The sequence below is a fragment of the Erythranthe guttata genome, chromosome 4 (genome assembly GCF_056151865.1).
Source record: "Erythranthe guttata isolate IM_541 chromosome 4, IM_541, whole genome shotgun sequence".
Classification (NCBI taxonomy): domain Eukaryota; kingdom Viridiplantae; phylum Streptophyta; class Magnoliopsida; order Lamiales; family Phrymaceae; genus Erythranthe; species Erythranthe guttata.
Window position 1 is genome coordinate 11,791,532 of NC_142536.1, and position 72,089 is coordinate 11,863,620.

The 72,089-nt window shown below is 36.7% G+C and overlaps 5 protein-coding genes and 1 long non-coding RNA gene across 7 annotated transcripts in view; 3 read left to right on the forward strand and 3 right to left on the reverse strand.

Annotated features, from left to right (window-relative positions):
- Positions 1–1,844, forward strand: part of LOC148771136 (uncharacterized) — a 4,599-nt gene extending 2,755 nt beyond the window's left edge. The window contains exons 2-7 of the mRNA XM_088817502.1: positions 1–88; positions 132–362; positions 453–677; positions 750–842; positions 920–1,075; positions 1,347–1,844. The exon at positions 1–88 is cut by the window's left edge and continues 1,402 nt beyond it. Coding sequence (XP_088673628.1) covers positions 1–88; positions 132–362; positions 453–677; positions 750–842; positions 920–1,024 — 742 coding nt within the window. The 3' untranslated portion in view covers positions 1,025–1,075; positions 1,347–1,844. The remainder of the gene's footprint in view (positions 89–131; positions 363–452; positions 678–749; positions 843–919; positions 1,076–1,346) is intronic.
- An 11,261-nt stretch (positions 1,845–13,105) lies between these two features.
- LOC105957188 (agamous-like MADS-box protein AGL62) lies at positions 13,106–14,396 on the reverse strand. The gene has a single exon (XM_088817657.1). It carries the CDS (start codon positions 14,358–14,360, stop codon positions 13,587–13,589), a length of 774 nt encoding a protein of 257 aa, XP_088673783.1. The 5' UTR covers positions 14,361–14,396; the 3' UTR covers positions 13,106–13,586.
- Positions 14,397–36,811: 22,415 nt separating this feature from the next.
- On the forward strand, positions 36,812–39,989 carry LOC148771137 (uncharacterized). Its single transcript, XM_088816861.1, has 2 exons — positions 36,812–37,675; positions 38,768–39,989. Exon 2 carries the CDS (start codon positions 38,774–38,776, stop codon positions 39,575–39,577), a length of 804 nt encoding a protein of 267 aa, XP_088672987.1. The 5' UTR covers positions 36,812–37,675; positions 38,768–38,773; the 3' UTR covers positions 39,578–39,989.
- Positions 39,990–44,777: 4,788 nt separating this feature from the next.
- Positions 44,778–45,432, forward strand: LOC148771138 (uncharacterized). The gene is made up of 2 exons (XM_088817503.1): positions 44,778–44,787; positions 44,966–45,432. The coding sequence occupies exons 1-2, from the start codon at positions 44,778–44,780 to the stop codon at positions 45,430–45,432; spliced, it is 477 nt and encodes a 158-aa protein (XP_088673629.1).
- Positions 45,433–53,789: 8,357 nt separating this feature from the next.
- Positions 53,790–55,619, reverse strand: LOC148771139 (uncharacterized). 2 transcript variants are annotated; one of them, XR_016031038.1, is made up of 2 exons: positions 55,179–55,619; positions 53,790–54,068 (listed from the first exon to the last, which is right to left on the reverse strand). It is a non-coding gene; the product is annotated as an uncharacterized LOC148771139 (long non-coding RNA). The 2 variants fall into 2 exon arrangements; XR_016031037.1 differs by having other exon boundaries at positions 53,790–54,111.
- A 5,570-nt stretch (positions 55,620–61,189) lies between these two features.
- On the reverse strand, positions 61,190–63,526 carry LOC105957209 (uncharacterized). The gene is made up of 4 exons (XM_088816862.1): positions 63,333–63,526; positions 63,006–63,186; positions 62,843–62,909; positions 61,190–61,807 (listed from the first exon to the last, which is right to left on the reverse strand). The coding sequence occupies exons 2-4, from the start codon at positions 63,146–63,148 to the stop codon at positions 61,565–61,567; spliced, it is 453 nt and encodes a 150-aa protein (XP_088672988.1). The 5' UTR covers positions 63,149–63,186; positions 63,333–63,526; the 3' UTR covers positions 61,190–61,564.
- Positions 63,527–72,089: the final 8,563 nt, after the last annotated feature.

The window sequence follows — 72,089 nt, forward strand, 5'->3', positions numbered from 1 at the left end:
ACGTTTGTACAAGTCTAACAAACAGTGCTATATGGGTCATAGTCGTTTTTCTGAAGACGGGGCTCCACCTCCGCCTTCAGGAGATGAGGTGTTATCAAAAACGGAGGGTATAAATGTTACATTTGGCGTAGGCCAAACAGTGCATCGAGCTTTCTGTTGAGCCTATAGGTGATGAGTCTACAAGTACCGACATAGTTGATTTGGAGTTTGACGGTATAGGTATTCCCGTTGCACCCGGGAGGTACAAGTTGGCGGTGGCAATTAGTAACGAGGTTACACATTGGGACAATTTTGATCCGTCTATTTCATGGCCTAAGCACAAGAAAGAGGGTCGTGTCGAAGGATTGTGGAGAGCATTTAAGGTATTTGAAAGTTCAAATTATTTTATTTATTTCAGTTATTATAATTATTTTGTTATCAATTAATTATGAATTTTTTTGTATGCCTTTTAGGTAACGTGGAAACTTCCTGAAAATGAGGCTACGAAGAAATGGTTCAACGAGACGGCCAATTGTCGTTGGAAAGATGCAAAAAATAAAAGATTGAAGGCGGTTTTTGATAAAGCGCCTAACCTTGCAGCTGCTAAGGCAAATCTTCCGGATAGGATTAGCGCTCAAACTTGGGAGAGGCTGTGTGATCAGTTACATTCTATTTCTACTCCGGGGGATGATGGGAAGGTAATATGCTTTTAATTTATGATTATATTTTCATATGTTTATGTGTATTAATTTGTGCAATATTTTTCACAGTCCAAGTCCACTAAATGCAAGGACTCAAGAAAGAAAGTGTCGACAGACCACCATTGGGGTCGAACAAGTATCAATAGTTGGTCCTATAATCATGTAAGTGGCTTAATCTATAATTTTAATTTATTTAAGTTTATATAAAATACATACTTATTGTATAATCTATTTTTTAGTTTAAAAAGTTTGGCAAAAATCCTACCGTGTTTGACACGTATAAGAAAGCCTACATGGGCATTGATGCGTTGAGGGAAACCGGACCATCTATTAGTGAGGAATGAGAGACAGAGCCGTATAACGGGACAGCAACTCCTGAACAACTTCTCATTTCGGTAAGTAAAGTGTAATTATATTCTTCAATCGGTAGTATGTTTAGATGTGTGGCTATGGATTTTTTTTTTGAGTAAATATGGTTATGGTTATGTTTAGATGTGTGGCTATGGATATTCTTTATATGTTTAGATGTGTGGCTATGGATATTTTTTTTTTTTTAATATGTCAAGTTGTTGTTGTGTACTGGTAAGGATTTTTTTTGGGTATGCTCGTATTTAGATGTTATGCTGTCGAATTTTTTGCTAAACTTTTGTACATAATCATTTTCAGGCTGATTTGGAGCGAGTTTATGACGAGACCATGCGTGATGGAAGTGACGAAAGCACGGCCAACTCGACTGCAATTGAAAAGGTTTTGGGAAAGAGTAAAGGCCTTGGAATTAAAAGTTCAAGCACAAGGATTGGAAAGTCGAGATTTTCTTCGACTCCATCAGACGTGGAGATTCAACTGGAGATTCAAATGAAGGCAATGCAAGAACAAATGCAAATGAAAGACGAACAAGTGAATCGATTGGAACAACAATTGAACGAAAACCGAGAAACAAATAAAGTTAAAGATGAAAAAGTTGATCGAGTAGAACAGCAATTGCAGGAAACCCGAGCTCTTTTGAACAACTTGCTCGAGCGTTTTAATGGTGGAGTATAAAAACGAGATGAAATTAGTGTGCCTCTTGAACTAATACATTTATGGTTTCAAGTTTTTATGTAATTTTTGAATTGATGTTCGTGTTGTATTTTGATATTTAATTGGTAATCGTGGTTTTTAATATTTTTGAATAAATATGGTTTTGGTTTTTTTTTTTTTTTTTTTTAACAGGGGATTTTATTTGTAATAAAAAATAATTAAAATAAATAAATTAATCAAAAAAAAAAAACGTTTGCGACGAAATCTAATTCAGTTTTCGTCGCCAAAAAAAAATAGAACCGGGCGACGAAACAACTATTTCGTCGCCCACAGATTCGGTGAACTTGCGACGAATTAAACAAAATTCGTAGCAAATACATGCGACGATATTAGTTTTCCGTCGCTATCAATAAAAAAATAATTTTTTTCAGAAAATACGGTTTTTGCGACGAATGGGTGGTTTCGTCGCCAATCTTTGCGTCGCAATTGGATTTTCGTCGCTGACTTTGCGACGGGGCATTACGCGACGAATTTTTAATGATTTGGCGACGAAATTAAATCGTCGCTAAAGGCGAAAAAACGTCGCTACGTGACGAATTTCGTCGCGGAATTTCGTCGCCAGTGTTGCATTTTGGCCTAGTGAGTAGACAAACGAGAAAACTGATTTTTCTTAATGGGCTTTAGGTCCAATAGACAAATATAACCCATAGTTAATCTAGCCCGATTATATTTGCCCAAAGGTAGATCACAATCAATCATATCCACAATATGACCCTAAATTAATTTTCCTCGCACTTGATAATGACCTAAGTTAATCTCGCGAATATCAAAATCGTCGTGTGTCAAGTCTAACCTACCAATCAAAGATGCTCATAGAACTCGATTATGCCAAACTAATGCAGTCCCTAGTTAATCTAGCCGACCACGTTAATTCAACATAACCCTTTTCTATGGCTACCTTCATCACTATGTCAATTGAATTACAGCTTACTCTACCATAGCACTCCCCGCTAACACGGCTTACTGCACTATAGTAAAGGGCTACACATAATCCAACCGTTGGCAGAAGGAAAGAAATAACTCAACAGATTGGGTTTTTCTTTATAGCTTGAAATGATTCTTAATTGAATTAAGAATGAGGGATTTTATTTAAAAGTTTTATCTCATCAGAAGGTTTTGGATTGGTCTATGTGATTCCTACATCTATGTTCTCTAAAGGTATATGGAAGCGCATATTGTCCTAAGAGGAACATACGACCTAATTTCATAATTAATTACATTAATTAATTATCGAGTTTTCAAAATAATTATAGAACCTCAACTAGCATAAATCATTCAAATAATGTTGAGGTACTACTAATTAAGTTGAACTTATAATCAATATTATATATGTGTTCTATTAATTGAAATCAATTTAACAATTTAAATCAATTTAATTAATCTAACACCTATTTACTAAAATAGATGATTGTCGATCCAATTATCTAATTGGGATTAATTGAAAATAATTTTCCAAAAATTAAAATCAATTTGTTTTAAGTTTAATTTTAGAAATCTGAAATAATTTTTTTTTTTTTTTTTTTTTTTCAGTGAACCGGTTCGGCCGACCGGTCTGACCGGTTCGGACCGAAGCGGTCCGGTTCTACCCGGTCCAGCTGACCCAAATCAGTGGGCCGGGTCAGTCGGACCGGGAACCGATCTGACCGACCCGAATCCACGTGGATTCGGTCAACTAAATCGTGCACAACCATCGAACCGGCCGGTTCGACCGGTTCGATCCGAACAATTAAAAAACCGATGTTTTAAAACAATTTCAGATCCGATTTTCCAATTTTAAACAATTTTAAAGCTGGAAAAATTCTAAACAATATTTCAAAAATATTTTAAACTTACGAAAACTCCCAATTACATAATACGACTATCACTACTTTAATAAATCGAACATGCATATTAAAACGAACGCAATTAATTGCGCAACGAGCTCTGATACCACTGTTGGGTTTCGGGCACGCATACGCAGCGGAAAACAAAAATTTATGCGAATTAAACGAGTTTAAAACGCACATAGTACATGCCCATTAAATGAAACCAATTAATTGCGTACTTTTGCGCTTCCAGCGAAATTAAAAACAACATACATGCTAATAAATTTAACTGAATTTAAATCAATTAACATGCTCGCGTTTAAACCAAATAACATGCTTGCAACGATTTGATCGATTACACATAATCACATAAAATAATACGAAACAAACATGAATACATAGGTTTAAACAAAACTCAAATCGAAACTAGGGTTTCGCGTGTTTACCTCTTGAAGCGTGAGGTAGGAGCGTATAGCACGTCGAGATTGCTACGGAAACCAATCCGTACAATCGGGGCAGCAATGGAATGCAGCGGCAGCAGCGGCGGATTGACCACGGCGGCGCGTGAGCTTCACGCGCGGACTTCCGGGGTGGCGCGTGGGGCAACGTGCGGCTTCGGCTCGTGCGTTGCTCCTCGATTCTTCAATCTACAGTCTTCCTCCTCTCGGATTTCACCTCGTATACTTCGATCTACTAAAACGTGGCACTAGACACGAAGTAGTTAGAATTAACGGAAGAAAAGAGAGAAGAAAAGAATACCGAAAGAGATCGGCCAAGGGATGGCCGATTCCGGCGACGGGGCGGCGTCAACGGCGGAGGTGGCCGCGCGAGAGAGAGAGCGAGAGAGAGAGGTGGACGGCCGCTTTAGGGTTAGGGTTTGTTGTATTTTTGCAAGGCCTATAAATCATGTATTTATAGTCCCTTGCATAAAACCCTAGCGGGCTTAAGTTGGACCGGGCCCAACAGCTTAAGTTTGCTAGTACTTTTACTTGCTCGTTTCTCTCAATTCAATGACCGAAAAATTGCAACGATTACATTTTCGGAATCATTATAATTCCCTCGTCATTACGAGTGCCATCTCTCATTTTCCAACTTTCCAAAAGTGGAAACCCTAGTTCAGTGCACTTTCTAAATTTGGAAACTTCCCGATTTAGAAAGTTCACTAACATGTTCGCCTATTCTTTTCCTTTTCTTATTCTCATTCATAATTCCAAATTACGAATGTTGGACTCAATCATATTGACTTCCAATCATGCAAAGATAAACTATTTTATCTCTGACCGTTTATTCAAAGATCTCATGTGCACGAGCAGTGTGACCCTCGATGGTTCAGGTGTAAGCTAGCCGTGGGCCCACAACCCTTTGTGGTCAAAACTCGTCCCCTTCGAGTTATGATTAAGATGAAGCTCGTTTCACCTTAATCACCCAACGAATCAAGATTGGCGTCTAGCAACTACGCGTCATGATTCCCTAGATACAAATGAAGTGCCTGCAAGAACCTTCAGATATAGTTAACGTACAGTACGGTCCCTTCGATTCATATGTCCCGATCGAACTAGAGGCATTGGTTCATCGAGACCTCTTTATATGTTCGATGACGGTGCGATCGTTCTAAGTGTTGTAATCCTTACGTGCATGACTTAGAGAATCGAATTCTCTAATCATCACTTAGTCAGCTCTGGCCAGAGACTTAGAATGATTACAAACTTTCAGAACACACAGGACATCCAAGACTATTCTAGCGATCGAATCCCCGACTACAATGCACAGACCTCCCACTAGATTTCGGACTGCACGAACACTGGCCCTTGGGATGGTCCTCGGTGGAACTCAGGGACAGGTCACGATACAGCTGGTCCTCTAGTGAAGTCACGGTGATGTCTAGGTCATAAGGACTAATGGTGTACAACTATACCATAGATATCTCTACTCGATTATTGGGAACCACTTAGAGATTTCTAGGGTGAGGGAGTTCAGTGAACTCGTCAACTTACGAGCACCCACTTATGCATGCCGATATCACAATACCGTTTACTGATGAGATGCAGTACACATACACTAAGTGCTAGTCTTAATGGGAAAGGCCGATATCCTCATTAGTGGCGTAACCCTTCGACTAGGAACACGTTTAACAGTTATAATACTTAAGTAAATATCTCACGATCCTAACGATCAATTACTAGTACTTGTAATAACTGTAAGGACTATATCTATGCTTGTGACAAAGGGACAAAGATATAGAATGCCAAGGTGTTTTATCATTAATACGAATAAAGGTTCGTTTATTACAATAATAATTACGAAAGACCACAGCCACATGTTGGCTTGTTGGTCACCTACTCTAACACTATGAGTATCTTTGATTGGTACGTTAGACTTGATACATGAAGATTTTGAATTCGCGAGATTTACTTATGTCATTATCAGGTGTGAGGTAAATAAATCTTTAGGGTTATGATTGATAGAGATCTACCTTTGGACAAATGTAATCGGGCGAGATTAAATACGGGTTACATTTGCCTATTGGACCTAAAGCCCATTAAAAGAAAAATAAGTTTTCTCGTTTGTCTGGTAGAGGGTAGTGGAATTCGATAAAATTTAGTGGGAGTACAATTAAATGATAAAAGTCCAAATATTTAATTGCAATCATCAATAATGAATTATCTTTTATGTAAGTCTACTTGTAGCTTTTCAGTATAAATGCTAAGAATCACTTATCGTCAACTCTCGACACCAATAAAACTTAATAACAATAATTACCTTGATTGGCTCAATAAACATTCTTTTGGTGCTTTTGCTCCAAGAGTAATTGTGCATACTCAAATAAATACCCGACCAAACTTCATGATAACTCGACTCACTAAGAGACCACCACTTATTAGAAATAGACGAAGGGTGTCCATTATGACCAAATACTATATGATAGCATCTAGTCGCCCAAGTTACCGATGAATTAATATGAGAATGATCTTTATGTTGTTAACACAAAGGCTCACCTCGAGATCGTGTGTGGTGAGAGCATTATGGCAATGATGTTTGTGAAGAATAAAGAGTTGATGTCTCTTAGGCTACGCGAAAGGACTCCAGTCCATGAGCATGGTGTTAAGAGGACTAGCACCCAAAGAAGTTCCGTGACCACAATGTCTTGCTCCCACCAGAGTTCTCGGTGAATCTCATGCTTCCATCTCTAACTACTTCTTATGAAACGTTCATAATTAATTTCAACGAGAATATGGTTCAATCTCTTTTTGAAAGAGCTGGTCAACATGTTGAAATACGAGTCAGTTATAAAGGAAGACACGTTTGTTTTGCCATCGGCACCTTCTATATCTTTTACTAAGAATAGTTCAAAGTGCAAGATGAGGGTAAAAGGAAAATAGTTTCCATGATTGAGCAAAAAGTAGACTAGGGGTGAATCGAGTATTCGCAAGGATAAGGAAAACAAGCATATAATGATGCTTGCTTCTAATGTGGAAAGACAAACCATTGGGCTCTGTAAACTGCACGAAGTGTCTTGATCGGAAATGTTCTGAGAAAGATGCGTTTTTCATAACCTGAACTCAATATAGATGATAACCCAACACAAATTTGGCACGTTAGATTAGGATATATTTCTTTAAGACGAATGAATGAGTTTTCATGTGAGGGATGTTCACGTTGGATGATATGAACACACTGTGGGCTTGTAAATTTTGTTTAAAAAAATTGTCCAAATTACCATTTAATGGACAAATGGAGCGTGTTGAAAGGTCTCTTGGATTTGATCTATACAGACGGGTGTGGTCCACTAAGTGTTAGTGTCACGGGTTGTTTTAACTACTTCGTAACCTTTACCGACGGTTACTCAAGGTATGGTTACGTATACTTGATGAAGTACAAATTTGTAATCTATGAAATGTTCAAAGATTTCAGAAACAAAGTAGAAAAACAACTCATACGAAGTATTGAGATACTACGATCCGATCGTAGTGGAAAATACTTAAATGGTGAGTTTATCGACTATCTCCAAGAGAACGTGATTCACTAAGTTATCGGCGTACTTATAGGCTCATGCACTCCATAATGCCGCGTATTTGCTGAATAGGGTTAACACCAAAGTAGTTAGGTCCACACCATATGAACTTTGGCATTCCCGATAATCCACTTTCATGAAGTGGCTAGTGGGAGACGAGTTGAATAGTCGATCCAACTTGTGCCATTTCGTGGGGTATCTCAAAAATTGTTTTAGATATTTATTCCACTATATCTTGAAACAAACGTGTTTGTCTCGGGGAATGCCACCTTCTTAAAGAACAAGTTTCTATGCGATAGAATAGGTGTATAGTAGAACTCGAAGAAATTCGAGAACCACGAATTGAAGTTCCAACACCATAAATAGAACAAGAGCCTATCAAAATTAAATCACCCATTAATGTACCTTTCTCAACCATCTATGTGGAAATTTGAAAGGATACGTAGAGAACTCAATAGGCTAACCCTCATCGAAGGTAGTCAAAATGAATTTGACGAGGGATGTGATCAAAGAACCTTCAATGAGGCTCTATTTGATGCAGTAAGGGACATTGGCTTACCGCCATGAAATCCGAAATGGATTTCATATACTCCAACAAAGTATGTACCTTGATGGATCCACCCAAGGGAATCTTTCATGTTGGATGCAAGTGGATCTATAACCTTTAAGTTGGAATAGATTGAAAGGTATCGACCTAGAAAGCTAGATACGTGAAAATGAGTTATACTCTAAGACAAGTTGTTGTCTCTGAGATAATTTTTCACCAAATACTATGTTGTAATTCCATTAGGATTTTGCTAGCCATTTATGTGTAGCACGACTACGAGATATGGAAAAGGGATATGAAGATCACCTTCCTCAATGGCGAGATTGAGGAAATCAGAGTGCAGCAGCCGAAAGGCTTCGTATCTTCTGAAAATTAGCAAAAGGTTTTCAAAATTCCAGCGATCCATTTATGGATTCAACCTAGCATCCCATAAATTAGAATGTTTGGTTCGACACAAAAATCAAGCAATTGATTTAGTAACGAATTCAAAAGAGCTTTACGTTTACAAGAAGGTTAGTGGGAGTCCCACTACGTTTCCCAATACTTTGTGTTGATAGCATCCTACTCATTCGGAATGTTGTAGGGATGACGCTACAATCAACTAAAAAAAGATTTTCCATATATTTCTCAATACATGAATTTGGGATAAGCTTCCTACGTATTAGAGGATACGTATTTATGGAGATGAATAGAAAAAGTCGATTAGTTATCCCAATTCATATTATAGACTTGCTATATGTTAGAGTAGGTGACCAACAAGCCAACTTGTGGCTGTGGTTCATTTATTCTTGTAATAAATAATCCCTTTTCGTATTAATGATAAAACACCTTGGCATTCTCTATCTTTGTCCCTTATTTCAAACATAGATATAGTCCTTACAGTTATTACAATTACTAGTAATTTATCTTTTAGGATCGTGAGATATTTACTTTAGTATTATAACTGTCAAACGTGTTCCTAGTCGAAGGGTTACGCCACCAATGAGGATATTGGCATTTCCCATTAAGAGACTAGCACTTAGTGTATGTGTACTGCGTCTCATTAGTAAATGGATTGTGATATCGGCATGCATAAGTGGGTGCTTGTAAGTTGACGGAGTTCACTGAACTCCCCCACCCTAGAAATCTCTAAGTGGTTCTCAATAATCGAGTAGAGATATCTATGGTATAGCTGTACACCATTAGTCTTTATGACCTACACATCACCGTGACTTCACTAGAGGACCAGCTGTATCGTGACCTGTCCGTGAGTTCCACCGAGAACCGCCCCAAGGGCCAGTGTTCGTGCAGGCCGAAATCTAGTGGGAGGTTTGTGCATTGTAGTTGGGGATTCGATCGCTAGAATAGTCTTGGATGTCCTGTGTGTTCTCGTAGTTTGTAATCTCTAAGTCTCTGGCCAGAGCTGACTAAGTGATGATTAGAAAATTCAATTCTCTAAGTCATGCACGTACCGATTACAACACATAGAACGATCGCACAGTTATTGAACTACTAAGGAGGTCTCGATGAACCAACTGGTTCAATCGGGACATATGAATCGAAGGGATCATACTGTACGTTAACTATATCAAAAGGTTCATGCAGGCACTTCATTTGTATCTAGGGAATCATGACGCGTAATTGCTAGACCCCAATGTTGATTCATTGGGTGATTAAGTTGAAACGAGCTTCATCTTAATCGTAACTCTAAGGGACGAGTTTAGACCGAAAAGGGTTGTGGACCCACGGCTAGCTTACACCTGAACCATCGAGGGTCACACTGCTCGTGCACTCGAGATCTTTGAATAAACGGTCAAAGATGAAAATGTTTAATCTTTGCATGATTGGAAGTCTGTGTGATTGAGTCCAACATTCGTAATTTGGAATTATGAATGAGAATAAGGAAAGGAAAAGAATAGGCGAACATCTTAGAGAACTTTCTAAATTGGGAAGTTTCCAAATTTAGAAGGTCCACTGAATTAGGGTTTCCACTTTTAGAAATTGGAAATCGAGAATTCACACTCGTAATGACGAGGACGTTTCAATTATTCCAAAAATGTAATCGTTACTATTTTCCAATTATTGAGTTGTGAGAAACGAGCGGGTAAAGAACTAACGAACTTAAGTTGTTGGGCCCGGTCCAACTTAAGCCCGTTAGGGCTTTTATACATGACATTATAAATACATGATATATAGGTCTTGCACAACACACAACACATAATCAAAAACCCTAGCCTCTCTCTCTCACACACTCGGCCAATCCTCCCCCTCCGCCGCCGCCGCCGTCTCCGGAATCGGCCTCACGCTGCGATTACTATTGGTAGTATCTTTTCTTTGTCCTTTTCTTCTTTATTGTGACTTTTGCGTGTCTAGTTCCACGTAGTCAGTAGATTTTAGTATACGAGGTGAAATCCGAGAGGAGGAAGACCAAGGAGTCGAATTTCCGAGAAGTCATCGCCGAAGCACCGCCGCACGTGCGTGGATCTAACGCGCCCCCGTCGTTGAGCGCTTCCGCCGCCGTTGCTCCTCCTGACTGCACGGATTGGTTTCCGTGGCAGTTTGCTTCGATCCGTGTGTTTGCCTCACGCTTCAAGAGGTATTGTTCCGGATCCGATGATTTTAATTAGGTATTAATTTAATTAGATTAAATTATATGTTTTTATTCGCAGTATGATTGTTCGTGAATTCCTAGATGTAATCGTTTATATGAAATTCATGATTTATTGCGAGCATGCTATGTGATTTATTATCAAATTAATTATACGCATGTTGTTTTTAATTTTCGCTGGAAGTGCTAAGTACGCAATTAATTGTTTAATACGAATCGAGCATGTGATTATGTGAATTAAATTGTTTATTTCATGTAAAAAATTTGTTTTCCGCTGCATACACGTGCCCGATTCTCAACAATATAATGTATGCAGTGAAGCGTCATTGTAGATATCAGTCTAACCCCAACCAAATTAGTTGGATAGCTATGATTAATTAGTTAATCTTCGTGTAATTGGAAGTCAATATGATTGAGTCCAACATTCATAATTGTTAATTACGGATGAGAATAAGTAGAGAAAAGAATTCGAAGGAAATTTAGTGAACTTTCTACAGTGGGAAGTTTCCCGATTAGGCGAGTCCTAAATTAGGTTTCCAATTTCGGAAATTGGTAAATTGAAAAGTGGTACTCGTATCGATGAAAATTTGTGCTCGTTGTCAAAATATAATTGTTATATTTTTGCGAGCATTCTTTTGTTAGAAACGAGAAAGAGAGTGGACTATGTTGTTGGGTCTAGCCCAACTTAAGGCATGTTAGGGTTTTCACAAGGAGAATATAAATAGGATTTATATGTATTGTGAAAGACACAACAAAAACGAAACGTAAGTATGAAACCCTAGCGTCTGTCCCTCCATCAGTTGTCCACCTTGGAGCCGAAACCCTACCTCCATTACCAACCGCCGCATCGCCGCCAATCACCACCGCATCAGCATCTTCCTTTTCGCCTTGTTCTTCTTCGTTGTACTTAGCCTATCACGTATCTAGTGCTGCGTGGGTAGTGGATTGAATATACAAGGTGAAACCTAAGAGGAGGAAGATTCTTATGCCGTCAATGCCGCCACCAGGGTCGTCTCCACGCGCCCTCACGCACCGCCACAAGTCGGAGATGCGAGAAGGTAATTCTGAAAAACTACTCTTAATTTTCTGCGCAGTCCAGCGAGAAAATTCGCCATTAATCAACTAATGATCAGATAGACATGAAATTTTGAAAGAAGCTTCAAGACTCATGGATCTACAATAACACTCAAGTAATTGTTGATCCATTTGATAACCATGGAGATATTAAAGTCCGAGCTGGCCTGTAATTTCAGATCAGCAAACAGGTTGGATCAGTAGGAGTGGGAAGAGCATATGTTCGATTATGTATTTATGTGGGTCGTTCATTGAGTATGTTTATTATTTGATTTAATTTCGCGAGCATGCTATGATAATATAATTTATGTTATTTAAATTAATTATATATGCGAGCATGTTTGTCGGTGATTGATAGCGAAAAGGTACGCAATTAATTGTAATTATTGTGCACGTGTTTGTTTATGTAAATAAAATAATTTTTTTGTATTTCGTTGCGTACACGTGCCTGATCCCCAACATTCCTCCCCGGTGAATGGTTCAATTAACCGAAGAGGCGCTCCAACATATGATTATGGAAGCTTCTACTCGCGCGGCCACGGAAGCAGTAGCTCAGTACATCACCACAGCAGGAGCAAACGCTCTCCCTGTGAATCCGCCAGTGGCACTGCCACCGGCCCAAGACAACGACTATCGTATAAGTGCGTCATCAGCATCCACCTTGGACCCACGGTCTCGGATGCAATAATCCACCAATCAGAGAGGGGCACAGCCCGGGCGACGAGAACCGCGTTCACCTCCAAGGGGTAACGCATATCCCCGGAGAGCTCCTCCAATGAATGAAGGGGAAGATGAGATAAACAACAGGGTATCTGATGTAAACTCTCTCCTCCAACTAAACAACCCAATTGACGGAAGGGCACCAGCTCCAATAAGACGCAGTCTTTTTATTATGGACATACTAAATGAGGTATTACCTCAGGGAGTGAAAGTCTCATGCTTACCCCAATTCGATGGAACTATTGACCCACATGAACACATTGAGAAGTTCAAGGGTATGGCGGATTTATACGGCCCGACAGATGCGGCAATGTGCAAGATGTTCCGCACCACTCTATCCAAGAGGGCCATGAACTGGTTCAACTCCTTTCCCACAGCATCAATCGAAAGTTTCTCTCGATTGTCATAACGCTGCACCAACCAATTCCCCATCAACAAGTAGTATGCGAAAACCCCAACACACCTCTTCTCTGTCATCCAGAGAGACAATGAAGCACTCCGCACCTACATCAAGCGTTTTGTTGAAGATGTCCATGAAGTTCCCAACGTGGAGAAGAAATGCTATCAGGAATCATGCAGCAAAACCTGAAGCCAGGTATATTCAAGGAATCTATCATCGGAAGACCTCCAGTCAATTTGGAGGAACTGTTGAATCTAGTAGAAAAATATATACGAATATAGAAGGCCTCTACTCACGCCCCTTCTAAGAGGAAAAGAGAAGATGATCGACATGATCCAAGACGACGAGAAGATCGACGTCCTCCACCAACATCTCAAGGCCAATAATCTTTCTTGTATACCCGGTTCACACCACTTAAGCTAGTCATGTGTGACAAACTCCACATAGCGACCGTTGGCAAGGGAATTCGAGTCTGGGTCAATTGACATGCTTACTTGCTCCAACCGCTAGACATCTCTTGTGGGACAACATATATGTTCTTGTTATCATGAAAAGCAGCTTAAAGGGTCGCACTCCAATTTAGATTCTTAAACGATAAAACATGAATCTTGCTAATAAAAACCACAAAGAACAAGAAATTGCAATAATAAAAACATAAAATAATTCAAAACAATAACATTTTCAGAAATTCCGATGTCCATAGCCATTATTGAACTCTTCAGCATCACCACTTGTTGCCCCTTGATCATATGGAATCACAGTCGTATAAGGAACCACATTACCATGAGAAGAAGAAGAAGCACCAAAATCTTGACCGGGATACGTTCCACGAACAACATCGCACCCCATCGTTGAATTCACACCCTTATCCACTTGGATTTCAAGTTTCTTGCTGAATTCCATAATCGCCCCTCTCAAATGCTCGAGTTGTTGGTAGTTGAGCTTGTCAAGGGAAGCCTTTCTGATCCTGTCCATCTCTTCTCCACGGGCCTTCTCAGCTCGTATCTGGCTCTCGACCAGAGCCAGATACTGCTGATCCTTGGTTAGAGTTGAACTCTGTTGGACATGGTTCGATTGACCAGCAGCATGATTGCCAGCTGGTCGAGAATTCAGGGTCAAGAATTGGCCATGCTGAGCCAGATATTCTTGACCCTCAATCGGAACCGAGCTATGTTGGGCATTATTATTTCCAGATTGAGAGTTAGGGTTGAGGTACTGATCGGCAATAGTATTGACGTCTGGATGGCCGAATGAGTGGGCCTTGCCGCCAGGGGAGAAAACGACAACCGCCGCCTTGGAGCCGGTGAGGGTGCAGAGCTCACTAGCTTTCTTGAATAGGCCCACACGCCTTTTTGAGAAGGTGACCTGGAGGTTACTTTCGTTCTCCATTTTTTCCATGTTCACCTTTCGACGACCCTTGTGTTTTTTTGGTTGGGAGTTATTGGTCGGATTCATTGTCGAAAATCGAAGAATGGTTATTTGCTAGGAAATGGTGTGCTCACATGGATAGAAACTCGGTATATATAACAGTGGTTTTGCTCTTCATTGTTATTTTTTTGGTGATTCTACCTTATATTTAATGGAAATGAAATAAATAGGTGTTAATTTTTATCCACTTTTGCTGATAAAATTTTAGTAGGTTGAATTTTACAAAAACCTTGATGAGGAATTTTAAATTTATGTCAACCTACTGAAAAAATTGGAAGGGCATCTCTATGATAGGAAATTGTTTGTGTAAGGTATGTTCATATTGATGCATATAGTGATGTTGGTCATTTTTATTTCATTTTTGTAAAAACATATGACAAAAAAATCTTGGAATTGTTATGAGTGTTGCATAATAGGCAAATGGTAGTAAATTTACATACCTCATTCATTGGAAAACAATCTAGGTCCTCGATGCTAAATATTTTTTTGAGGGCATAACGTTAAATGTTAGTAGCGGCAAAAAGTATCATTAAGTTATATGCAGTGCGGGTGGCAGGATTTCTAATTAGGGTAGGTTACACGGAGATTCGGAGTCAACGCCACCGATTTCTTTAAAAGGATTTTCCGCAAAAAATAAATACATATCTAAATTAAAATAATAGAAATTAAATCCTTTAAAGTTATATTCCAAAATACGATTAAGCAAATTACTTACATACTATTTACAATTAATTGCGTAAATTATCCCACAAGGGATGGCCTAGCGGTTGGAGCAAGAGAGCCTTTGTCAATTGACCTAGGTTCAAATCACCTTGCCAACGGCCGCTAGGTGGAGCTTGTCACACATGGTTAGCCTAGTGTGGTGTACCTCTCTCGTATGGTTTGCAAGTTATTATACGAGAGTGTAGATTTACCCAGTGCATCTATATGGTTGGTTGTTTATGTTACTCGAATGATTTGCATGCTATTATACAACAGTGTAAGTTTACTCAATAGTCAGTACACCTATATGTTTGGTTGTGGGTTCAACGCAAAATGAGAAAGATCAGACTGCTATTGTCGAGTCCATCTTATATATAAAAGGAAGATATTTTGACCTATAACCCTAAACCTAAATTTAGGGACATTTAAGTCATTTCCTATTTTGACATTTTTTTTCCTTTTAATTTTTAATATTTTATACACGTAAGTTAATAATTTAATTACCTGTCCACTACTTAAAACACTAAGTACATGATTTGATTTTTTCAAATGTTTACCATTATCCAATAACAATTACTGTCCACTCTTAAAAAAAACTGAATACACGACCTCTTTAAAAAAATTGAATACACGATCAGTAACTGCAGCAGCCAGCAGTTGATCTTTCTTTTTTAATTCCTTTTTAACTTCCTTTCACGTATTGATGGTCTAGCAAATATCACTCTCACAAACTATCGAAAAAATGAACATATTCAACTCATTGCTTCCCTTTTCGCTGACTCGCTGTAAACATTTATATAATCACTGTAAACATTTATAATAATTGTTGGATTTGGGGGTGTAAAATGGATTTTTGTTTGCGACTTACATGGGATCCTTGGAATTTGGATTTGTAGCTATGCAGGCTTTTATTTATTTTTTTATTTTTATTTGATAGGCAAGAAATATATTAATAGAGATAGAAGCTGAAGCAGTTATTTGATTATTTATCTAATTATTGTTTTCTCTATGTTTTGTGTTGCAGCCGTTGAGAAATTGAACAATTGAAAAGTCTTATTTCTTCCTGTTTTCTTCACGCCGACAATTGATAGCAGCGGCACGGCGTATGATTTATGATTTTTTTTTTCACGATGGCACATTTTGTTCAGTTTTGATTTTTACCCCAATTGACGGGAAAAATATTCTATCGTTGCGGAACGCTATTTTTATAAATCTTTTGATACTATCTTTCATCTTAGTGATATTGTTGGAATTTCTAATGATTCCAGTCTTTGTATGAATTTGGACTCAAATTTTCCAAAGTTAAGTATGGCCCACGGGGAAATCCGAAATCCAGGTGAATGGATATGATGATTCTAACATGGTATGTTTAGATTCCCTCGCTCATTTAATTTTCTACAATTTTGTTTTATTGTGACATTTTTTTTGGATTATGCAGGCTTTTTTGGATTATTTAACTGTTTGTTTGGTTGCTGAGAAAAAAATGAGGTGTGTTGGCGCCAGATTTCCATCAAGGAAGAAATCCGCCTCACTTGGGAAGTAAAGATTGGCTAAAGATTTGTTCCCATGTTTATTTTGGAAATTTAGAGTCCTACCTTTGTAATACTTTAGGACTTAGATTTATTTCCTTGTACTTTACCCTTGTTAGGAATCTTTTATAGTTATCTAGATTAAAACTAGATATTGACTAGGATTATGGTTCCTAGTTATTCGCTTCCTTTGGAAGACAGGTCTTTGGAGGCCGATCTCACGCCTATATAAGGCTCCTCACCTCACAAAGACCGTGACACTTTTGTTGGGAGAAAAATCACTCCATAGCTTTGAAGAATCACTGAAACGTTATGCTGAACAGAACTGTGCCATCGTTGGATGTGTCAACATATACAAATTTGTTGTATAGATCTCTTGAGAGATTAACCGCGTCACTGAAGGGAGTTCAGGCCAGAAAGGAGTTCTAGGCACGCGGTGTGGAGCTGCTGTTAGAAGAAACACGAAGTTCGAGTTGTGTGCAAGAACGGCATATTACATAAAGAGGGAGTCTTTAGTGTTTTTATTAAGTCCTATTAATGTACACTATAAATCTGAACTAGTGAAATCGTGTTTTCAGGTCCACGTGGATGTAGGGCACAATTGTGTCTGAACCACATTAATTCTTGTGTTCTGATTATTTACTTTAAGTAGAGTATAACTGTGTCAACACAAGATTTACAGTTGTAACTGAATATTGTTTCCACAACTTAACTGATACAACTTAGGCTAATTGATTTCTATAGGCATATAAATCAACAAGGTGGAATCATATATGAATCTAGGTTTTCGCCTAAATATTCGAAGGTTGGTATCTTTTATAAATTTCATATCTTTGATTTCTACGCATATCTTTACACTGAAAAAATATCAACACTTACGTAAAAAAAATTCTTTATTATATTGTAATTCTTCCATCCTTTTTTTTTTTTTTTTTTATATAAATTTAGGCAATGAGCTTCTCATTCTTTTTCATGATTGGTGCTTTGCGTATAGGTTTGATTTTTTTATTGAGATGCCGAATTTGATTTTACCAACAATAGAAATAAAAGAGGATTGACCAAAATTGACGTTTCCGCTTGATTGAAGGTAAGAATCTTTTCGCCATAGACCATTTTGAATGAACCAAGCGAAATGGCTCATTAGACATGAGATTACACGGGTTGAATTTGAAGAAATTGGATGAGATGTTGTGGCAGTGGCTTTGCGGTATGATTTTGGGAGAGTTGCAAAAGCCAAATTTCGTGGAATTTTTGGTGTGCTGGAGAAAAGAGATTACTAAATAATTAGTTCTCTGACTATTTTTAAATCACTTGGATCCTCATCATATGTTTCTCCTACTGTACGTTTTTTGTCATTCGTTTTTCAAAAATTAGTTCATTTGTGATGTTCCTCCTCATCATTATTTTCTGAATTCCCACCTTTTGTATGTTGTTTGGAAAAAATAGTTGTTTGCAACTTCAAAATGGTAACTATCATTTCGCTCGCTCAGTGAATTGTCATTTAATGGAAAAGGTGGCATGCAAATATCTGATTTGAAACTTGATATGATACCCATGCTTACGTTTTTGTAACTAATATTTCCTTTTGTTTGGTGTTTGCTGGCCATGTTTCTCTTACACTCCGGAGTTTCCATCTTAAAGAAGGTACTATTTTAATTTGTAGTCAGATTTATATGATAGCATAAGCATGGAGGTCAATATTCCAGTTTAACATAAAACTCGAAGTTATGATATCATTATTCGATATGATCTTCGTTGACGTTTTAGAGATGCTCTTAACATGCTACCATTTGAATTCCTTACATTTTCTTAAGAAAAATAATTCAATATGTTCTCATTTCACGAGGTATTGTTATGAATTTATCCATGGACAATTATCACCTCATTTTCTAGACATACATACATGGAGTATATTTCCATATACATACATGTATTTAGTTGACCGTATCTTTATATATAAACGGACAATGGGTTATAATTTTATAGCATCTAAGCATATATATGAAGATTCCAGTGCTAATCGTGTGCTCAAGATGTATTTGATTGCTGAAACTGTGTTTGTTTAATAATTTATTTATTGGTAATAGCAGAATATGCCCTTTTAGTTTGTTTGGTATGTGACAGATTTGGATGAATGATGGTGCCATGGTGGTATACATAGTATATACTCTAATGTGTAATATAATATGTGAAGCTGATGAATTTAGTATACGGGTTTTACATGAGTAAACTGCAAAAACTACCCCTGTGTAATCTCGAAATAGCAAAAACCCCCCTGTGATAAATAAACTAGCAAAAACCTCCCCTGTGAAATTATTTAAATAGCAAAAACCCCCCTATGGAACTATTTGAGGGTTGACTTGATATAAAAAGACACAAATACCCCTGGAGTCTTGCAATTAATAAATTCTTATATTTTATAAATATTTTAATTATTTTATTTAAAAAATAATCAATTTAGTTGTTTACTATTTTTTTTTATTTCTAAACAAACAAATTAAAAAGAATAAATATACATATAATATGTATATATATAAATACATTTTGAGGGACAATTTTGTCATTTCAAGTCTAAAAAATCAGCTAGGGGGGATTCTGCCTTTGACTAAATTTCACAGGGGGGTTTTTGCTAGTTTATTTATCACAGGGGGGTTTTCGCTATTTCGAGATAACACAGGGGTAGTATTTGCAGTTTACTCGGTTTTACATTGTCCTCATAGTTAGGTTTTTTTGCAAAAACCACCCCTGTGTTATCTCTAATTGTCGGAAAACCACCTGTGATAAAATTATTAGCAAATACCCCCCTATGAAATTTAGTCAAGGTCACAAAACCCCCTGACAGCTTTTCGTGTAGCGCACGCGCAAATTATGCGAATGGTTGTGTATTTTGCGTCAAAAAATACCCGGAAAAGTCAAAAATACCCTTAAATTCCTCAAGGAACTGAACGACGTCGTTTTATATCATCTTCCCCATATATTCTGCAATTCCCAGCAAATTAGGGGTTTTACTCGTCTTCTTCCCCAATTTCTTGTGTTCATAGTCTGTAATTCCCAGCAAATTAGAGAAATCATGTCTTCTCACACCTCAAGCAACGCGACGAAGAGAAAAGAATGCAAGCCATATATGGATCTGAGGTATCCATTTAACCCATTTTGTTTCTGCAATTTGAAATCTTGTATAAGGGTGGTCGAAACTGCAACAAAACCATCAAAAGGAAGATTGTATTATTCTTGTCAGTTTCGTCAATGCCAGTTTTTCCGTTGGTGTGACCCGTATCGAACAACTTGGGAACCCATTGGGGTGACTGTACAATATCCAGGTTGGGAATATGCTGAGCAAGGTTTGCCAGATGATATCGAAGAGCTAGATGAAGTTATTTCTAAAGGTAGCGTCGAAGAGAAAAAAGAAAACTATCGGCATGATCGAATCTTGTTGAAAATCTCATGGGTTATATCCGTAGCATTGTTCGCCATTGTTCTGGTGTTGTTGATGAAGATTGGAAACCTTTAATCAATTTAATATGTTTTATTCAATGCAAGATATAATGTAGTGTTGTTGTTTATCAATGTAGTATTGACAATGTTATTTAGGTGTTGTTGATGAAGATTTGAAACCTTTAATCAATTTAATATGTTTTATTCAATGCAAGATATAATGTAGTGTTGTTGTTTATCAATGTAGTATTGACAATGTTATTTATTCAAGTATTATTGAGAGTTTGAGATGTTATTTGTTCATTATTTGTTCAACTTTGCAATGATAAAATTCTGTAAAATTTTCTAATTTTCCAGTATTTGGTTAGCAAATTAGCAAATAACCCCGCATATAAATAAATATCAGCAACCACCCCCCTATGATTTGAAATTAATTAGCAAATACCCCCCTATGTTAATGAAAATTGGCAAGTATCTCCACTGTTTTTTCAATTTCCCTGTATTTGCCAGCAACAACCAATTCATACATCAACAATAACCAACAAGCAACATCTACAAATAAACAATAACAATAAACAATCCATAAAAAACATCTCAAACAAACAACAATATTTTTCAGAAACAGCCAACAACAAAAAATAATGTTCAATAGACATTACAGGCTGTTACAATTGCATGTTCAATAGACAGCCAACATATCAAACCATCACAGGCTGTTATGATTGCATCAAAAACCCAAAAATACCAGCAAAAGTCATCAAAAAAAATGTTCAACTTTCAACACAAGTCAAACTTTCCAAATGCGTTTCTTCTTGGCAGCCTCCCTAATATTATGAAGGACTTCGGATATTTGAGGCTTCCTTTTGCGCACATGAGGGTTGCTGGAATTTGGAACATTTGGAGGAACATTAGTTGTTGCCATTGGAGGAACAGCTGCTTGTGAAGTTGGAGGAACCGTTGGTACAACAGCAGGCACTCTTTGTGTTTGATTTGTTGCCCGCGGGTTTTTGATTTTCTTACTTCTTCCTAGTAAACCCTCATTCCTTCTTCCCACATATACCTACAATTGTAACCTATGAATTAGAAAAATAAATGGGGCAGAAAGAGCAGAAAGATAAAACAATTTTTAATGTTTCTAACCCTTCCTGGTGCAGCAGCAGATTGATCTTGAATGGAAGAACTTGGTTGAGTACAAGATGGTGCAACAGAGCTAGAAACATTTGACCTTGGTGTAGAAGAGTTTGTTTGAACAGAAGTTGGTGCAGCAGAGGTTGATGGTCCTTGACTGGAAGATGGAGGAGCACCTTGAGAATTTTGAATTTCCTCATTTGTAGGGTTTCCCTATCACAGACAAATAAACCAACAAATAACAATTAATGCTTGAAATCCTTCAAGAAAAAATTCAAGTAATTAAAAGGAAAAAAATATATTAAAAAGCTACAAATACCTTGTAAAGTTTAGACCTTGGATTTGTAGGATTTTTACACGATGCCTTGTTATGGCCTAGTTGTAGGCAGTTCTTACAAGTATGTGTGAGACCCTTTCTGTAAGAAGTGGTGTGAAGTTCATCTGGACCTCTTCTTCTCATTTTCTTAGGTCTCCCAGCTTTCTTGTTCAACTTTGGGGCTGCAAGTGGCTCGAAAGAGGTCTTGATGTAGTCTTTTGGTCCAGGGACTGCATGTATCATATATGCATAAACCTTCAAGTATGTATCTTTTTTATACCACGAGTCCACATAGTCCTCAACTTTATACCTCCTATCTGCAATGCAAGCCCATGCATGATGACAAGGATACCCATTTAATTGAAACAATCCACATGTGCATGTTCTGGTAGCTAGGTCCACGACATATCTGTCATTATGAATCAAATTCTTCTTGTCCATGCCATCTTGGAAAACAATTTCTTGCAAGTTGTTGAGACTTGTTGATCTTTTTCAAGATATTAGGACAGATAGACCCTTCATACTTCTCCATTCCAGCCTTTTTTGTTTGAATTCTGCTTGTCAATCTACTTCTGATCCACTCAAACATGCTAATGATAGGCTTCTCTCTAGCCTCAAGGATGTAGCTATTGAAGGATTCACACAGATTGTTTACTAACACATCTGTCTTGCAGCTTCTTGAGAAATAAGATCTGGCCCAATGACATGGAGGAATTTTTCTTAAATATTCTGCTGCAGCTTTATCAAACCTGCCAATCTCCACCATAACTGCTTCAAATTCATTCTTGTTGCCTGTGGAAGCAGCTCTCCATAACATTGTTTTCAGCTCCAAAGCTGGCCATTTTTGCTTGAAATTCTGGTAGATGTGCCTCACACAAAATCTGTGATCACAGCCAGGGGCAACATCTTTAATAGCTTCAAGAAGCCCTTTTTGCCTGTCAGAAATGAAGGTCCATTTCCTTTCTTCAACACCTCCAATTTCTTCTAGCAACTCACCCAAAAACCATGTCCAGGATTCTCTGTTCTCAACTGGAACCACAGCTAGAGAAATTGGAAAAAGGTTATCATTCCCATCCCTCCCAACAGCACAAAGAAGCTGCCCTCCATGTGGTGTTTTCAAAAAACAGCCATCTAATCCAATTAGTGGCCTGCATCCTGCAAGAAATCCCAACCTCATTGGGGGAAGGCTGAAATACATCCTCTCAAAGATTGGAGGATCTGAATAAAGAATCTTTCTCAGCAATAACTTAGCACCAGGGTTTCTAGCTCTAACAGTTTCACAGTAATCCCACAGGAGACTGTATTCTTGAGCATCTTGTCCCCTTATTTTGTTGAGTGCACCTTTTTTTGCCCTCAAAGTCTTCCAGTAGCCAGCTTCTACACCCACCTTTCTCATCACTGAGTTTCCAAGTTTGCATATTTCAACATCTGGATTGTCTTTAATGGAGTCTCCCATTCTCCTTCCAATATATTTTGCACTAGCATGCTTGTTAATTCTTTTCCTTGAACAGGTGTGTTCTCCAGTTAGTTTCTTGATCTACAATAAATAAATTAAAAATACTTAATTAAAAAATAATACATAATAGATAAGTACATAAATATTAAAAAAAAAATAGAAACCAAGAAACCATAATATAAAATAGAATAGTACACAAAAAATATAATATTTAAATACCTGAAATATTGGACCACCTTGTACAGCAGATGCATGGATTCTCCAACTACATCATTTTTCTTTGCATTCTGCAGTTACCCTTTTCCTTTCATTTTTCAAAAATTCAAGTTCATACCCATTTCTCACTAACCAATCTGTGAGAGCCTCTCTAAATGCATCAACATTTGAAAATTTCATCAACTCTTCTAAATTTTTATTCTTCATACTCTGTCCTTCACTGAATATAGGGCATTTGGCTTTGGTTGAGTCATTCAGATTCTCAATAGTATCATCATCTTCTGCATCACTGTACCATTGGGTTGTAGATGGTTGCACTGCACATTTCTGCAACCTTCTAGCTGGTCTTTTGGATTTCTTGCCCATTCTTTTCAACTTCTTGATCAAGTCTTGCTTACTGAACTGTCTATTCAAAAAAATGTCATCATCTGAAGACCCCTCAATGTCTTCTAACTCTTCACTTGGAGCATCAGAATGTACATCAACATCATCTGAACAATCTTCAGGCTGAATGTAGTCACCATCATCTGAATCATCATCCTCAGAAAACACCACATCATCATTTCTGGTATCTTCATTTCTTGGTTCTTCAGTTGGTTGTTGTTCATTTCTTGGTACTTCAGCAAACACATCTTCAGGTGTTGGTTCTTCAGTGGTTAGGAATTCAGCAAAAATCTCTTCAAGTGTTGGTTCTTCAGGCTGTACTTCTTCAGCTGCTGCTTCTTCATGATGTAGTTCTTCACTTGTTGGTTCTTCAGGTTGTACTTCTTCACTAGTTGGTTCTTCAGGATGAGGTTCTTCAGGCTGAGGTTGTGCAGTTGTTGAGTCTTCATCAACTGTATCTTCATCACCATTCCGCAAATAAAGAATTTCTTTCCTCTTTTCAATTACATTCCCATCCTTATCAACTGCAATGATTGGCTCTATGTCTACATCTTGAGTGTAAAGTGTCAACTGGTCCAATTCTTCATGAACATTCACCAACCATGCAATACTTACATCATCTATAATGTACTTGAGCCCATGTTCAAGTGATTGCCCAGGGTACAAGAAGTAAAAGTTGACATTCACTTTTTTACCTCCACATGCTTTGTACATATCATACAGTAACTGCCTGTTCAAGTAGTCCAAGCAAATCTTTCCAGCCACTACATTTCTCCCTCCAACATAACACAATTCAGGATTATATACGAAAACCCCATCCAACCATACAGATATTTCGCACAACAGGTTCATCTGCATAAATAATAAAACTTTAAGTGAAAAAACTCTACAATAGTTAATAAAAAAAAAAAACAAACAGAAAACCCTAAAAATCTCAACAGTAAAAAAAAGAAATGCAGACAATGTCTGGACAAAAATCATAAACAAAAATTTGAATAAAAAAATTAAAAAATTGAAACCCCCAAAAAATAAGACCCCACATGTCTCTTGAAGATATAGACAACATATACCCTACATAAAACAATAATATCAAAAAATGGACCACTAATCCACAATCCCCAAAAGATCCAGACAATGTCTCGACAACAACCCACATTCTCGAAAAAAATACATAAAGTTTGGACTCCAACCTACAACTCCCCCAAAAAAACGAAAACCTCAGAAACTTAAACCCTACTATTTTAATACAAATGTCTGGACCACAACCCACAACTCCCCAAAAACTTCATACCTCTTTAATCGAAATTTCACAGTCGTCTTCACGTCTTTCTTCGAGAATCTTTAAATAGAAAGCATTTGGGAGAGTATTTCGATCGAAATTGAGTTTGGAGTTTAGGGTTTTTTTTTTCTCTTCGATTTGGGATTGAATTTGGGAGAGGTGGATATTTTTGGTTTTGAGAACACTTAGCAGGTGTTTTGAGTTTTGGGGGTTTTTTTAAATTTTTTTACATTAGGGGTAATATAGTCTTTTTACTTTAGTCAACAGCCAAATGATGAATAGGTGGCGGTGTGGAATGCCAAACACAATATAGGGGGCTTTGTGCTAATATTTATAATACAGGGGGGTATTCGCCAATTAGAAATAACACAGGGGGGTCATTGCTATTAGCTCTCATAGTTAATTAGGTTACTTGACAATGTGGCGGACGAAAGATTGTTACATGTTTGCGCGAGTCTACAACTGTTTGAAAAAAGCATGAAAATAGAAATTGCTTGGTTGGTACAAGTTGAAGGTATTAGAGCACTGAATGTTCAATATTATTGTGTAGGTTTATAACTTGCTTATGGAGTGTTCAAATGGCTGAAAAACGATTCCATATTATAGCAAAAACACCCTTATTCAATTTTATTTTAGCACACAACCCCCTAACCAGGGGTATTAATTGCTAAAAAACTTAGATCATAATGGAGGTTTTGTCAATAAAATAATATAGAGTAGGTTTTGGTATTCGAGCTAACAGGAGGGTACTAATTGCAATAGTTTATTTTCTTTTGTAGTTGTATTTCACACAATTAAGGCCAAGTTAACTATCGAATTGGAAAAATTTCGCGAATCGTTTTTCTCCACAACCTATGATATCATTTATCTTTTCTCTTTTCTTATCGTGTGTGTATAATAAAATTTAAAGTCAAACCACCCAACAATGCTGAAAATCACTCAAACCCCACAACACTGCTTAACATCGCACAACCAATCCCACCAATGCTGAAAATTGCACAAACGATGCCAATCAATGCAGAAAATCGCACAAACACCCCAACTAAGATAAAAATCGAATTAATCACCACAATCAGCGAACCCACCTCAAATTGAATGAACCCATCACAAAATCAAACAAACCCAACCCTGAATGCGCAGAAAAGGAAGATATAGGGCTCTAAATCGCAAGCAAGTTCCAATTGCGTGAATCACAGTCAAAATCACAAGTCAGTTCCAACTGCAAAAACTCTATAAAAATTGAATTGTGGTTGCGTTATTGGGAGATTTTTTGAAGAAATTGAAGGGAAAAATTTATATTTTCGAATTAGGGTGTATTGTTTTGTGAAGAGACACATTACTTGCGTTTGAATTATTCATGAAAATTGAAGAGATTTGACTTAAATCCGTTTTTTCAAAGATGAATATTGCATTTGCGTTATATCGTTTTGATTGAAACTAAACTGTATCGCGTGTTGGGGATCGTGCATGTATACGCAGCGGAATTTAAAATTTTTAGATCGAACTAGTTTCGATTACATGCAAAAACTAATCACATAGTCAACGTACCTTAACGCTTCCGCCATACATATGGTAATTATCGATTTAATTGAAAACACGTAAAACCGAAAATTACGAAACATGCTTGTTCATCATTCAATAAAATCGAAACACGTAATCACATATTACTCATAATCATAAATTATAATTCATACAAACATGCTCGAATTAATTTACGAAAGTTTCGATTTATTTACCTCTTGTAGCGTGAGATTTCGACGAATCGAAACCTAGAACCAATCACGTACAAGCTGCAAATTACCAATCCTCGGGGCTGCAACTCACGGCTGGAACAAGCTGATCCAGCAAGCGACGAACGGCGGCGCGTGGCAGCAGCAGCGGCGGCGCGTGGGCGGCGTAACGGCGCGTGCAACGGTGCAGCGGCGGTGCGTGGATTCGTCGGGGCAGCAGCTCCTCTCCAATTAGGTTTCACCTTGTATTTTCGACCCACTCGAACTACAGCACTAGATGTAAACGAGTTAGATAAACAACAAGAATAAAACAAAGGAGACGAGAGGAGAAAACCGGCGGTTTTCCGGCGGTGATCGGCGGTGGCGCGGCGGGGCAGCAACGGCCGAAGGGGATGAGCGGCTAGGGTTTGGGCGGCTAGTGTTTGGTGCAAAAAATCTGATCTCAAACTCTTGTTTGAGGTCTATTTATACTTAGGGTTTTCAACCCTAGTGGGTTTAAGTCATTGGGCTTGACCCACTGATGTATTAAGCCCATTCCCTCGTCGGCCTCGTTTCTAATAAACGATCGTTCACAAAATTATAACAAAATTATATTTGTGACGAGCTCAAAGTCCTCGTCGATACGAGTGCCTCTTCGAAATTTCCAATTTCCAAAATTGGAAACTTCCACTTCAGTGGACTTGCTAAATCGGGAAACTTCCCAATTTAGAAAGTTCACTAAATTCCGCATGTCTCTCTTTCTCTACGTTTATTCCGATTCGCAATCCACAATTACGAATCTTGGATTCAATCATATCGACATCCAATCGTTCAAAGATTAACACATTAATCTATGCTTGTTGTTATCAAGGATCTATATTACACGAGAAGTGTGACCCTCAATGGTTCAGGTGTATGCTAGCCGTGGGCTCACAACTCTTTGTGATTCGAACAACACATTGTTCTAATACGAACTCCTCCCAAGAGTCTCGATTAGAGTAAAACTCATTTTACCTAATCCCCGATCAAATCGGTGCCCAACGAATCAAGATTGGCGTCTAGCAACTACGCATCATGATTCCCTAGATACAAGTGAAGTGCCTGCAAGAACCTTATGATATAGTTAGCGTACAGTACGATCCTTTCGCAGCACATGTCCCGATTGAACTAGAGGCATTGGTTCACCGAGACCTCTTATAAAGTTCAATAACCGTGCGAACGTTCTAGGTATTATAAATCCGTTCGTGTGCGACTTAGGGAAACACATTTCCCTAATCACCCCACTATCAACTCTGGCCAGAGATTCCATGGATTATAAACCGTCAGAACACACAGGACATCCATGACTACTCAAGCGCTCGAATCCCCTACTACAATACACAGACTTCACACTAGATTTCGGATTGCACGAACGTTGGCCCTTGGAGTGGTCCGCGGTGGGACTCAGGGACAGGTCACGATACAATCGGTCCTCTAGTGAAGTCACGGTGATGTCTGGGTCTTAAGGACTAATGGTGTACAACTATATCTTAGAAACCTATTACTCGATGAGTGAGAACCACTTATAGATTTCTAGGGCGAGGGAGTTCAGTGAACTCATCTAATATGAGCACCTACTCAAGTATGCCGATGTCACAACACCGAGGACTGATGAGACGTAGTACACATACACTAAGTGCTAGTCTCAAAAGGAAAAGGCCGGTATCCTCATTATTGGCGTAACCCATCGACTAGGAACAAGGTTTAACAGTTACATTACATTGCTGAGTTATCTCACGATTCTACTAGATCAACTCACAGTAATAGAGTAACTCGTTAGGACTATATCTATGCTACTTGCATGGGATAACAGATATAGAATTCCAAATAAGATATTTTATTATTACGAACGAAAAAAACGATTGTTTTATTACATGAAATAAGATAAAGACCACAACCACAAGTTGGCTTGTCGGTCACCTACTCTAACATCGCGATATATCACGAATTTAACTATACTGATTCTACTTTAGATATGTAATAGAAGATTTTTTTTTTCGAATTTTCCTTTTACCATATGTTATAACAAATGAAAACCCGTGCATCGCACGGGTATCGATTACTAGTAAAGATAAAGGACATACTACTGAGGAATGTGCACAACTCAAATTGATGATTGAGAAATTGATCAAGCAGGGACACTTAGGCGAATACATCCATAAATCACGAAACAAGCAGCGTGATGACCTCCCACGTCGAGACAATAATCGAGATCAACATCAATGACGGGAGGAGGGGGGTATCGACACGACCAAGATAACAATGACAATCAACAAACAGGTGAGTCATTGCCTTTATCTCCGGAGGACCACCAGGTGACGACTCACAAAATGCAAGACGCACCCTCGCCTGATCAGCGCGTATGAATCAAGAACATGGGTCTTCGTCCGCGTCTATCTACCATATACGAAGACCTAATCATAGAATCATCTTCAATTCCTCCGACCTAGGAGGTCCTGCTGAAGTTCATAACGACGCCCCGGTAATCACAGCCTCAGTGGCCAATTTATTAGTTAAGAAGATACTAGTCTACAATGGGAGCTCAGTCGACATCATGTATACTCACGCGTTTAAACAACTAGGAATTGACAACACCCGATTCAACCCCATAAGCACTCCATTAGAAGGATTCACAGGGAAAGATGTATTCTCCAATGGAGAAGTAGAACTACCCATAGCCCTCGGAGATAGCCCATGTCGAGTGACAAAGATGGTGAAATTTTTTATACTTAATAAACCTTCTCCCAAGAACATCATCGTAGGGACACCTACGATCCACGCTTCGGAGGCAGTCCAATCCTCCTTTCACCAAAAATTAAAATTCCCCACCTCTTACGGGATGGGAGAAGTACTTGGCGACAGACGTCTCGCTCGAGAATGCTATGCAAGAGATCTACGTGAGCCATCTAAGAATCCCAAGCCTTTAGGAAGGGAGACAACACCCCGAAACACGATAAGCGAAAATGGGTCAACGCAGTCATTGAAGTTGATAAAGAAATCTTAATCAGCGTAACTGACGACAACACCAAGCTAGCAGCTGTTGAAGAGCTAAAGTTAGTAGAACTCATACCCGGAGATACCCTCTTCATATGCTAGGCTATCTTTGCTGATGCCATTAGCGCGGTGCTCATTCAAAACGGTGAGAAAGGTCACCAACCGATATATTACATTAGCCGAGCTCTTCAAGGCTCAGAGCACCGCTATACCAACATGCAGAAACTTGCTCTCTCCCTCATCAATGCAACCAGAAAGTTACGTCCTTACTTTCAATCAAATCAACTGATAGTTCTCACCAACTATCCTCTTAAACAAATTTTGCGAAGTCCCGAGACTTCCGGACTGCTAACTAAATGGGCTATAGAGCTGAGTGAATATGGGGTCGAATTCAAACCACGCCCCGCCATCAAAGCTCAAATTCTAGCAGACTTTGTAGTAGAGATGACTGCAATAGAGGATAGCACATCCATGTTGGGAGTTAGGCACATTTACGCAGCGGAAAACAAAAATTTTATATAAAAAACAAGTTTAATCATACAAACACGTACTCAATAATAGCACTTAATTGCGTACCTTAACGCTTCCAGCGAAATTTAAATTACAACATGGATATTAATTCGATAGTTAAATCATGTAGCATGCTCGCAGTAAATCATAACTTATACATAAACAATTTCACGAAATCATTCAAGCAAAATCATATTGCGAATATCAACATTTAATTTAATCTAATGAAATTAAAACCTAATACAATACGGATCCAAAACTTACCTCTCGAAGCGTGAGGCGAGTTCTCGGATTGAAGCTGACTGCCAAGGAAACCAATCAATCTATGCAGTAGGGAGAAGCGGCGACAGCAGTGGACCCACGGATTAGCGGCAGCGCGTGAGGTTTAAGCGGTGACTTGGAGTGGCGCGTGCGGCGGCGGATCGACAGCGGTGTTTCGGCAGATCGACTCCCTTGTCTTCCTCCTCACGGATTTCACCTCGTATACATAATTCAACGATTCCGGCGACGGGCGACGGCCACAGCCACAGCGACTGCGGAGGAGAGGCAGCGGATGTGTGGAGTTGAGCGGCTAGGGTTAGGGTTGTGTATTGTGTGTTGTGCAAGACCTATAAATCTTATATTTATAGTGTCTTGTATAAAAGCCCTAACGAGCTTAAGTTGGACCGGGCCTAACGGCTTATGTTCGTTAGTCTTTCTTCACTCGTTTCTCACAGCTCAATGATTGGAAAATTATAACAATTATATTTCCGGAATGTAGCACCCTCACTGATTTTATAGAAATTTAAGAAACACGGACTTTATTAAAGACTTTTGAATTCAAGTTGGACTTTGAGAAAACCCACTTTAAAATTATAGAACCGTTTCCCTATTCTTCAAATTTAACCCACAATCGGAAAGTAAGATTTTTCATACAGAGTGTACCATAACGTGAACGGGATTTTGAAAATAATCTTGATGTGGCGGAAGAATCCACATAAAACATTACCGGGGTTTAGAAAACACTCAGCGGAAGGAATTAAACTTTATTTAAGATACCCCCGTTTAATAGACCGGGTTCCAATCAGAGTACAAAATAAAATTATACTATGTGATTAGTTTTTGATAAAACGTTGCATAGAAAATACGAGTAAAATGATCTAGGCACCAAAGCTCGTGATTCCTCGAACTCCTCTCCGCCGGCCTCCTATATAGCTTGGAGAACCTGAAAAGATAATTTGCATAAAAGCATGAGCCCAAACACTGGCTCAGTAAGGACATTAGTCTTAGTCTGACGAACTCACGCCTCTCTCAACGTGTCACTCACGACCTATGGGAATCCTAAAGTATTCGTCTATGTTCTTTTCTGTCTATGTTATTTTACGTCATAATGATATTATGCTATATTATTTCATCGACGTTAATCACGACATATAATCACATCGCCAATAATTAAACATATAACTCCACATATGAGCACATAATAAAAAGTCTGGTTTTGCTTTGAAAGCCATTTGAAATTCACTTTGAAAATCATGTGGGGACTTGTTTTCCTTTAGAAATCATTTCTTAGTTCATTTTGGAACTTGTCTTGTACAAAATATCCCTTCCCACGAAATTCCCCTTTTTAGAACGAAAGCCCCTTTTCAAAACTCTTTATAAAACCATTTTTCTTTCAAAATCTTTCGTATGCAAGTATGCACATGTTGGGATCCCTAACGTAAGCTTCGGCAATAGACGTTTATATGCTGAGCCCGGTCATTCGGTGGGAGCTAACCACCCTGTTGTTCTATAGTAACTGTTGTTGGGATACCGGCCCCCTGTATCCCGTGTCTATTCAACCGTAGCAACGTTACAATTTTGACTCTTCTATAGTAGACCATGCAATACCAATTAATGACTCGATGAATGCACGCAAGTCAAAGATCTTAATAGCAACACGATAATAATTCCAATTATATCATTCACGTAATTCGAAGGAATTAAATCATATAATTCGGAAGTAATTTCCGAGGCTATAGTAAGCACAAGAGATCAAACATTAGTAATAAAGACACATATACTTTTACACGTATATACACATAGGCACTTATACGTATTTATATACATATACGTATATACTCTAATTTATAACTATGGGTTATAAGTTTCCTCAACCCGAAGGGAGTACGCCTATAACATCATAGGTCTAAACTGTCGATATACATATAAATATACTTATATATATACATACTTATACCTCACAAGAGTAAAACACATTATTCAAATAATCATCATGAAATTCAATATTTCACATAATATCTATTCAAAGGACTATAGAAAATCAAATCTAGTAGAAGTACTAGAACATAGAACGTTTCAAGAACAACTTATAGTTCTAAATATATACCAGTCTTTGTATCTTACTCATAACTACTCTAATAATGGTTCTCTAGATGTAACATCATAATCTATATTCATTACCATATTAAGTCATGTCTCAAGAGTTTAAATCATGCCCACAAAGGACTCTTTAATTCAAAGAAATTCATTTTTAGGAAAATCGGACAGTTTTGACACCTTAACTTTGAAAATACATTTCTCTTAGACCATAACTTCAAAAATTCTGAAACTTTGAAACAATACTCCTATATGAGTGGCAAAGACCTCTATAAAACAGTTTTCCAAAATAATTAGTAGACTAAGAGAAATGAGTAAAACAGTGTAGTAGTGTGGTCACACTTTCAAAAACAGAACCAACCACTTTAAAAATAACCAATAAATCACCCTTTTGTTAAAATACTGTAAAACTTTGCAGAAAACTGGTTTTATAAGGTATAATTATATTCCAAGTGGAATCAAGGAAATCAAACCAGGAAAACATCGATTTTAAAAGCAAATTCTCAGCTGACTCAAAAACTGTACAAGTTTAGTAAATAATTCATATCTTAATCATCTGAAATCCGTTTGATGATTAAAATATATCAAATTAAAGATAACAGAAAGATCTAGTTACCCATAGACTTTCGTGATTTTAAGAAAACAGGGCATCTGTGAAACATGCAGTAAACTCCGAGACTGAAAACCTGAAAATTCATTAGTGATCTATATCTACATCCTTGATCAAAACAGATCCGGCAGTTTAGGCACTATAACTTCAGAAATTCATATCTCCTAAACCGTAGATCCAAACCTGATGAAATTTGGAACACATGTTCATATCTAAGTCTAGTTTATAGGGTTAAAACAGTTTAGGAAGAAACTTATCTATGTAAGAGATATAATCAATTTATTGCAGTAACACAAGCATAATTTCAGAACAGATGCACTAACTTTAAAAATACCAATTAATTCATACCTTTAATTAAACACTACCAAATTTTGTTCAAAGTCAGTCTCATAAGTTTATAATCATATTCAAGTGGAATCAACTCAATAAGATTAGTATAAAACGCTATTTAACACATAATTCGTGGATGACTCCGAAACTGTGCAGATTCAGAAAACGATTCATAACTTACTCAATATAAATCCGATTTATGCATAATTTATATCAAAATGAAGCTAACCGAAAGATCTAGACTACCACCAAATTTCATAATTTTATCTTAGGGATTACCCGATGAGACATGCAATACAATCAGAAGCTACGAAACTGAAATTCAAGTAGTGTTCCTCAAGAACTTTATCTTCTAAAGCTCAAAATTAAAACCTCAAACATAAAAGTCATTAAAACACATATAATTTATATTAATTAGGTTATTATTTCAGTAAAGACCAAGGTCCTTACCCAAGAGCAAGAAATTGAAGATGAAGGAGTAAGAAAACCAAAGGCTCGGTGGATTTTCGGCGGGTTTGGCTTGGATGTTCTTGGATGGCTTTGGGGCTGAGTTTGAAGGATGTGAAGGGCTGTTTCTTGAAGATTTTTAGCAGAATTGAAGAAGAGGGAGTTTCTCTTTTCGAGAGGAGAGGAGATGAATTGAAGAGAGAAGAGGAAGGGGCTTTGATGGGAGCTTCTTGAAGTGCAAGAAGAGAATTCTTCTTGGGGGCTTTTGATCGATGAAGAGGGAGAGGGAGAGGGAGAGGGCCTTTTGGCTGATGTTTTGGTGTGAAGAGAATGTGAAGAGAAGGGGTTTATTTATAGGGGAGATGAGGCCCTTATTTGCAATATAAAAGACATTGGGGTTCTATTAGCAATTTGGGAGAACATACCTTGGGGGCTTCTTAGCAATATAGAAGAGAAGAGGGGAGTCCTTTGTAATTAATACACTTAGGGAATAATTCACACACACAAAACATACGGTCACATAACAATTAATTATTAGCATTTACCCATATAATTCACATAAATTCAATATGAGGCCAAATAGAAATTAGTTATCATGTCACAACTTATTAAATCTCATATTATCCTAATAGATTAATTATCAATTAAAGCACATCATTAAAATTCATGGACATAATTCCTTTAATCATATAATCATAATTATTATAAACATTTGAACAAGCAACCACATTATAACATCTAATAAACATTATAATTCACATAGACACTTATGAAGCACTTAATCAGATAATTGCTAATCATGTATTAGATTAATTAACTATAAGCGCATAATTCATTACATCACATAATTAGAATCGACTACTCAATTAATAATAATGTCTACTTCTAAAAAATACTATAATGTATCTAAATCACATAAACACATAGATAACGTATAACTTGCTACTCGATTCATGAAATGCACGTATATTCGTATTTACCATATGTTCAATATAATCATATATAAATGCGTATGAAAATGCGGGCTGTTACACGGAATCATTGAAATGTCCTCGTCATTAAGAATGCCAATTCTCGATTTCCAATTTCTAAAACTGGAAACCCTAATTCAGAGGACATTCTAAATTTGGAAATTTCCCTAATTCAGTGGACCTTAAAGATTACAAAGTATAAGAACACACAGGATATCCAAGACTGTTCTGGCGATCGAATCCCCGACTACAATGCACAGACCTCCCACTAGATTTCGGACTGCACTAACCCTGGCCCTTGGGGCAGTACTAAGTGGAACTCATGGACAGGTCACGATACAGCTGGTCCTCTAGTGAAGTCACGGTGATGTCTATGTCTTAAGGACTAATGGTGTACAACTATACCATAGAGATCTCTACTCGATTACTGAGACCACTTAGAGATTTCTAGGATGAGGGAGTTCAGTGAACTTGTCAACTTTTTGCTTAAGGGCATATGAATGCCGATATCACAATACTGTTTACTGATGAGACGCAATACACATACACTAAGTGCTAGTCTCTTAATCGGAAAGGTCGATATCCTCATTGTTGGCGTAACCCTTCGACTGGGAACACGGTTTAACAGTTATAAGACTTAAGTAAATATCTCACGATCCTAAAAGATCAATTACAAGTAATTGTAATAACTGTAAGGACTATATCTATGTTTGAACAAGGGACACAGATAGAATGCCAAGGTGTTTTATCATTAATACAAAAAAGGATTGTTTATTACAATAATAAATTGAAAGACCACAACCACAAGTTGACTTGGACCATCAATGTCGATGGATCCTCTATAGCTATGAGAGGAGGCGCGGGTATTGTACTTACGAGCCCAGACGGTGATGAGTTTGAATACACTCAGCGATTCTATTTTGATGCCTCCAACAACGATGCTGAATACGAAGCTTTGATCGCTGGGATCCACCTCGTTTTAGCAGCCGGAGCTCGCAAACTCCTAGTACATAACGACTCCCAATTAATGGTCAACCAAGTCCTTGGGACCTATGACGCCAAAGAAGAAGCCATGGCCAAGTATCTTTCTCTTGCACTTACTCTCCTCTCCAAATTGGATAGCTATGAGATAAACCAAGTACCACGAGCCAATAATATTGATGCAGACAAATTGGCTAGACTTGGTAGTTCCATGGCAAGCATTGCGAGCCGGAAAATCACCCTCCTCACGGCTTCCCAACCAGAAATAGTATCTACTGACGGAGTGAATTCTGCTGAAGAGGACGAACCCTGTTGGATCACCTCCATCGCAAGCCATCTCAAAAGTGGGGAACTTCTAACTGACCTTGTCCAAGCAAATAAAAATAAAGATAAGAGCGACTCGTTTCTTAATAGTAGGTGAAGAGCTCTACAAGTGAGGGTTCTCCTTCCCCTACCTCAAATGCCTTAACCCATCTGCATCAGACTATGTGCGAAGTACATAAGGGCATTTGTGGAAATCATTTGAGTGGAAGAACCTTGGCTCTCAAAGTAATGAGACAAGGTTACTATTGGCCTACCATGCATAAAGATGCGAAGAGACTAGTGCAGCGATGTAAGTAAGAACACGCCAACATCCTTCATATGTCAGCAGCACTAATACAACCGATTGACAGTCCCATGCCTTTTGCTCAATGGGGAGTGGACTTGGTCGGCCCTTTCCCACCAGCAACAGGAGGACGCAAGTTCCTCATTGTAGTTGTAGATTACTTTACCAAGTTGGTGGAAGCCGAACCTTTAGCTCGCATTCGAGAGAAAGAGGTCATCCAATTCCTCTGGAAGAACATTGTATGCCGCTTCGGGATCCCACGTTCCATTATTTCAGATAATGGAACCCAATTTTGTGGGGACAAAGTAATGAATTGGTGCCTTGGCTTATCTATCAAACAATTCTTTACCTCAGTCACCAACCCCCAACAAAATGGTCAGACTGAAGTAGTTAATCGCACTATACTCCAACACCTCAAGACAAGGCTTGGAAGTGCCAAAGGAAAGTGGGTTGAAGAATTGCCCAGTGCTCTATGGGTGTAATGCCCAATCATCCATACATGGCCAATAATAAGCATATTGCATCAATGCATGTAGTTATAATTCATTATTCATGATGCATGATCACGACTACTTGCTACACGTGTGCCTTAATTGCGTTTTAATACGTGATCGAATACTTTTCTTAAAATGTGCTAATACATGATACATGTTATTGAACTTCTACTTTATGATTTAACGTGAACTTAAGTGATTTATTGTAGTGAGAAGCTCAGTTCCTCGGTTAAGAAGGGATCAATGTGATAAACGGTGATATAGATTGTCTTAATTGCATTTCTGCATTTTAATTACATTTTTAATATGATTAATTACATATATAATTACTTGAAGTAGGTCATATTAGACTAAAATCAAAGTATGCAAAAGAGTGCAATTTGATTGGTTGGTTGACTAGGTTGCACAAGATCATTCTCAAATTGTTTACACTTGATTATAATGAGTAAGCATCAGCCCATATCTTATCTCAAGCTAGAAAAACGTGAAGGAACCACAAAAATCCAGCAAATATAAGCCTTCCAATCACCATCCTCCATTTGGCCTTGTTGGGAATGGGTAGATAAGTGAAGACTTTGTGTTTTGGTCTTCATTTTACTTGTCTTCTTCCAAAAAAAACGACCAAACCTATTTCTTCAAGCTTCTCTTCAGATTTCTTCACTTCCACACTCACATAAGAGAACATTAAACATAAGAACTCACAAAAGTAGAGCTAGAACAAGTTTTGCACCTTTTCTAGCTGAAAATCCTATGTTTGAAAGTTTGAATTCATCTCTAATCAAGGCTTCTAGCACACCTTATCTAAGCTTGCTGATCCTTTCACTTCATAAACCATATTGATTTTGAGGTAAGTTGAAGCTTTCATTTGCTCATCATAAAAACCTAATTATGTGTGCTTTAATGTGACTTTTGCTACTGTTCTTCATGATATTTGAATGATTGATGAGTCATAGTAATATGAAACAATATGTTTTGAAAATGGGAGTATGGTACTTGATTGATGGTCGAGTAGGCAAGGGACGCGGGAGGAACCGGCGGACCCAACACATGGTGGCAAATACCTGAGGTCGAAAGACCAGTATGGAAAACCCACAATTAAAGAAATGAAATACGGCTAATACCTGAGGTCGAAAGGCCGGTATGGAAACCCCGTATTATCTATTGGCCAAATATGATGAACAGGTTCCGAAAATCAAAGTCTATTGCTATCACTCAAGTACCACACTTCAAGGGTACCCGATAAAGAGAAGGATTTCAAAGAAAAGGATCACGAATGAAGTTATAGATGTGATATTGTACTTATTGAATGAATAATGTGTTATGTGATTGATATATTGCTATTACATCAGTTTCAACTTGCTGAGCCATTAGCTCATTAGGTTCTTATGATGCTGGTAATGATGTACATGTTTAGAAGTTGACCTAGCCAAGAGCGGCCAGGCAGAGATTTGTTCATATGCCATGCTTCGAGCCATTTTTGTAGCCGAGCTAGAAACTCTGATTTCATTTTGTTAGCCGCTCTATTATGGTTTTTGTACAATGTAATTTTGTAAACAATAAATATTTATAAATATATATATATGTACAGATTTTGAGAAAGTACAAAGTTTGATTTCTTTTAAAAGCATATTACGTATTTTCGTATTAAAACCATAATGTTTAAGTACATATAAAAAGGTTAGCATCTCTAACTTAATGGTGGTGATCCGACTGGATTCTGCTGTTAGGTTGTGGGGCGTTACATTTTGTGGTATCAGAGCGGAGGTTTAAAATATTTTCTGAAGACAGAAGAAGGCATATGAACATACTTTGGCTGGGAAGCTTGGTTAACTCTCCTCTTATTTACCTATGTGTTTGATTATATTAACATGTATATACCATTTTCATGATTGTGCATTAGTATTGGCTAATGAATGGGATGAGATTCGGCAATGTATAGGAAGTAATGGCACCAAAAAAGAAGACAGGGAATGTTGACCACGAGGGTGACTACAACTTAGTTGATAACTTAGCTGGTTTGATTCAGCAACAGACTAGAATGCATGGCGAACAGATACAAAAATTGTTCGATATGCAACAGCGAACCCACGAACAAAACCAACAACCTCCTCCACAAGCTAGACACGATAACTCGCTTACCGTGTATGAGAAGTTTCGAAAAATGGAACCGGTTGATTTCTATGGTGAATCTGATCCTATGGTTGCGGAAGAATGGGTTAAATCTCTTGATGTCATCTTTGATTACATGCGTATCGAAGATTCCGAGAAAGTACTTTGTGCCATTTTCCTATTGAAGAAAGAAGCTAGAACTTGGTGGGAGGGTACAAAACTTGCAGTGGATATGGAGAAGTTGACATGGGAGGCATTCAAAACAATCTTTTATGACAAGTATTTCACGAGGGATGTCCGGTCACTCAAAGTTAAAGAGTTCTTAGAATTGAAGCAGAATGAAATGTCCGTATGTGACTACGTGCGAAAATTCGAGGAGGGTTGCAAGTATGTACCTTACATAGCCAAAGATAACAAAGAAAAGATGGATCACTTCATGAGAGGCCTCAACCCAGTTATTAGAAAAGACGTAAGGATCTCTTCTCCAAACGAGTTTCGACAAGTGGTGGACAACGCATTGATGGCTGACTTTGATGAGAAGGAAATTCAGAAATTTCATCAACACAAGAGGCAAACTTTCACTCAAAGAACTCAATCTCAATGGAAGAAACCAGAGCAAAAAATTCAGCCAAATAAATGAGAAGCGCCCTAGAGTTGTACAAAGTTCTACTACGGTTGAAAAGCCCAAGTGTGGCACATGTGGGAAGAATCATTTTGGAGAATGCTATAGCAGTTTAAATCGTTGCTTCAAGTGTAAGAAGCCAGGGCATATTGCAAGGGATTGTCGCACCCCACTAGTCAAAGTTCAAGCGAGAGTGTATGCAATGACTAAAGAACAAGCTGATGTAGATGCATCCGTTGTCTCAGGTACTATTTTGATTTTAGGAACTCCAGCACTTGCATTAATAGACTCAGGATCTACTCATTCATTTGCATCACATTCATTGGTGAGGAGATTGGGCATTATACCAGATACGTTGGATGTGATGTACAGTGTAATGACTCCATCAGGGGAAGAGATGAATTCCAACCAAATGTTGAAACATTGTTCTGTTCAGATAAGTGGTAGAACACTTCGTGCGGATCTTAGCTTGTTGTTTTACCTGTCGCAAATTTTGAGACCATTTTGGGCATGGATTGGCTTACAAAATATTATGCAACCATTAATTGTAATCAGAAGGTTGTCATCTTCCAGCCACCTGGTGAAGAACATTTCGAGTTCGGCGGTCATTCACTTTCATCTTCAATACCATTTATAGCTGCATTGAAGGCTCAAAAGATGATGAGTAAGGGTTGTGTTGGATACTTGGCTAATGTTATGGACACTTCAGTAGGAACACAATTGAAACCCCAAGATGTGGATGTGGTTGATCAATTTCTTGAGGTATTTCCAGATGACTTACCAGGACTGCCACCGGATCGAGAAATTGAATTTGTTATTGATATGTTGCCCGGAAGTGCCCCTATTTCTAAAGCTCCATACAGAATGGCACCAACAGAACTAAAAGAGTTGAAGATTCAACTACAAGACTTGTTGCATAAAGGTCTTATTCGGCCGAGTTATTCTCCTTGGGGAGCACCGGTTTTGTTTGTGAAAAAGAAAGATGGTACATTACGTTTATGCATCGATTATAGAGAACAGAACAAACTTACAATCAAGAACAAGTATCCACTACCCAGAATAGATGATTTGGTTGATCAATTGCAAGGAGCATCTATATTTTCGAAGATCGATTTACGCTCCGGGTATCATCAATTGAAAATAAAGGAGGATGACATACAAAAGACTGCATTTAGAACAAGGTACGGACATTATGAATTTATAGTCATGCCCTTTGGCTTAACAAATGCCCCCGCAGCTTTTATGGATTTGATGAATAGGGTGTTCAAGGAGTTCCTCGACAAATTTGTGATTGTGTTCATTGATGATATCTTGATCCACTCCCATGATAAAGACGAACATAGAGAACATTTGAGAGTGGTGCTGCAAATATTGAAAGAAAGGCAACTATATGCTAAATTTAAGAAGTGCGAGTTTTGGCTTGATCAAGTTGTATTCCTAGGGCATGTCGTGACCAAGAATGGTATTTATGTCGACCCGAGTAAGATAGAAGCTGTCAAAAATTGGCCAACACCAACAACTGCATCAGAGGTTTGAAGTTTCTTAGGATTGGCAGGATATTATCGAAGATTTGTTCAGGGATTTTCGAAGATAGCAACTCCATTAACAATGCTTACACGAAAGAACGTGAAGTATGTATGGACTGATGCATGTGAAAGTAGCTTTCAAGAGTTGAAACGGAGATTGACTACAGCTCCTGTTCTTGTCATTCCTTCTGGAACAGGTGGATTCGTAGTGTATAGTGATGCTTCAAAAAATGGATTGGGTGTTGTATTGATGCAACATGGGAATGTCATCGCCTATGCTTCAAGACAATTGAAGGAGTATGAGAAGAATTACCCAACTCATGATTTAGAGCTTGCTGCCGTTGTGTTTGCCTTAAAATTTTGGAGGCATTACCTATATGGTGAGAAATGTGAAATTTACACGGATCACAAGAGCTTGAAGTACTTCTTCACCCAGAAAGAATTGAATATGAGACAACGAAGATGGTTAGAACTTGTGAAGGATTATGACTGTGTGATTAACTATCATCCTGGTAAAGCTAATGTGGTCGCAGATGCATTGAGCAGAAAATCTATATCTTCCTTTCTTGTTATACAGAAACCAATACTACTGGATTTACAAAGATTAGAGCTTGAAATGTACCTAAAGGGATGGTTAATTCTTTAACATCTTTAGTATTAAAACCCGCACTGCATGACCGAATCAAAGAGGCTCAGAACGTGGATAAGTATTTGTGTAGGTTGCGAAGTATGATTGATGCTAAGAAGAGGCCGAACTTCTCTATTGGTCATGATGAAATGATTCGATATAAAGGCAGATTGTGTGTTCCTTTTGATGCTAACATAAAGGGCGACATTTTGGAAGAAGCTCACAGAAGTCCTTACTCAGTGCACCCGGGCAGCACGAAAATGTACAAAGACTTACAACTTCAATACCGGTGGCGTAACATGAAGAAAGATATAGCAAAGTTTGTGGCTGAATGCCTCACTTGTCAACAAGTCAAAATGGAACATCAAAGACCAGCAGGACTATTGAAACCTTTACTGATTCCAGAGTGGAAATGGGAGCATATTACAATGGATTTTGTGCTTGGAATGCCTAGAACACAACGGGGATACAATTCAATATGGGTGATTGTTGATAGACTAACTAAATCAGCCCATTTTCTTCCAGTAAAGTCCACATTCAACATGGAGCAATATGCACAACAATATATTAAAGAGATAGTTAGATTGCATGGAGTGCCAGTGTCAATAGTATCTGATAGAGATCCTAAGTTTACTTCTGCATTTTGGAAGAGTTTGCACAATGCCATGGGAACGAAGCTTGCATTTAGTACAACATTTCATCCACAGACTGATGGACAATCCGAGAGAGTTATTCAAATACTTGAGGATATGTTAAGAGCTTGTATTCTAGATTTGAAAGGGAGCTGGGATGAAAAGCTTCCATTGATAGAGTTCACTTACAATAACAGCTATCAATCTACAATTGGAATGGCCCCTTATGAAGCACTATATGGGAGAAAATGTAGATCTCCAGTTCATTGGGATGAAGTTGGCGAAAGAAGTCTACTTGGGCCAGAGATGGTGCAACAAACTGCCGGTACGGTAGCAAAGATAAGGGAAAGAATGAAGACGGCACAGAGTAGGCAGAAAAGTTATGCAGATAAACAAAGAAGAGATCTAGAGTTTATGGTTGGCGACCATGTATTTTTGAAAGTGGCTCCATTGAAAGGCATAATGAGATTTGGAAAGAAAGGAAAACTTAGTCCAAGATATGTTGGTCCGTTTGAAATCCTTGAAAGAGTTGGTGATAGAGCATATAGAGTAGCCTTACCTCCTTCATTATCTGGTGTTCACAATGTTTTCCATGTATCTGTGTTGAAGAAGTACATCTCAAATCCCTCTCATGTGTTGAGTTATGAACCGTTGGAGTTTTCTGCAGATTTGTCTTATGAGGAGAAACCAATTCAAATTATTGATCAAAAAGTTAAAAAGCTGAGAAATAAAAAGACTCCGTTAGTTAAGGTATTGTGGAGAAATCAATCTATTGAAGAAGCCACGTGGGAAAGAGAGGAAGAAATGTATAGCAAATATCCAGAATTATTCTGTACGTCAAATTTCGAGGGAAAAATTTTATAAGGAGGGAAGGATTGTGATGCCCAATCATCCATACATGGCCAATAATAAGCATATTGCATCAATGCATGTAATTATAATTCATTATTCATGATGCATGATCACGACTACTTGCTACACGCGTGCCTTAATTGCGTTTTAATACGTGATCGAATACTTTTCTTAAAATGTGCTAATACATGATACATGTTATTGAACTTCTACTTTATGATTTAACGTGAACTTAAGTGATTTATTGTAGTGAGAAGCTCAGTTCCTCGGTTAAGAAGGGATCAATGTGATAAACGGTGATATAGATTGTCTTAATTGCATTTCTGCATTTTAATTACATTTTTAATATGATTAATTACATATATAATTACTTGAAGTAGGTCATATTAGACTAAAATCAAAGTATGCAAAAGAGTGCAATTTGATTGGTTGGTTGACTAGGTTGCACAAGATCATTCTCAAATTGTTTACACTTGATTATAATGAGTAACCATCAGCCCATATCTTATCTCAAGCTAGAAAAACGTGGAGGAACCACAAGAATCCAGCAAATATAAGCCTTCCAATCACCATCCTCCATTTGGCCTTGTTGGGAATGGGTAGATAAGTGAAGACTTTGTGTTTTGGTCTTCATTTTACTTGTCTTCTTCCAAAAAAAATGACCAGACCTATTTCTTCAAGCTTCTCTTCAGATTTCTTCACTTCCATACTCACATAAGAGAACATTAAACATAAGAACTCACAAAAGTAGAGCTAGAACAAGTTTTGCACCTTTTCTAGCTGAAAATCCTATGTTTTGAAGTTTGAATTCGTCTCTAATCAAGGCTTCTAGCACACCTTATCTAAGCTTGCTGATCCTTTCACTTCATAAACCATATTGATTTTGAGGTAAGTTGAAGCTTTCATTTGCTCATCATAAGAACCTAATTATGTGTGCTTTAATGTGACTTTTGCTACTGTTCTTCATGATATTTGAATGATTGATGAGTCATAGTAATATGAAACAATATGTTTTGAAAATGGGGGTATGGTATTTGATTGATGGTCGAGTAGGCAAGGGACGCGGGAGGTACCGGCGGACCCAACACATGGTGGCAAACACCTGAGGTCGAAAGACCAGTATGGAAAACCCATAATTAAAGAAATGAAATACGGCTAATACCTGAGGTCGAAAGGCCGGTATGTAAACCCCGTATTATCTATTGGCCAAATATGATGAACAGGTTTCGAAAATCAAAGTCTATTGCTATCACTCAAGTACCACACTTCAAGGGTACCCGATAAAGAGAAGGATTTCAAAGAAAAGGATCACGAATGAAGTTATAGATGTGATATTGTACTTATTGAATGAATAATGTGTTATGTGATTGATATATTGCTATTACATCAGTTTCAACTTGCTAAGCCATTAGCTCATTAGGTTCTTATGATGCAGGTAATGATGTACATGTTTAGAAGTTGACTTAGCCAAGAGCGGCCAGACAGAGATTTGTTAATATGCCATGCTTCGAGCCATTTTTGTAGCCGAGCTAGAAACTCTAATTTCATTTTGTTAGCCGCTCTATTATGGTTTTTGTACAATGATATTTTGTAAACAATAAATATTTATAAATATATATATATGTACAGATTTTGATAAAGTACAAAGTTTGATTTCTTTTCAAAGCATATTACGTATTTTCGTATTAAAACCATAATGTTTAAGTACATATAAAAAGGTTAGCATCTCTAACTTAATTGTGGTGATCCGACTGGATTCTGCTGTTAGGTTGTGGGGCGTTACAATGGGCATATCAAACAACCCCACGAACATCAACAAGGGAATCTTCGTTTAACCTGGCCTACGGAACAGAGGTTGTAGCACCCGTCGAGATTGGCGAACCATGTTGGAGAGTCACCAACTATTCTCCAGAGGCTAATGATGAAGCAATGAGAGCTAGCATCGATCTCGTTGACGAATTAAGAGAGATCGCTTCTATCCAACATCAAATGTACAAGAATCGCGTGGCAAAAGCTTATAACTCCAAAGTCTGCCTTCGTTCTTTTCAAATAGAAGATTTAGTCCTCCACAAAGCCGAAGCCTCACGCCCAATCGGTAAACTCGACCCTAAGTGGGAACGACCCTACAAAGTAACACAAGTGGTCAACACGGGAGCATATTGTCTCGAGAACCTCGACGGACACCCTATACCCAGAACGTGGAATGTAGGGAACCTCAAAAGGTTCTGCGCTTAAGTTATATTCGATGTTTACATCGAATAATTATAAGTTAGTATCCAATCTTCCATGTTACAACAGGCTCTCATAAGTAACCACCCTCGCAGGCTTTGAGATCTTCTATGTCCCTTGGTTTGCAAAAATGTCAACGACATACGGGATCCTCCCAATCTATGAAGAGGTAGGTGAACGTCTCACCTTAACTGGGGGGCTACTTCATTACTCACCTCAACGTCCCCTAATCTCCTTACGTCTTTTTCTTATAGATTACGGATCAACTATGATGTTAGATATTGCTCGAATAAGCAACTAGAAGATGAAAGAGGCTTCGCGTCTCCTCACGAAAGGTAATCCTACATTCGCCATTTGATATAGTCTCAACACATACTTGGCATACCTACTGACACGAACCCCGTAAAACTCGTTACGAGACCCAATACCTTACGCGGAAGCAAGATCAGAAACATCCAAAAACAAAGGATTCAGATTGGCAGAAGCAAGGAATAATGACCCCATAGCTATAAAGAGCGAGAAACTATTATTATCAGGGTGGAATAGTGACCCCGTGGTTATAAAGAACCACAAAACCAATAAATATTATGTCGCTAAGAAAGTTACAAGAATCCACTTTTAAAATCCCGAAGTTGTTGTAGAACAGCGAAGGAGAAATAACTCTCAATATACTCAAATATTCATTCAAATTCGTCTATTAAAATAAGCCAAATCGGCAACCTATTTATAAGTGCTAAAAAGACTCCTTTTTCACAAGGAGAAAGACTCCTACGTAATCTATAATAAGGAAACTAATAAGTAAGCAAATCCTAACCATAAAGACCTCTAAAATAATAAAAATATATTATATCCTAAAATAAAACGTGCAGAATTAAATTAAATAACTTGATCTTCAAGTCGACTTCTCGATCACCCTTCTAATCTCGCGTAGACAATTGGATGTGCAAGTGCATGCACTTCATGATCAATTAAGACATTGTTCCATTTCGAATATCTCTCCGCTCAAAACATGAAAGTTGTAGAACTTCCAGTTAGCTTTCAGAATCATTACAAATCAGCTTAAACGGACTTCAGATGAGAGAGTTATAACTCGAATGGTAAACTGTGCAAGAATCATATGGAATTTTCGGGATGCATGAAATTCGACTTGTTCAACGAATTTCCGTTCTCTTTTCTTCCAATTCCAAACCACGGACTCTTCATAGGTCTGATTGAAACCAATATTCTTCAAATACAACTCGAATAAACTCTTTAAACTTGTACGCTTTCGCTTCTTCCATTTCTTCTACTTGGAGCTCGTGAGGATCGTATCATACTCCCCCTCTTTAAAAGGATTCGTCCTCAAATCCGGACAAATATCAAAAGGAGTATAAACAAAATCGATCTCATAATCAATCTCCCTGCTCGGTAGCAAACTTACACATCTTTGCACCACACCACAGAACACACCATCTTACAGCCATTGAAGTGGATATGAACGTGAGTATTTTGTAGCTCGGAGTCCCAATGCGTCAAACATCTGTAATAGAGAATGAATGAAGCATCTCTCTAGGCATCGCCATCTCATCAACATGCACAATGTAAGTTTGCACTTTGTTTAGCTTGGCGTTAACTTCGTTGCATGGCTGGCTCATATCATTCTCCACATCTTCAAAAGGATTCGTCCTCGAATCCGAACCTTCTTTTTCTTCCCCATCGACCTCGACCTCAACGTTCTCAGTTACTTCTTCCTCAACTTGTGCATCAATAATTCCTTGATCTGTTTGAGTGTTCTCATTATCAAAAGCTTGACGAGTATCTTTCTTTCCAACTGACGATAAAGAATCACCCATTCTCTTTAATTGCTCGTAGTCTCCTTTGTCTCGTACAATTTCCTCTGCTTTGAGCTTTTGTAATGGTTCTCTCGTTTAGCTCGTTGCAAATCTCCTATGTGATTTCCAAATCGATGAAATCCTTTCTTCTAACTTAGTAACCTGCCTCAAGCTCTGCATCTTCAATTCCCTATAATAATGGGAAAGAACAAACCTCCTTCTCATAGCTGCCTTTATGGACTCTCAATCTTCAATTGGTGGTTCGCCACAACGCCGCCTAGTTAAGGCAAATTGGTCCCACCAACTAATTTCATAGTCAATCAACGCTTCGACGACGAGCTTCACTTTCTTCTTTTCGGAATAGTAATCACAATCTAATACGTGTTCAACCTTTCTTTCCCATTGAATGTACGCCTCGGGATCATTCTTACCTTGAAAGGGTGGTATAAGCAACTTCATTGAGCTACGGTTTTGATCTACGCCATGTCTTTCTCGACCAAAATATCCTCGGCCCGATCTATCCAATCCAGACCCTCGTCCCATACTCTCCCTCCTTGATTTTGTAGCGTTCACACCAAAATTTTCATCACGATCTACCTCTTTATCAGGATAAGGTCTAACTGGTTGGTGAACATCACGTCGTACGTCTGGCCCTCGAACATGTTGATCTTTGCGAAGTTTCTTTAGTTGGGTAACAATTCCTTCCATCCGATCTTGGAGTTCCTGGAAGCGTTTTTCCATTGACGACATCCTACGCTGCTCAATTCTTTCTCCTTTATAACAGGCCTTCTCGGACATAATCAAAACCATTTTTTTTTTACACTAATAAACCATAACTTAGGCTTGAAGGAACTCTAAACAAGAACATAATTCGAATTTTTTTTTTCTTTCTTCTTCTTTTTTTTTGACACGAACAAACCCTAACTTTGCTGGAAAGAAATCTAAACAAAATAAAAAAATTTGAACTTTTTTTATTTTTTTTTTGACAAAGACTTTGAATAACACAACTCAAGAATAAATAAGATATACTAGAAGACACAACAAAAAATAAAGATAGGTGAAACCTGTTTTGGATGTTGGCTCTGGTTACCAACTGATACGAACCCCGTAGAACTCGTTATGAGACCCTAATACCTTACGCGGAAGCAAGATCGAAAACATCCAAAAACAAAGGATTCACATTGGCGGAAGCAAGGAATAATGACCCCATAGCTATAAAGAGCTAGAAACCGTTATTATCAAGGTGGAATATTGACCCCGTGGTTATAAAGAACCAGAAACCAACATTATGTCGCTAAGAAAGTCACAAAAATCCACTTGTAAAATCCCGAAGTTGCTGTAGAACAGCGAAGGAGAAATAACTCTCAATATACTCAAATATTCATTAAAATTCGTCCATTAAAATAAGCCAAATCGGCAACCTATTTATAAGTGCTAAAAAGACTCCTTTTTCACAAGGAGAAGGACTCCTACGTAATCTATAATAAGGAAACTAATAAATAAGCAAATCATAACCATAAGGAACTCTAAAATAATAAAAATACATTAAATCCTAAAATAAAACGTGCAGAATTAAATTAAATAACTTGATCTTCAAGTCGACTTCTCGATCACCCTTCTAATCTCACGTAGACAATTGGCTGTGCACGTGCATGCACTTCATGCTCAATTAAGACACTGTTCCACTTCAAATATATCTCCGCTCAAAACATCAAAGTTGTAGAACTTCCATTCAACTTTCAGAATCATTTCGAATCAGCTTAAACGGACTTCAGATGAGAGAGTTATAACTCGAATGGTAAACTATGCAAGAATCATATGGGATTTTCGGGATGCATGAAATTTGACTTGCTCAATGAATTTCCGTTTTCTTTTCTTCCAATTCCAAACCACGGACTCTTCATAGGTCTGATTGAAACCAATATTCTTCAAATCCAACTCGAATAAACTCTTTAAACTTGTACGTTTTCGCTTCTTCCAATTCTTCAACTTGGAGCTCGTGAGGATCGTATCACCTACTAATCTATCAATACTGTCTAATCTGACAGGCACGCGCAAACATGCATGTATACTAAATCAAACATTGACTACACATGTCGGTGTGCGAAAGAATGACTCAAACCCCATCTCGGGTACATAAACCCCCTCTCTACAGTACATCAATAGACAAAGTTACTAAGTACCCACATCAAACACTTAAAAGTTTGCTATCATATGTTACAGGTATAAAAGACATCAAGTGTACCCATATATCATCAACATGGCAAGTAGGGGTGGGCATTCGGGTCGGGTCGGGTTATTCGGGTTATTCGGGTTTTTTGCAAAAAAAAAATTACCCGAACCCGACCCGAAATAACCGGGTACCCGGCAACCGGGTACCCGGTTATCTCGGGTCGGGTTCGGGTCGGGTTCGGGTTTTGCTATTTTCCTCTTTTTTTTTTTTTTTTTTTTTTTTTTTTTTTTTTTTTTAAATAAACAATAACTAAATTTACTTAAGATATATATATATATATATATATATATATATATATATATATATATATATATATATATATATATATATATATATATATATATATATATATATATATATATATATATATATATATATATATATATATCTTTATATATATTAAAAAAAAAAAAAAAAAAAAAAAAAAAAAAATTCAACCGGGTACCCGATCGGGTACCCGGGTAGGATTTCTAATACCCGGACCCGACCCGGTTTGGGAGCACCGGGTACCCGAACCCGGGAAAAACCCGGTTACGTAAAAAATTACCCGACCCGGTCGGGTAATACCCGACCGGGTCGGGTTATACCCGAATAACCCGACCCGAATGCCCACCCCTAATGGCAAGCATGGACAAGCACAAGAAAGACATGGAAGAAGAAGAATTTATCATTTGTACTTCAAACAATTTTATTATCATTTCTATTTAGTCCAGTTTTAATCATATCCAACGATTAACTTTTTATATGTTTCTCTCCCTTTGCCTTTGATAGGCTTCTAACATTCACAACCCGATTATATAATTCAATCAAGTCCTTTTCTTCACTCCAATGTTGTCATTAGCTTACTACTTAGCTATGACATCAAGTGAATATCTTTACAACCCTTAGAACACTTAGAGATAATCCGATGACCTATACAGCCTGGCCAACTTGATCGTCCAAATCGCTCTATTTGCTTTTAATGGGTCACCTACTTAAAACGTGGCCACGGTCTCTACATATATATGACCACGAGATCCAGAGTAAAGGGCATGATCCCTAACATAAAAAAAATAATAAATAAAATCTTGAGAGGCTGATCCCCTCATCAAGTACATTGCGTACAATGCTAAATGTAAACCATTAATGCAACGCGTTACACCATCGACAAAGTCAATAAATAAGAAATAAAAATAACTTCGATATAAAAGCCAACGTGTCAAAGTGCAAAAGAATATCAAATAATGATGCATAAGGAAGTAGTAGTGGACATACCCACGTACTACTAATATATATATATATATATATATATATATATATATATATATATATATATATATATATATATATATATATATATATATATAGACTAACTCATCTTCCTCCGGTGCAATTTTTTTACCGGAACTCGACCCAATCACCTTCCCTACTGGTCCAAAGGTCCAAACGTCATCTCGTTCTCCCCGACCGACTTTTGTAGTATAATTCTAAACTGTTTCACCTTCACCGCTTCCATCATAAAAATTATTTTATCTGATGAACCTCTCAGCCATATAATATATTCTTTTCTACAACAGAGTATATAAGAAGAATAAATAAAGTACGGGGATAAAAAATTGATTACTCACCAATATTTATTCCACGCGAATCTTGAAACTTCTTCCTACTGACTTCAAAAGGAGTAAATTACTCCAAACGGATTTTATATTTAAACACCTTAAATATAGAACCTCCTGCCAGTCAAGATTGAAAAATAATAATAATATATTATTATTATCTCATCCTCCACGACAAAAGCATGAAAATAAGAATACAAATCTACTCTCGATACGATCCGGCACCTCTCTCAACTTAGCTCCCACATTGACTTAAGAGTGGGGGCTTAATGATATGCATATTGGCCCAATCCAATGGACCCTTATTTACTGACCCACAGGCCCAGTTTAAAAGTTATTACTACGGAGGGCGACTCACCTTCAAATAAGGTTTGGGCCCGATAAATTGGTCTCGGCCCAATCACGGAAGTATAAATAGAACTTAAATTCATTTAATTAAGGTACGTCTTATTATTCAACCAATTCATCTGCTTGTATTCTCTCTACTATCACCGATTATCCGCACGGCTGACTTGAGCATCGGAAGGGTTCTCGCCGCACCAACCCTCGGCTTAGATTATGTGTTTTTTGTTCACAGGATTCTTAAGTTAATCAAGGTGTCTCAGGACCATCTATCTCGTGAGCACGTGACCCATCTTGCTCTCCCAGCTCTTTCTACTCTAATATCCCAGGTGATCTAATAATAGCATCATCAAAATTCATTATCCTAGTTTATCTATGCATGGTGATTACCCAAAAATGGAGGAGAAAGAACATTGATACTGGCATGAACACGAGGAGTTCAGATAACAACTGGGACAACACATTCAGACAGTTGTTAGAATAGTGCATAAACACAAGGGAATTGAAGCATATGTTGGAATATATGAGGAGAAAACTGAAATATTGTTGTTGATTCAGTCTTTGGAGATTTTTAGTGTTTTTGAGTTTTTATCTACTTTGGTTTGGGAGCTACTATACTAAACCATTTGTAAACTATCCTAACAGTTTGTTTTTTGTAGATGTTATTTTTCCTAACCCTTATTCATTCAAATACCATATATATATGAAGAGTAAATGTCCTAAGCAATCAACGACAAAAGTAGGAGATTGATGGAATTTCTCTGGAATTTTAAGTCCACAAGACCAAGTGGAATTCACAAAGATATGTATTAAGAAAACAAAAAAAATATTTTTCATGGTTATCTTATAAGATAGCTTTTGGAGAAACAAATCATCCTTTAAATCTTGCACTTGGACATGTGTTATAAAAAGGGGAGATAAGAATTTCTTTTATTTTGTTTTCTTAATGTCATAGAGTAGTTATGTATTTATTATGGAAATTAGCATTTCATTAAAATAATAAATCATTAGATAAGGCATGTTATGACTCTTCATTTATCACATACGTCTCCTAACCTAGTTGGATTTTATACATGACATTGTTATACACCTATGAAAGATGGGTAGATGCAACGTGATTTGTTTTTATCTAGAGAAATTTTCAGAAAAAATATTTCAGCTTTCATTTTGATTTTGCTCCGACATCATGAAATTCGATACAACAAGATTATAGTTTTCTTCGTCTACTGAAAAAGAAGACCGGTTCTTCGACAAAGGGTTTTAAAATATTTTGGATGAGATAGATTCACTAACTGAAGGAGATTCAATCGTGCGAAAAGGAGAAACATGGCATAGTCGAAGTCACTACCTTTGAATTTACAAGAAGGGAGTCAAAATAAAGAGGGGGTTTTAGCTTATTGTTTAAGATCAATTATTGTGCTTGTAAAATAAGTTAAAAAAAAAATTTACAAATTCTTGTAGATGTAAGGTACAGTTGTATCCAAACCTCATTAAATATTTATCTCTTTTAATTTTGTTTTACGAATTGTTCACTTAGTGTAACATAACTGAAAATTGAATCTTACTAAAATGGATAAATATTTGCACGAAAATAAAACTCACAGACACTTTTGAAGTTGCGCCCTTCACGTACTTTTTCTTTTAATTAATAAATTAAAGGAGCTCTTTCATAAAAACCCCCAAAATTTTTACTAATAGGGAAAGGTTCAACCCATATTTCACTATTTGTTATAAGGGATAATTAGTTGGAACCCCCTTATTTGGAACTTATATAGATGGGGGTCCATTTTGTTAGTTTATTATAGCTATAGGTCCCTTGACCAATAAATATAATATAATTAAATTAAATTATGATTTTATTGACATTAATACCCTTAATTATTATTTATATTGAGATAGTTAGTTATGGAAAACATGAATAAAATCCCACATTTCACTCTTCCCTTTAACTTCTCTCTCTTCCTCTCTCTCACGTATCTCTTTTTTTTTTCTCTCTCTCCTTTAACTCCTCTCTCTCTACTCTCAATCACGCCTCTCTCTCTCTCTCTCTCTCTCTTTTTTTTTTCTTTTTTTCTTTTCTATTTTTTATTTCCCTTTTTTTTTCTCTTTTTCTTTTCTATTTTACAACAACAAATTGCAAAATACAATTAGCACCATACAAAGTTACAAACTGCAATTTATATTAGCAAAAATAAATAGCAAAACAAAATATATTACGGAACCACATACCATATGTCAAAAATATTATGTTACAAATGTCTTTTCACAACAACACAATATGGAACTAATGATAATTTGCTCAAACAACAGATGTCTAAGTTTATTCTTAGTCGAACAATATAAAATTTATTTAAAATATAAAATATGAAATAAAAGATGATATAACAAACCAACAAACCATTTTTATTTAGGAATAAATCAGTACATTAAATACAAAATATTGTAAGATACAAATTAATAGATACAAGCAGTGTTGCAATATAGTCGATGAACAAACTACAATCTATCATAATTGATTATGGTTGGGGTGATGTCATAACGGACATAGTCTCGGCGTCCGACTGAATTCACAACTTCCAAACGTCATCCAGGATCTTCTAGAAACATGATCGTGTCAGTAGCATCAACCTCTAATGAATTCCTTGTTTGTTTTCTTCTCGCCTATAGTTGCAGCGACGGTAAAATGCGAGTTCAACCAAAAAATCTTACAATTATAATATGCACAAATTTGCATCAATGCATATCACAATATCAAAACGCATCATAGAATCCCTATAGAAAAATACAATGTTCGAAATTGCAACGACGAGATGCAAATAAATACAATTACTATTGCAATATGCAATACATTATGAAACGGCAAAATACAAAAGAAAAAAAAAGTCATACACACATTAACTTTAATACGAGTTTAGAAAGAGAACCAAAAAATATGTGAAACTTTTCATAGTTATTCCCAAAGAAGAAAAAAAAACTAATATTAATTTGCAATAACGAGCTGCAAATTAAAATATGAAGAACTGCAAAAGTGAAAATCAAAACCGTCTAAAGGGACAACATCAACAAACTTCAAGTTGCAGGCAACAACATAAAAAATATAAACTACAACAATATCAACAAAATAGTGGCAGCAACAACCAAATAAAAGTATACAAATAACCATATCCAAATGCAATTGTCAACAACAAACTGCAAAATGCAAACGATACAATGACAATAAGTTATTTTCAACAAGTATTTTGTTATGATAGATGAAACCATTTGTTAAGACACAAACTGCAAAATGTTACAGTAAAGTGCAACTTGTACTATGATAGCAACAAAGTCGAAATGAATTATAATATAAAAGTAAAATACGCATCATATAAGCAAAATTCAAAATAAACAGCAAAGTGCAAATTATACTGTGCTAAAAACAAAAAAAAATCCAAACAAAAACCAATAAAATGTTGCAATCGACATCAAAAAATTATGTAACAAAAAACAACAAAATCAAAAGCAAGAAACCAATGATTTTTACAAAAAAACAGGTATGGTAACCGGGGTCGAAGAATCAAAGTGCAAAATACACATAAAAACAGCAAAATAAACATAAAACAACAAAATAAAAAACGAACAAAAAAAATTCTTTCCGGAAAACAAAGTTATTACATGTGGTCGTAGGCTCCAAATCTCTATCTTTCACTTCATTCATAAAAAAACCCATTGTATTTCGTCAATGAATCGCGATTTAAAAAAAATACAAAAAAAATGCAATGTATAGCAAATTACCTGTACGTTTTCGATTTTGCGTCATCTTCTCGGTATCCAGATCTACAGACTCTCCATCGATCTCAGCAATAAGTGGCTATGATTACAGAGTTTGGGTTGAACGAAATGGGGAGAGTTTTTGCATGTTTCAATTGACGAGATTTGCAGATTTTTTCCTTCGGTGGCGGTTTGCAGATTTACAACTTCTTCGTCGATCTGAGAATTAGGGCTATTGTGTATGTTGAAAGAAACGAGAGGTGAGTTTTTGCAGTTTCTCCCTTTCGATGGCGGTGTGAAGATATACAACCCTTTCTGTCGATTTGAGAATTATGGCTATAGGGTGCTTTGAAAGAAACGAGAGGTGAGGTTTTGCAGTTTCAATCTCACGGTTTGAGATTTGTTTGCCTATTTTTTAGCTAAAAAACTGATTTGCTGGATAATTATATTTAAAAGGGAATTTTCCTATTTTGCTGCAAAGGGCAAATCAGCCAAAAATATTAGTAGGGGGTTTTAGAAAAATAGGACTTATGACTTGGACTAGGACCTATATAATCTTAGAGTGGAGGGTGTATAAAAAATTACCCCTTGTTATAGACCCATGTTCATTTCCCTTTTTTAATTATCTCAAAATTGTCATTCCACTATCTTCTTCCCACTAAACTATCCCCATTTTAGTTTTTCCTTTTTTTTAATAAATTAATTTTCGTTTTTAATTTTTAATTTTCTTATAATATTTTTTTTCTAATTTTTTTATTTTCTTTTCGTTTTTTTTAACTTTTTTTTGTATGTGAAATATTAATCGACTGCGATAATAATCCTAAGGGCATAGTCGATTAACGAACTGACTGCTTAAATCATAGTTGAATAATGAAATTCACTACTAAAAGTAACAAAAGCAACCGTAATGTCGTCAATGAAACACAACATGATTTAATAAAAGAATCCAAACAATAAAACCAACCGAAACAAATAACAAAAACAACTACAAAAAAAACCGAAAATCAACTACTATTTACAAAAAACAACAAATCTATAGTAATTATAAAAGGATAAATGTGGTTGCGGTTTCTTCCATTTTTTGTTTGTACAAAAATTCCCTCACTAAATTGCTTTTACATATAAAATTTGAAGGGAAATTACATAATTGAGTTATGAATTAATATACAACAAATATAATAATAATAGTAATAATTAACTTCATACGGTTCATTGTATTAATGAGATTAAAACTACAATGCATGGATCTATAATTCAAAGTCACACGATCCTAATGCAGTTCTTGGAATCAAGTTCTTTATTAATATACCCTGCTAATCGACTCTGAAACTTCTAATATGTAATAATCTAAAATAAATGATTAAACACAAGAAACTCAAGGGTCTTAGTTAATGATTTGAGCGCCATTAAAATTCAATAAATTTGGTGTTTCTCTCAGTCTTTTCAAGTTATACCCTCTTGTGTTTCTCAATTTCTTAAGAGTTGGATCATGAAGCATGACCAAATTTACTTTTTTGTACGAACCCTTAAGTTTGTAGAACTCTTGTAATTTTTTGGTTTATCTCCCATATATTATAGCTATCATATATGATGCAACATTACATATATGAGTTCATATAATTAAATGGGATGCACATTTCTTGTATGCAGCAAATGATGAACAAGAAAAAGAGAAACAGAGGATGAAGTGTGCACTGCAACAACATCGGAAACTATTTGAATAATATTGAGGGGAAGTTGCTGCCGCTGTTGGATAATTTGCTGTTTGGCTTTGCTTCTTTTCAAAATGTAAGTAATTTCGTTACAAAATTAGTACCAAACTTTTAACGTTAAATATATGTTATATATTATTTTATATAAATTATTGTTTTATATGTTATTAATTGATGTTTATAATGTAAGGTATTGGTAATTGGTCTAATTATAGGTAGTCAGTACATCTTCCATGCTATACAAGGACAAGTGCAACATGAATAACTCAATAAGTATTTTAAATTTATAGAATATTTGAAGTTTATTTAATGTTATTGCCTTGCTGATACCAAAGTATTATACAAATCCGTGTGTGTATAGTATATTTAATGTTTAGACACCACTTATGAAATAAGAATATTTAATGTTAATGGTATTAACTAATTACTATATAATTTTAAATTTATAGAGCAAAATTCATTTTGCACCCCTGTACTATGTGAAATGCATTATTTACCCCTTCTCATATATGGAAAACATCCAACACCCCCTGCCGTTAGCCTTTTTCCTAATTTTCGTTAGTCAAACCCTTTTACGGACTATTACAAAGAAATGTTGGCTTTCTTTTTTTACGAAAATACCCCCAAAATTTTCTATATATAGGTTGCTTAATTTTGACAAATGTTCATCAGATTTTTTTCTTTCTTTAGCCCTTTTTTTCACTTTATTCAGTCATTTGTTTTTTACTATTTTCAGTCATTTTTTTTTTAAGTCGAATAAATAAGAATGAAGCTTTGCATATTATGAATGTAAAACCCATAAAATGAAAGCTAAAAGCCCTAAATCTAAAAGAAACCCCAAAATTGGAAAAAAAAAACATATAAAAGAATTCCAAATTAAAATAAAGCTTTTCATATTATAATAGGAAAATCCCGCGAAAAAGAAAACTGAAAATCCCTAAAGTCAAACAGTAAAATTGACAAAAATCCATAATTTGAAGGAACGCTAAAAATCATCAACAATCCACAAAAAATACGCTTAAAATTAGGGATTATATAAGAAATAAAGCAGGGTAAAGAAGTCATTGCACCCTCAACTATAACACCGTTAAAAGTTTGACCATTGACCGTTAAAAATAGGAGGTATTTGATGTTCTCTATACATCATGGGGTAAATAATACCTTTCACATAGTACAGGGTGTGCAAAATGAATATTACCCTCATTTATAATCAAATAGTGAACACCAATCAAATATTCCGAGAAATAGATAAACTTATAACATTCAATGAACCTTTTTTTTTTCTTAGACTATAAAAAACAAATATTATATGAAGGCCAGTAATGGAAATATATATATAATAATCTACGAACGAAAAATGTGATAGAGTTCCAAAACAAAAAAAAAAAGTATCTGCAAGAAAAAAGAAAAACTAAAATGAAAAAGAAAGAAAACTAATAAGTATAAGAAGAAGCAAAGTAAATAAATTTTTTTACTGATAACCATGAGCACATCAAATTTTGGAAAAACATAGAAAAAAAGTACCCAAATTATAAAGATATAATAAAATAAAATATAGATTATTAGACTTATGAATGAAAATATAAATAGAATGTATGAGTCTAAACATATTCCAATCTTAGATTTAGAGGGTGTTTGGCTAATTTTATGTTATTAAAAATAGCTTATAAGACATATAAGACTATAAACTCTTCTAAAATGTTGGGTAATTTAGAAACAATCTAAAAAAAATCAAAAAATAAGCGGCTAAAGAACAAATAAGATTTTAATTTTTTTTTAGCTCTACATCACCTTTTTATTTAAGATATTATATCGAGTAAAAATAGCTTATAAGAAGATCATTATCCAAACACTTTCAAAATTAATTCAAGAAATAAGGCGTAACAACATCATCAGCTTTTAGAAGGTGTTTGACCAATCTTTTAAGTTGTTAAAAGGAACTTATATATGTTTAAGAGCTTATAAGCTCTTCGAAAGTGTTTGTTAATTTTTTTTAAAAAAATCTTAAAAATTAAAAAAAATAAGTTATTCGTGAGCAAATAAGTTTTTTTTTAAGTACCGCTAACCCACTTTTTTATTTAAGATCTTATAATGAGTAAAAATTGCTTATAAACTCATCATCCAAGCACTTTAATAATTGCAAAAGTAAGACGTAACAACTTATCAGCTCTCAAAATAGTTTATCAGATGTAAGAGCTTATCTGTTGTTTAAAATAAACTTAGCCAAACAGGCCCTTAAAACAATTTATCAAAAACAATATAAGTAAAAAAAACTCATAATAAATTAACTCAAGACGTGCATCGCAATTCCACCTTCCTAGTATACAAAAAATGTATTGATATATACAAATCGAGTGATGGATTGTAAATAACAGAACAAAAACACACTACCGTTATACCTCAAATTAACCTTAATCGACTAATGAACGCTTTCGATTACGGGTCCAGCCTACGCGAATTTTCTCCGCCCATGCCGTCCTCTGTCCGATCTAACCAAAAAAGCCTAAATCTGTCTCTCCATCATCACCACACCGTCGCCCAACCACACCATCACCATTCTCTCCACCATCACCATTCCACACCATCAATATTGTATTCAATATTGTATTATCCATTTTCATCTTTGGACGACCACCCAAGAGAAAGAGGGTCAAAACCACCACTAGCGCCTCCCTTCTGTCGCCGCCATGGTCCGACGATCGGAAACCCAAAACTATGCTCGAAAATGAAGGCCTTAAAAAGCATGACCACTAGCACCTCTCTTCTGCCGCCGCCACGGACCCACGGGTCTGACAACCAAAAACCACGTTCGAAAAAGAAGGCCTAAAAAACCACCACCGCCACCACCTCTTTCTATTCTGCAGTTCGTCTGTCGGAGATCCAGAAATACAACCACCCAAAAGAAATGTGGTCAAAACCACCACTAGCGCCCTCCTCTTCTACCGCCGCCAAGAAAAAGAGCAGGGGCGGAACAAGGATTTTTCGGTAGAGGGCCTAAAATTTTAAAGAGTTAATAAAAATATAGCGGGGGTTTAGGGACAACGCTCCTGAATTTTTTTAGGAATATTTATGAAGAAAAACAACACAACTAAGTAATGAGATGTATATATTGTTGTCAAAACAATATTCATAAACTTATATAAAATAAATTGTAATATATGATACATTTAGTTGAATAAGTAAAAGTGTTTTGAAAAAAAATCTTAAAATACATTGAAATTCGATGGATTGAAAACTTTAGACATTGAGAAGAAAAAAAAAAATAAATACTTTCTTATTTATGTTATATTATATATATTTTTTTATCGTAAGTTTTAATAGAGATTACGGATTGAAATTTAAAAAATAGTTTATAGAATTATTTATAATAGAAAGTTAAATTTAAAAGGTGAAAATAATAATATATTTTTTAATGTGGGCCATATATAAATATTCCTAAATAATTAATAATAGATATAAGTTAATACACCAATCAATTACTAATTATTTGTGTATATATTTTCATATAATTATTTGTATATATATAATAGTAGTAAGAAGAAGAGAAGAGAATGAGGAGGATTTTTCAGATGGAGATAAAGAGAAAGGAGAGAAGAAGCATAACAAATTTGAGAAGTTAGGATTAGAGAACGTGAAGACAATTAATCTGATTAAGAGTAGTATTGATATTTAATGTCTACAAATTAGTTACAATATAACCCAAAAGGGTTTATCCAAATTATTATTTTAAGGAAGGTCTACCGCATGATTTTTTTAAATGAGCCGGAAGGGTGACTTCTTGCCTAGCTGATGGAGTAATTAGAAGAGGACAGTTCAACGTCAATAACTCTTCTGAGTTCGAACTTTCGTGCGAATAGTTTTTAAGTTTAATTCATTCTATATAGAATCCGTCCAATACAATTTACACCTCTCGTATAATAAAAAGAATTATTGTATGAGCGCGCAATTTATCTGGTTTACATGTTTCAGTTGCCCTTGTACGATTAATACCAGTCGTCTAACCTTTCGACAAACTAGTAAGCCAATAATATTTCATCATTGTCCCCACAACTTCAACAGATGTTTCTTTAACAATAAAACAAACATAATAAAAACAAATTCATTCACATAGACGATTCCTGCAACTTGATATCCTTATTATATATACGTTATATATACACCCCATAATCAAACAGCCCAGGATAAGGTTTAACACACTACAATCCCACATCTCATATATCGTTTATTTTTATTTAATTTATTATTTTTATTATTATTATTATTTTATCATGTAAAGCCATATTAAATAATAATATATGACCAATACGAAGTTCCAAGATTCTAAAAAAAAAAAATAGTTTATTTGCATTAATTAATGAAGATTGAGGGTAACAAACATAATAAGTTACAAAAAGGAGTCTTCTCCTCTCTTTATCAAATGTCACAAAAGAAAAAAACCTACAACCACAGATGTTTGGGTGGGATTATTCTTCCTTCGCTCCGGGTTACTTATTTTCGGGTGAATTCTCTCATCACCTCACTACATATACATAACAAACATTTGACCGACTGACTGAAAAAATAACTCGGCAACTATTTGTTCATACCTTAATATATATACATTACTAAACAATCCATTCCTCTCCAAAAAATCTTCTCTTGGTTATGTTATTGCTAATACTCACACCTCGGTTGTCGAAATTTGAGTTGTAAGTGTATCTATGCTACGGCAGAGAGGCTACAATTGAACCCTTCAATCCTCACTGTAGCGGGCTTAGGCCCAAAGTTGGCCGGAACATATCCTCCAATTTTGCAAGTGGATGATGACTGTGCATCGCCATTGTCATTGCCAAACTGCTCATCTTGTATTATGGGGTTAGATGCTCTGCTTGGTGGTGAACCAATCAAAAATGGCAGAGATGAACCCACCTTATAATTCGACCTCGGAGAACCATACCCTACCTGAATCATTTTCAAAATAAAACTCTATTATCTCAAATGAAACGATTCATGCAAATTGTAATGAATATCCTGGAAATCTAAAATAAACGTTATGTTTGAAGAAGCTTTTCATTCTCGTTTCTCTTCTCATATATGTATGTAAGCATTTAGTGTTTGCAGAGCACCTGGATTCATTTCCAAAGTTGACAACTGAAAATTCTCGTACCCAAAATGATTTTACTTCATTGCTACATCGAAATATTTATTCGTTAAAATACAAATAAAAACTAGTTTATATCAAAAAATTTATTTCTTTCCTCTAAAATACTTTCGGACAGATTTGACTCTTCAGTATCAAGTGTTCCATGCAAATCAAAATACCAAAAAACATTACCTTTTTCCTCATTATCCCAACTCACAAAATAAAATGCAAATTGATTCAAAAAGATTTTAACATGTAGCAGAAGCTTACATAATAGGCATCTTTATGCCATTGACACGACACCAACTGCTCACCCCGACTACTCGAGGGCAATCACTGTCGATGTAACTGATTCGAGCAATGGCCGATAGGGTACTGGTTTTGCTAGGTGAAGAATTAATCATTTTTAGGAGCAGAAAAGGGCAAGGTTGGAATTTTGGGTAAAAGACCGTTCATTTTTCTGAATTTCTGATAAAAATCTACTCTCAGAATCCACATTCGCTCTTGTTCAACTACAGAAAGGTTTGTCTCGTGAATTCCATGACAAGAGCCCAACATTTTACATGAATCATCAGTTAAACAAAACGAATTACTAAACCAACTTCTAAAATTATCACCAGTACAAGTCGAACAGCGAAACACAACGAGAAAAAAGGAAACTCGAAAATGGCCTACCCTCTCGATAAATGTTTTTAATTCCTACCCATTTACAAGCAGCTAAATAATAATATCATAAATCAACTAATAATTCACTTACAAAAAAAAAAAAAACAAAAAAAAACTCAAAGTAGAAAAGCAGAAATGGGAAGTAGATGAGTAATAAAATGAAAGAAGAAAACATAAAAACAGAATACCTTCATTCGAATAATATCAAGAAGCTCAGTTCCAGCTTTCGCATCATACGCCTCTGCTGATTGATTGCTATTGTAACCAAAAAATGACATGAAACTCATCAAAATATAAAAGCCAAAATTTCAACAATATATTTGGAAAAATATGAGAGAGAGAGAGTGATACTTGAAGTGAAGCAAGCGCGAGGTAGGTTTGATGGGTTCATGAAAGAGTGGTAGGCCAATTCTACGAGGCTTGGGGCAAACGACGCCGTCTGCAACACAGCCCCCCACAAAGGCCTTTTGTTGATACGACGCCCACCTGTTCATTTTCTCGCCTTTCTTGCTTCTCAACACAGATCCAAACCCTGATATAGAATAAAGGGAAAAACCATCAATCAGATCACTACAAAAACAGTCAAATTCGTTCATTTAAACGGTATTAAAAGGAGCCCAAAAATGGGTAAAGTAACATGAGAGAGAGAGAGAGAGAGAGAGAGAGAGGTGAACTGACCTGGATTATTATTATTATTATGGAGTTGATGGATCTTCTCTTCCAGACGTGGAAGAGGAATAGCAAGAGAAGGTTTTGGGAGGAGGAAAGAGAGATTTTCAGATTTGGGGTTGTAGGATTATTCATAGGCGGAACAAGAGAGAGAGATAGAAAACATGCTATGCACGTGCTCTTACTCCGTACAATCTTCGTATAACATTTTAGGCTTTGTTCCGGACCGGATTTCTGCAGAAATCGGGATTTTTGTGATTGGGATTTCGAAATTTGGGATAGAAATTTTAAATTTTAATCCCGTTCTATACTATTAAATCCCGATATATTTTAATAGGCAAATCGGATGTCATAAGATGATTGACACGTGGATAGTTTAAATAAAAATATAAGATTCTAATAATTGGAAGAAAAAAAGAAAAAGAAAAAGAAAATCCAGCATAACCCGTAACCCCTCTAACCCTAATTATAATAGTGTGAGTTATTAAGAGTTATGACTTAAGAATGCCGCATGTCAAAAATTAGTGAAATCCGATTTATATTAAATATCGGCTGATCCACTCAGAATTTAATCTCAAGTAAGAAATATTTCACTTTTTTCCATTATTATTATTTTATACGATTACCCGAATTGAATACATTATATACATACTATTGTTCTTGCACTATCTATTTTTACAACGAAACTCGGAACAAAAAAAAATTTAAAAATTTAAAAATAAGTTGAAACGATATATTATATTGTATTCCTCATCTCCTTGACACTATATATAAATTATAGATGCAATCTACCATAGAAAAAAAAAATTAAACAACCATTTTTTTTCTTTCACTCAAAGTTAGAATACTCAACTCACGAGCACACCACACAAAAAATAAAAAAAATAAAAAAAGAAAATGATTGTCTAAACTATATATATATATATATATATATATATATATATATATATATATATATATATATATATATATATATATATTGATGATGCTAAAGTTAGATCACCTTAGATAGTTGAAGTAGGATGAGCTGGAAGAGCAGAGTGGATCACTGGCTCACGAGCTTGATGACCTTGAGATACCTGCGGTCACAGAACACGTAAACTAGGCCGGGGGTTGATCCGGCGGAAACCCCTCCGATGCTCAAGTCAGACGTGCGGATAGTGGAAATAGTCCAGAGAATACATTTAATAGTATTACTCAGATAATAGGACGTACCTTAAAGAATGAGTTCAAACATTTATTTATAGCTTAGTTGAGATTGTCGGGCCCAAACCTTACTTGAAGGTGATTGGGCCTCGGTGATAATGGTCTTCGATATTGGGCTCGTGGCCCAGTAGGTAAATAATTTGTAGGCCCATTGGGTTGGACCAATTAGGCATATCGTTAAGCCCCCCACTCTCGAGTCGATGTGGGGGCCATTTTGAAATGGGTGTCAGATCGTATCGAGAGTAAAAAATGTAGAAGTCGATCGTTGGCGTATGGCCTAATGGTGTGCGAAAACTCGTTGGAGTGTGTGTCGGAGGGGCGTGAAGGCGCGTTGGCGCGTAGCGCGACCAAGCTGTCGCGATATAAGTTACTTGAGTCGTCGGTGTTGTCCCGCGGCGATGTAGTAGCTCGGATCAAGTTATCTCCTCGTGGGAGTTGTCTCTTCGCGGGGTAATAGAGTTGATCGAGTTTGCTCCTCGTGGGAGTTGTCTCGCGATAATGTAGTAGCACGGAGCGAGTATTCTCCTCGTGGGAGTTGTTATTTATCGACATTGTCAATGTTTTGACGCGTTGCTTGTATGTGTTTACATATAGCCTGGAGCGTGATGTACTTGAGGAGGGGATCAGACTCTCAAGATTTTTTTATGGGGATCGTGCCCCTTGTTAGACCTCGTGGGTCGTAAGTATTTTTTGGACCGTGGCCACGTTTTAATGAATGACCCATCGAAAACAAGTAGATAAATTTTGAGTAATCAAGCTGGTCAGGCTATCTAGATTCCCATAATATCTCTAAGTGTTTCTAGGGTAATCGTGCTAACTTGAGCTTGCGATTATATAGTGAATTTCGGGCGAGTTGTCTCCTCATGGGAGTTGTCTCACATCGAAGTTATAGGAGCATTGGACGCGTGACTGGGGAGCATGCGGATTCATGTCGCTCTGAGCGAGTAGTCTCCTTGTTGGAGTTGTCTCGCATCGAGTCTTATTACCGAGCGAGGTAGCTCCTCGTGGGTGTTGCCTTGCAACGGGTTCGTAGTGCCGAGTGATTTGGCTCCTCGTGGGAGTTGTCTCGCTGCGGGTTGGTAGTACCGAGCGAGTTGTCTCGCTGCGGGTTGGTAGTACCGAGCGAGTTGTCTCCTCGTGGGAGTTGTCTCGTTGTGGGTTGTAGGACCGAGCGAGTTGTCTCCTCGTGGGAGTTATCTCGTTGTGGGTTGTAGGACCGAGCGAGTTGTCTCCTCGTGGGAGTTGTCTCGCTGTGGGTTGTAGGACAGAGCGAGTTGTCTCTTCGTGGGAGTTGTCTCGTTGTGTGTTGTAGCACAGAGCCAGTTGTCTCCTCGTGGGAGTTGTCTCGCTACGGGTTGTAGGACCGAGCGAGTTGTCTCCTCGTGGGAGTTGTCTCGTTGCGGGTTGTAGGACCGAGCGAGTTGTCTCCTCGTGAGAGTTGTCTCGCTGCTGGTTGTAGGACTGAGCGAGTTGTCTCCTCGTGGGAGTTTTCTCGCTGCGGGTTGTAGTACTGAGCGAGTTGGCTCCTCGTGGGAGTTATCTCGCTGTGGTTTCCTAGACCCGAGGGAGTTGGCTCCTCGTGGGAGTTGCCTCGCAAGGGGTTATAGGACGGAGCGTGTGGTCTCCTCGTGGGAGTTGTCCCGCTGTGGGTACTAGTTCCGAGCGAGTTGGCTCCTCGTGGGAGTTGTCTCGCAAGCCCCCCACTCTCGAGACGATGTGGGAGCCAAGTCGAAAAGGGTACCGGATCGTGTCGAGAGTAGATCGGTGTTGTAGTCTTGCGTTAATCGTTGGCAGGGCGTGGAGAAATAATATTTTTTTATTTATCCATTTGATAGCGAGCGCAATTTGGTAGGCGCGTTAAAGAGCTCGCGCAATTTGGTGGAGCGCGTTGAAATTCTCTTCCGATTTGGTGAAGCGCGTCAAAATCTACGCGCAATTTGGTGGTAGTAAAAGTTGCACGCGATCTGATGGGAGCGCGCGCTCCAAGGTGGCCTTGGGAAGGCGCACGCGCGTGCATGGGAAGGCGCGCGCAGGTGCTGCCCCCCAGGCGCGTGTGAGCACGCGCTTCGCAATATTTTTTTTTTTTTGGCGGCTGGCCACGCGCGCGTGGCATGCATGCGCTCTTCTCTTACTTTTTTTTTTTTTTTTTTTGGCAGGTGGCCACACGCGCGTGTTGTGTACACGCGCGTGCTGTGCACGCGCTCTTCTCTCTTTTTTTCTTTTTTTCTTTTTTTTTTCTTTTTGGATAGAGGCGCGCGCGCGGCTTGGAGCGCGGTCGGCTTGGCTGCATTTTTTTTTTTCGGTGGTTGATGTTCACCCTTTGGGGATGTTCTATTTTTTGAGTAGGGAGATTATACTCGTCTCTTGAGATGAGATGTGCACCCACTTATCATGTATCATGTGTGTGTGTTTATTAATTTTTTTTTTCTTTTTTTTCTAATTCGGGATTAAAATATCCCGATCGGGATTGAACCAATTCCCGAATCCTCATCCCGTATTTATTGCTAATCCCGATCCCGAATCCCGTAATTCTGAATTCCCGAAGTTTTAGTCATAAATAGTAAAATTCCGATCAGGACGGGACGGGATCCCGCATCCCGATCCCAAATGTGCAACCCTAGTACAACATCGGCATTTTTTTCTTGGCGATTTGGCCCATTTTTTTTTCAAATTGGGGTAATTGAAAATTTTATTTCATATTTAAAATTACAAGTCACTTTTCACTAGAAGAGTGATGCTTCAAATGGTCGTCCAATTGGATTTACATCGGCTCCAATTTTGTCAATTTAATCAATTACTAGGTTTTAATTTCTTGATCAATACTCTTTAAGATTGAGATTCAAACTAACACGTCTTTGATCTGTCCACATCATTAAATGCATCGTTCGTGGCGACGTCTCTTATTTTAAGAACCGTTGAGTTGTTTAAATCAACGGCTGCAATGACTGTGATTCACGGTGTTCACCTTCAAGATTAAAATATTATACAACAAAACACAATGCAACAAAACTAAATGATAATATAAATGTAACATAATTTAATTCATTGTAAGGAAAAACTATTTAATCAAAATCACTTAGCAATCATGTAAAAAAATGATATTTAACAATATTCGAGACATCGTCCACATCAAAATAATACAGGTAACTTCGTTAATGGATTCGAATCTCGATACCAACTTATCCCTCAAACTGTTTCTCGATATACCAGACCAAGAGATTATCAATTTTGTCTCTTTAATAGAATAGTAAACTCGGAGATAAAATATCAAATCGCGGATTTGTACAAAATCCATTATTTTCATTCAATTGCTGCAAGTTGATCATTCGGACCTTTCAATTCATAGATATACTACAATCAACTCCTTATTTAACGAGTAGTTAACCTTCAAATCTTTCATTTTCGCATACAAACAGAGCAACACATTACTCAAACAACAACCATGTAAACACGAGGAAAAAAAACTTGTACATTAAAGTACTTTGAAAAATGACAACATCGAATACGCCAAAAAAAAGCTTATGTATTGCAAATAACATATAAACACATGTAAATAGGACAAAACACGATAAAATAAACAAACAATATCAGTTAAGATATACCTCATGTTCGTCGCAACACTTATTTGTAGACTTATTTTACCAGTAACACTTGACAATTTAAAGGATTCAGACTGTATTATGATATTTAAGTCAGATATACTACGAATAGACATAAATCGACTTGTGAAAATGTTGACCTTCACTTTTATTGATGGTCATTGCAAACGAAACCATCAATGAAATTTGTTAACTCTAGAACTTAATAAGCAAGGTGGAGTTTGACCGGACATCTGAGGAATAAAAATAATAGAACCGATACTTTTGCTGGACAAAATATTGCAGCTAAGAACTTGACCACCGATTCTAACAACTTCAAGCCTATTTCAATTGCACTATTGATTAATTGACATTAAGTATGAGCATAACAGGAGCACATACCTTGAATTTCAACCTATGAAAAGGGAGTCCTGAGCATGACACAGTTTTGCAAAATTTGGTCGAATATATTTCAGTATTCACTTCCAAACATAATTCATCCTTACACATCATGTCCGCGATCTAGTACAACTTCTCTCACAAAAAAATGAGAGACAATAGGTAGTCGTTGGCAATCTCTACATTGTCATTAGTCGGCGCAAGAACTTGCCTTCTTTAAAGGTTGTAAAAATAATAATTTCCTCCAATTTTCCGATATGCTATCTCTTAATATTTGAAAATAATATAGTCTGTGGGTTTTCCATATTTATTCCATGTTCAACCAATTATATCATTTTTTTTTTGGCTCATTAGCATTCTCATTCCAGTCTTAAACATTGCAAATGTGTATTTAACAAATATATAACATGTTAGAGTATGTAATCAACAAGCCAACTTGTAGTTTTGGTCTTTCCTTTTCATTTTTAAATAATGTATTTAAATTAATGAAATTATATATTTGGCAAGCTATAATTGTTGTCCCATATGCAAGCGCATGGATATAGGTCTTATAGTTGCTTTAATTACCATGAATTGATGTAGGTGAATCATGAGATAATTCATTAAATATTTTAACTATTAAACCAACTACTAATCAATGGGTTACGCTAACAATTAGAATAATGGCATTTCTCTTTCAATACTAGCCCTTAGAGTATATGAGTTATGTCTCATCCGCCAGCGGTGTAGAGACATTGGCATACTTGAGTGGGTGTTCCTAGTCGATGAGCTCACTGAGCTCTTTCGTCCTAGAATCTCTAAGTTGTTACAGTTGATCGAGTAGAGATTATATGATATAGTTTTACACCAAGAGTCCTTAGGACTTAATACATCACTGCGACTTCACTAGATGACTAGTTGTGTTGTGACATGTCTCTAAGTCTCACTGAATACCGCTCCAAGGGCCAATATTCACACAGTTCTAAATCTAGTGGGAGCTTGTGATTTGAAGTTACGGACTCAACCCCTTGATCAGTCATGGATGTCATGTGTATTCTTTCAGTGTATAATCCAAGGATTCTTTGGCCAAAGAAGAAAAAATGGGGTGATTAGAGAAAAAAGTTTTTCTGAATCACGCACGATTGAATTATATAATATTAGATCGTTTGCACAATTATTGAGCAATATTAGAGGTATCGATGGACCAATATCTCTAGTTCGATCGGGACATAAGATGTTGATGAAACCTTACTGAACGTTAACTACGTTTAAGATTCTTGCAAAAACTTTATTTATAATTGGGGGATCATGATATGTAGTTGTTAGACGCCAAACATGATTCATTGGGTTTAACTGATAAGATCGACGATTGAGATTAAAAGGAGTTTCCGTCTCAATCAGGACACTTGGGAGAGTCCGCATTAAAAAGTAAAAAAAAAAAAAAAAAAAAAAAGGTAGTTCAAATCACAAAGAGTTGTAAGCCCAAGGCTAGCTTACACATGAAGGTCACACTTTTTGTGATGGTTCGTTAATATGGTAAGCTAAGATCAGAGTTGTTGTTCTTAGCATGATCGGAGGTCAATAGATTAAATTCGAATTTTGTAATAGTTGATTACGAATTAGAACGAAGAGAGAAAAATATACATAGATGTTAAGCGGACTTAATCGAGAACTTTTCAATTGACTGGTGCCCTGAATTGAAAGTTTTCATTTTTACAAAATGAAAAAACAAGAAGTTGTACATACGAGGATTTTATAGTCGTCGAATATGTAATTGCTACTTTTTCTGAATGTGTTGTTTGAGAGATATTAGAGTAAGGGTAATGATATACGCAGGCCAAATTAAACATTCAGGCACTTTTTTACCATGATTTTTTACCTTTTTACCATAACTATTTACCTTTTGTACTATTCCTACCCAATAAAAATAAATAAATAAAAAAAAAAAAAAAAATTTGTGCTCGTGCAAAAACATGCGAGCATTTCAACAGTGCTCATCTGATTTCACACGAGCACTGTTGAAATGCTCGCATGTTTTTGCACGAGCATCCTATAAATCAAAAAAAAAAAGAAATTAATCTGCTCGTGTAAAAACACACGAGCGGTTGCAAAGTGCTCGTGTGATTTCACACGAGCACTTTGCAACCGCTCGTGTGTTTTTACACGAGCAATTAAAAAAAATAATAATAATAAAAATGCCTGCTCGTGTGGATTTACACGAGCACAGTGGATGCGCTCGTGTAAATTCACACGAGCAGGCCAACGTGTGATTTTTTTCGTTTTTTTTTTCCGGATTCGTAATCTACATAACAAGAGGATCGTAAAAACGTAAAAATTACCTCCGATCTGTTGACGATTTGCACGGGCTTTGCGAAAGAAAATCGAAAGGTTGAGAGAGTTTTGAGTTTTTTTACTTTTTGTTTTTTGAAGAATGGTAAAAAATGTGCCTGAATGTTTAATTTTGGCCTGCACAAATCATTTCAGTTAGAGTAAAGGGATTTTTCAAGGTGAAACACAATTCCGGCAATTAAAAACGAAGATAATTGCTCTCGCTAGGACTACGACGTGATCACAACTGAATTCAAGAGGAGCATAGGTTAAACACGTAAGTACCAAACAATTGAGCGATTTGATTTATGGGGTAATGGCAAATAGGCCCATGACAAGGACACTTAATAAAAAGAGGGACATCCAACTTTTTTGTATTTCAAATAAATCCAGCCCATTCAAACTTATTTGCAAATAAGGAAAATCCTTTTATATATACCAAAATTACCCCCAATTCATTGAAACCCAATTCAACTCCAATTTCATGATTTACGCCCCAATTTAACCCAATTTCATCAATTAACCAATTTTAACCCTAATTTTAATTTTGACCCCAATTTTGACCCGCCACCACCGGAGACCGCCGGTCGCCGCCGTTGACCGGCGTTGAACTTTTTTTTTTTTTTTTTTTTTTGAAAAACTTTTTTTTTTCCTGAAATTTTTTTCCGGCCGATCAACTGCCGTTAACCGCCGGGTCTCCGGCGTTGACTTTTTTTTTTTTTTATAATTTTATTTTTTCTTAAAAAAAGATATTTTAATTAATATTACTGTCTTGGCTGCTAAATTACTGTTTCCGGCAGTTATTTAATTGTCGGAGACAGTAATTTAACTGTTAATTGACTGTTTTTTTTTTTTTTCTTCAAAAATATTTTAATTAATATTATTGTATTCGTTGCTAAATTACTGTCTCCAGCAGTTATTTAACTGTCGGAGACAGTAATTTAACAGTTAATTGACTTTTTTATTCTTAAAAAAATATTTTTAATTAATATTACTGTATTCGTTGCTAAATTACTGTCTCCAGCAGTTATTTAACAGTCGCAGACAGTAATTTAACAATTAATTGACTTTTTTTTTTTTCTTAAAAAAAATTATTTCAATTAATATTACTGCCTTGGATGCTAAATTACTGTCTCCAACAGTAATTTAACTGTCTTAGACAATAATATTAATAATATTACTGTTCGGGAAAATAATATTCATAATATTACTGTCACAAACAGTAATATTATTGTCTGAGACAGTAATTTAGTAGCCAAGACAGTAATATTAATTA

Bases quoted from the DNA above. Each gene is read 5' to 3' on its own strand.
- LOC105957188 (XM_088817657.1), bottom strand. From the start codon at position 14,360: ATGAATCCGACCAATAACTCCCAACCAAAAAAACACAAGGGTCGTCGA.
- LOC148771137 (XM_088816861.1), top strand. From the start codon at position 38,774: ATGGCACCAAAAAAGAAGACAGGGAATGTTGACCACGAGGGTGACTAC.
- LOC105957209 (XM_088816862.1), bottom strand. From the start codon at position 63,148: ATGAACAGGTGGGCGTCGTATCAACAAAAGGCCTTTGTGGGGGGCTGT. The intron at 62,910-63,005 runs GTATCACTCTCT...TGGTTACAATAG, and splicing joins TCGCGCTTGCTTCACTTCAA to CAATCAATCAGCAGAGGCGT. The intron at 61,808-62,842 runs GTATTCTGTTTT...AAAATGATTCAG, and splicing joins TTGATATTATTCGAATGAAG to GTAGGGTATGGTTCTCCGAG.